Source organism: Rhipicephalus microplus, chromosome 3 (assembly GCF_043290135.1).
Source record: "Rhipicephalus microplus isolate Deutch F79 chromosome 3, USDA_Rmic, whole genome shotgun sequence".
NCBI classification, from domain to species: Eukaryota; Metazoa; Arthropoda; class Arachnida; order Ixodida; family Ixodidae; genus Rhipicephalus; species Rhipicephalus microplus.
This window is the reverse complement of record NC_134702.1, coordinates 127348597-127420685: the sequence shown is the minus strand read 5'-3', so window position 1 is coordinate 127420685 and position 72089 is coordinate 127348597. Positions and strand designations below refer to the sequence as shown.

General features: G+C 44.2%; 2 protein-coding genes across 2 annotated transcripts; both read left to right on the top strand.

Moving 5' to 3' along the window:
* The first annotated feature begins 6474 nt into the window (after positions 1–6474).
* LOC142803341 (uncharacterized) lies at positions 6475–12900 on the top strand. The gene is made up of 3 exons (XM_075888457.1): positions 6475–6797; positions 8236–8373; positions 12649–12900. The coding sequence occupies exons 1-3, from the start codon at positions 6699–6701 to the stop codon at positions 12838–12840; spliced, it is 429 nt and encodes a 142-aa protein (XP_075744572.1). The 5' UTR covers positions 6475–6698; the 3' UTR covers positions 12841–12900.
* A 7794-nt stretch (positions 12901–20694) lies between these two features.
* LOC142803340 (neprilysin-2-like) lies at positions 20695–70242 on the top strand. Its single transcript, XM_075888456.1, has 7 exons — positions 20695–20783; positions 23914–24009; positions 29796–30080; positions 34472–34669; positions 37422–37651; positions 41991–42119; positions 69649–70242. The coding sequence occupies exons 2-7, from the start codon at positions 23943–23945 to the stop codon at positions 69961–69963; spliced, it is 1224 nt and encodes a 407-aa protein (XP_075744571.1). The 5' UTR covers positions 20695–20783; positions 23914–23942; the 3' UTR covers positions 69964–70242.
* Positions 70243–72089: the final 1847 nt, after the last annotated feature.

Below are 72089 nucleotides of genomic sequence, written 5' to 3'. Positions count from 1 at the left end.
AGGAAGGGCATCTGTGCACCAGCTGCGTCCCTGAATGCTTGCGCTAGGTAACAAAAGTTTGTGATGGTTTCGGTTAGGGAATATAGGGCGAAGCAGTCGCTGCCCCAAGAGAGGGATGTCGCGACATCCCTCTCTTCGCACGCGTGCGAAGTTTTTCGTCAGATATAGAGATTTTTATTGCAGTCGAATAATGTGTTCGTTAATCGAACAATTGAAATTACGCAAGTTAAATTACAAGGTCAAGAAGATCAATTCGACAGTGCTTCATAACAGTTATAATACCCACACCACGCTTTATGTGCAGCTATGCTTACGCTATACCTTCGCCTCATTGCAGTCTGTGAAGGCTTCCCAAAGAAGCCGATTTTTTTATCCTGCCCGAAAAGTGCGTTAATAACAAACTTGAACTGTACATCCTGAATTTGGCGTGCCACAGTAGGGAAGAAGTTTTCAAGCTATTCAGGGCAGTTGGAGGTGTGATCGGAACACTCGGCGTAACCGCCACCTTGCCACTTCAGAAGCGAAACCTAAGAGAAGTTTGAAGCTCTGAAAGCCCCGCTACCGCCTCGCGCTCTCGAAGCAGTCCCTTTACGTAAGTTTCGCTGCAGGTTCCTGGCGGACGCACCAGTTTTTCTTCTGTGGACTTGCGTTCTGGGTATTAGCAGCTTCCTATGCATTCTTCAGATAAAGCGAAGATGGCCTTCGTAACACCAGACGGTGTTTTAAGTGTGAATACACTTTATAAGCGACCCCCCAACAATCCACCGCCGTCGGCGGCGTCCGCAGTCTTCTCTCTATATTTATAAAAAAGAGGACTTGGCGGGCCGCAGCGCGACGCTCTACCGAATAAGCCACGGACGCGACGCTGATATCGGTGTCAGTAACGCGCCTTATACCCCCTCCCCCTTTGCTCGCTCCTCCGCTCTCCTCGCTCGCTGCAGCTGCGCGCGCACCCCTCTTTCTCGCGTGCCCGCCTTCTCTCTCAGTCTCCCGTCGAGAGCGGGTCGTGCGATGGATGTCCCAGAGGCAACGCTACCATCAACAACGAATGCAGTACAACCGAATGCCAGCACTGCACCCGTCGTTGGAGGTGACGGTACCGCGGTGGTTTCGCCGACGTTGGAAGACAAGGCAGCGCTGCGAAAGGCTCGTGAGACCAAACGTAAGTGGACGAAGCGTGCAGCGGTTGCCGAACTGCGTGCTCGCGAGGTCGAGTGCAAGCGGGCGAAGCGTGCAGCGGATGCCGAACTGCGTGCTCGCGAGACCGAGGACAAGCGGGCGAAGCGTGCAGAGGATGGTGAACTGCGCGCTCGCGAGGCCGAGATGAGGCGTCAGCATCGAGCCGCGAACGCGGCCCAAGAAGCGGAACGACAACGCAAGCGTCAGGCGGAGAAGGGCGATGAAGGCCGGCGTCAAGACGCCGCTCGCAATCGTCAACGGCGAGTGGACGTTCCCGAAGCCGTTCCAGCCAGTGAACGTGCCGCGCGGGAGAGGGTGCGAGCCCTGGACATTGCTCGTCCGGACGCGTCGTGAAGTGTAAATAAATAATACTTCGTATATAATGTATCTGTGTACAAATGCTTCTTGACAAACAACACCTAAATTCATTAATTACACTTTAATCATCATCATCAGTAATAAAACTCCCAAGCATTTCCCGAGGGTGAACATGGTTAAGTGCGAATGCACGGGGTGATGCTATGAGGGGGAGTAAAGTTAAAATCTGTTGGCATTCGCCAGTGAGTTAACGTAAGCTCCCCCGTGTGATCATATTGCGAATCCCAAGAACCATTACACCTTAAAGGCACCATAGTGTGATTAATAAATATAATAGGGCGAAACAATAAATACCCCTCATAGCATCAGCCCGTGCATTCGCACTTAACCATGTTCACCCTTGGGGAAATGCTTGGGAATTTTTGAGTTTAACGTTATGCCCTCTGGTTTGTGCTATGGTCCAGTGACATTCGAGATATTTATGGATACAGTACTCCATGGAATGAAATGGGAAATTTGCATGTGCTATTCAGATGACGTGATTATCTACGGCAAGACTTTTCGACAGCATAACCACCGCTTGTCACTTGTGTTTGATTGCTTACGCGAAGCTGGCCTTGTTTTAAACTCGGAGTAGTGCCATTTTGGATAACGTCAAGCCCTCGTAAAAGGCTTTCTCATGGATTAAGAAGGCGTACGACCAGACCCACAGAAGACCGCAGTGGTTTGCAACTTTTAACAACCACAAACAGTGAAGAACCTGTGAATTTTTCTGGGTCTGTGCTCATACTTCTGCCGATTTATTAAGAACTTCGCACAACTTGCCTCCCCACTGACGTCCCTTATTCATAAAGACACACCGTACTTGTGGGATGATAAACACTGACCAGAGCAGAGAAGAACTACACCGTCACCGAGCTAGAGTCCTTAGCAGTCGTCTTTGCCATTCAGAAGTTCTGACCATATCTACATGGCCACGCGTTCACAATAGTGACCGATCATGACTCCCTATGCTGGCTTGTGGGACTTCACAACCCATCTAGCCGGCTGGCTCGTTGGGCGTTGAGCCTCCAAGAGTACAGCTTTTCTGTGACCTATAAGAGCGGACGATGTCACACAGATGCCGACTGCTTATCCCGCCTTCCTTTTGTACACACTAATGCTGACGACGATGACATTGATGACTGTTTAGTTTCTGTCTCGTCCGACTTCCCAGGTACCAGCATCTTCAAACGTGAGCAACAGCGCGACTCTACCCTGAAACCCTTCATCGAAGCTGCACATAACTCTGCCGACAAGGACTTTACAAATTCAAATGGCTTGCTGTATAAAAGAAACTATTCAGCCGACGGCCTCCCTTTGCTTCTAGTGGTGCAGGAAAGACTGCGCCAGGTCGTCCTTCGTTCTATGCACAATAACACACCATCCGGTCATCTAGGTTTTACACGTACGTTACATCGACTACGTGAGAAGTTCTACTGACCGAAAATGTGTAAGACCACAAATCGGTACGTCACCAGCTGCGCTATATGTCAGTGCCACAAGCGATCCACCACTGCCCCGGCAAGTTATTTACAGCCCATCCCTCCACCAACATCCCCTTTTGAAAAAGTCGGCATCGACCTGCTCGGACACCTTCCTAAGACCCCATCCGGCCACCGATATGTTATGGTGGGTGTGGATTATTAAGCTGAATATACGGAAACGGACGCACTGACATCGGCCACAGCAGCCGCTGTTTCTTCTTTTCTGTTACAACGGGTCATACTGCGTCACAGTGCTCCACGGGTTGTCATCAGTGACCCTGGACGGCAATTTATCGCCGATGTGGTTGAAAAATGTTGCGCCTCTGTGGCTCTTCTTATCGCCACTCCCCCCTTACCATCCACAAACTAATGGTCTTACTGCGAGAAGAAATCGAATTCTTACGAATATGCTATCGATGTACGTTGATGCTGACCACAGGAACTGGGACACTGTCTTACCGTTTGTTACTTACGCGTATAACACCGCAAAGCATGAAGTTACTGGGCATTCGCCCTTCTTTTTGCTTCACGCATAAAATCCACGGAGTTTTCTGGACGCTCTATTACCTTTATCGCATCAAGAAGATCTGTCCATCGCTCAGACGTTGTGTCGTGCTGAAGAAGCACATAAACTAGCGCGCCTTCGAATATTGTTTTCTCAAGAACACAGCAAGAGTTGCTACGATGCCAAGCATATCCCCGCAGAGTTTTCTCCTGGGTACTACGTTTAGCTGTGGACTCTTGTCCGAGGAAAAGGATTGTACCGGAAGTTTCTAGCAAACTATCTCGGCTCATTCGTGATAGTCACTCGTCTCAGTGACGAGAATCACGTTGTCGACCAAGTCACAGCCAATAACCGGTGTTCTCGCACTACGGAAATTGTTCACGTAGCCCGCCTCAAACAGTACCATCATAGGCTTATTTAACTCGTTCGGCGAGCTTCGTCTGCCGCCGGGGGAAACGCAACAGAGATGCGCGAGCCCATGGGGCGCAGAAGAAGAATAAGTGTAGTGGAGCGGTGCTAGGACTGCGTGGTTGGGTGAGCCGGACTAGGCCTCTCCCAAAAGTATGCTGCTTTTTCCCAACGCCATTTCACCTCATCTGTATATAAACACAATATATATATATATATATATATTTATATATGGTATACCACGTATGTTAGCTCTTTTTTATTAACCATTCGTAGACGTCTTGCCGTCATGATAGTGTTAATCGCAACTTCCTACTAAATATAATGTATTCTTCATGTACCATCAAAATATGTCTGTTGTGAAGCAAGAAATGAACGTAATATTACATATACCTTCTTAAAAATTCTAATAACTTCATATGAATGTGAAGAGGGTGACTATTTGCACAATGGGAGTAACGGTTATGTAAGCAGAAGACCCAAGTAAAAGCATTAGGTGCATGTACAAACTATGTACTTTATTAACGCTGGCGTTAGAAACAGCGGTATGTCTGCTGGTCTGCTTCAGGATAAGTCAATGTCTTGTCATCGGGAGCAACGATAGCAAAAAGCCATAAGACAATACTTATGTTACCAAATAAGGTACTGCGATTGTTCGAGGGATACAGCGGTCAGCCACAAGATCTTAGCAAACGCCCGTTACTCTCGAAATATTTCATATTACAAGCAAACCGTATTTAATACATAAGTTATTCTTGTCAACGCAAAGTAACAAAATATATCCCATGTATGATTTTTATCGATGTTTTGATTGCTGCCTTCTTCCATAAAGGATAAAAAATTCAACTGGGAGCACCTATGATAAGCATCATGCCGACTATCATATACCGAGTCTCCCCAAGAAACTGGAGAACGCTGTCGAGATAAATAAAAAAAACTTCAAACATACCTTTGACAAATTTAGTCTTTAAAATTGCGTCAAATACGATTTATACAGGTATTTGGATCAGTTATAACTCTGTGTCTGTATTGTATAGTAGAGTTTCAAGCCTGTCTGTTTTATTGTTTTTGTTTTTTTTGTTTTTTGCTAAAAAGGTACGCGTCTGCAAATGCGTCCTTCACTTCACTTATGCTACACATTGCGATAATTATGTTTCTGAGGGTATTTTTTAAGTATATACTGTTCTGTTCTTTTTCAAATTTGAGATGTGCATTAAGCGATCAGACTTGTGATTGTGATTCTGCATAAAATTTTGTTTATTTTTTTGCGTCTAATATCTGTATGAGATATTTTCTCTGTACGAGATTGTATTTCAGAGCAAAAGCTTCCGTCACGCTTTACAGCCTTTCGATTGGACACTGTTTTTCTTTTTTTCTGTCATATGTTCAGGAAATGCAACTTCAAATAAACTGAAAACCAGAATATGTAACGAAACCGACACAATCTAGAGATAAGCGCCTAATCTTAAGCGAAATAAGAAGGTGAACAGGTGGCCAAAACTGAAATTGTCAATGCTGGTAACTGCAAACACCATTTCACCGCGTTCTCGCAGGCAACTTCAACCACGTATCGTTTGGCTGTTCTGGAAATATTTATTTATTTATGTGTTTATTTATTTATTCAGAGGACACCTGCTTTGCCTTGAAGGCATTATCGCATGGAAGACAGCATCACAGTCTACCTATTTTGCAGTGAGAAGCAACAAAAAGATAGGGAACAAGGTCATCATAGAAGTAAAAAGTAGATTAGCTTGTTAAAAATTAGCAGAAACTTGAAAGAAAAAAACTAGAAAAATTATGCATAATTTTAAACAAATTCGCGAATAAAAATTATGTATATGATACATCGAAACATAGTTTTCCAGTAATATGTTTCAATTTTATACAGCTGGGGGAGGGTGAAGGAATGAAAAAACATTTATGTTGTGAATAAACGCGTGTACTTTCTTCGAGTGGATATGTCTAGCTGAAACATAAGATGGTTTTACCAGGTAGGTCTGACTGTCAATGTCTATTTGATTATAAAAATTCAGTGCAATAATATGAGTCACAAGTTTTTTTCTCTATATGCTAAACTTTCCCAGCCAAGTAACGTTTTCATTTCAGTGACACTTCAAAAAGTATCGTGGTTTACTAAAGACGATTCGTGCAGCCTGATTTGTAAGCTTTTCTATTGCTTGTTTCCAAGATTCCTGGTAAGGGTCCGAAATCATGGAGGCGTAACCTAAGAAAAATCTAATGCGTAGAAAGTACAGTGTTTCTTCCATATCGTTCGACGCTTATTTGAAATTTCTACGTTTAAAGAATAATATTATATTTGGTTAGGTATTGTGTTGTATATGTACGCTTCATTGAAGTTTCGCATTAAAATTCACCACGAGGTGTCTGCACTCTGAGACTTTGCTTAGTATTGTATCTTTAATTGCGTATTGTGCTTGTTGATGGCAGCTGCGTGTGTTCTCGTGCGGCAGTTCTCATGCTGACGTGTTTTTTTTTAGTTTTGAAGCGAACTGCATAATAGCTCAATGCAGCCTTTGCTTCCCTATAAACTACTTTATTTTGCGCCGTGCAACCAGGTGGACACATTATCGGCCCTATATGTACCTAGATCTCGGGCGACAAAGCCAACATGGACAACAAAAGAGCCTCCAACGGTACCTAGAAATACCTCAGTGACTACGCCACCTGAACAGAGACATCTTGTTCCATCTTCCCTCCTTGAGGGAAACGAATGCGTCGGACTTCTTTGTCGATATGTGGCAATGACACTGCGCGCCAACTTTGACTATGGTGTTGAACCATGCAATAACTTCTACAAGTACGTGTGCGGGAAGTACAGGGGAACGAGCATTACAGAACAGGTGAGTAAGAATAGCTTCTTCTCAATTTAGGACCAAAACTGCTCGCACAAGGAATTCTGTTCGGATTTTTTGTGACTTCGTGCCATAAATGGGTTGCTGTTAAGTTCAATTTTTTAACCCTCCCATCACGTTGCGGATGTCCGCAGAACTCATTTGCTTTATTGTGTACGTATAGTTCGAGTTGCCTGTGAATTGGCCCAAACGAATTCATCGTAAAACACGTTGGTGTGGTTGTTGTGGGCTGCTTCTCCTTTCATCGTATCGATGCACCTGCCGGCAATTCATCCGCGGAGTAGAGACTGGACAACTATTACCATTTTTGTCCCAAAAAGCTACACAGAACCTTCACAGGCAGGTATGTAACAGGCAATGAAAGATACGTCGAGTGTACAAAACGAAACTTGACCCCGCTCACCCTGTGTTTTTTGGTGTGAGTTGGCGTTGCTACTGAGTACTTTAACACACTATAGAGTGTGTCACCAATTACGTGAACAACGCTCGCCGCAAGGAGGGCCTCTGATTTAGACAACACTTATGGTTGACGCCAGCTGTTAGCGAACCGAGGGAATTGGTAGAAGACAGCCCTCAGAAAAGAGCGCCTGATCATCTGTATTGTGAGAAGGCGCTTGTGGAAGGGACCACTTCGTGCTCCGCTTTTGTACTGTATAGCTTGGCTGAGCTCTTGAGGGAAGTCTTTACTTTCTACTGTGTGCATTTTTACTAAGAAAGAGGAATGTAAATGTCGACATAGGAGTTCAAGCTCTGCGAATACCTGACTGCAAAGAATCTGCTTGGATAAAATTATCTCGGTAAGTATATCAACGCCCTGCATAGCGCTGTGATCTCTCATTGCCAGTCACACAGGCTGTTATCTCGGTGCTCTGTTGATGACGGCATCCGTCGTTCTCGGTTGTGTGTACTATGACTCATTATGAAACTTTTTTTGAAGTTGCCAAAAGTACGCAACTTCTGACACAAAATTGCCGCTCAATTTTTTTCAATTATTTCCTATTCGATAATTGCTATGTGAGAACCATATGTTGTATTCCCGGATAAACTGCTGTGAACGTGCGAAGGATATTTTCACGTACCTAAGCAATGAAGTGTTCTCACAAAAGAAAAATCGCAGCTTGCCCTCGGTGCAGTGTATATGGCTTAAAGGTGATGGAAAATCATGTGCAGTACCTACAGCTAGAAATAGGACAATTCAGGACTAAGTAACGAACACATTTTTGTTTCTACCATCTCGACTTCGAGTCATCTCGGCGTAATATCAGTGCGAACACGTAGATAGCAGAAAACATCATTACAATTAATAGTCGTCAGGAGATGGCGTCCTTATCTCAAGCGGTTGTGCGAACATGTTATTGTGAAAAAAATCGTGTCGCGGATTCTTGAGTGCTGTGCACATGCCAAGTCATGTTTGTCTGCTTTACAGATTCAAGAAGCTATACGAGTGGAAGCATATCTGAACCTCAAATTCGTGGAGCCACCACAAAATAATCAAAGTGCGTTTGAGAAAGCATCTGCGATGTATAAAGCCTGTGTGTCCTTCGCCTCATCAAACCAACCAGAGGTATTAAGTAATATCAGCTAATTTCTCGTGAAATGGCTCCCTTCAAGAAGTCCGCCTTTTTGCATGTGATATATACTATCGTGTCCAGATGGTATCGCCTGATTCGACCAATACCTTTCGATCGAATTGGGCAAATAAAGTAAAGTACATGGCAATCGTATTTACAGTGGCACACCATCAATCTAGCATTATTCTTGTGCGGTGGCATCTAAGAGACGGTTGCCTGACATGAAGAAAAGAAAAAAAAGTGTTACTGACACAAACCTATCTCGGGAGCGCTTCTATCTGATGGAATTAAGCGAGTCAGGAGGTGGGCGTGGCACAATCAACAAACACTTTATAACGCAAAATTAAAAGGCGCAAAATCGAAAGCGAGAACAAAACCAACACTCGCGGACAAAAGACTTGCTTAACAACAGTACAAGCAAAACAGTCTGCAAACCAGTGTAAATCCGTTCTTAGCGCTAGCACTGCTCCGAATTTAATATGGCGTTTCAATCATCGAACGATCTTACGGTTCACGTCACTTCTCTCCGATGCCATGACGAGGTTTATCACGTACGTCGTTGACTTTCTCTTGAACCTCCCACTGTCGCCATTGGTCGGTCCGGCCCAACGAGCCTCTCGTCGTTCTCACCGGCGGCGAGGACGTCGTAGTCTTCTTCGGCCTCACTAAGATAGTCTTAGCGTCGTCATGGACTCTTTTGATTGCAAGTTCGCTCTGCTCATAGGTGTGGGCTGTGCCGTACTGCCGCTAAGTTGAAGAGATGCACGTCGACCGGGAAGTGCTGCGAAAGGGTGTGGCAAGTCCGGGCAGCCCCACTCGGAACCTCCGAGGTCTACGGCCACTTTCAGGGCCTCTCACGCTGACATCCTCAAAACCAGGTGGTCATCCTGCTCCCGTCGCGGTAGCGACTCTCGTTTCCCATGTCTTCGTAGCTAGGCGTCCCAAGGCAGTGTATGTGCTCTTCTTCTGGTACTTTTCCTCCCGGCTCGGGTCACGTGCTACAAGCTTTTCTCCGATCAATCACTTCTTTCTCGTGGCTGCTGCGCGTGCACTCAGGTGACTCCTCTCTTCGCGAACCGTCACCACGCTTACATGTACGGCACGCGCCTCGTGCCTCTCCTTTACTGAAGACAGGTTCTGAAACCAGGCTAGGCGTAGTTAAAGAATATTTCATTACCATGCGGAAATCTTGAGATTGAAGAGACACCCGAAAATGGGGACGGTACAAACATCACAGCATATCCACGGAGTGAATGTTGATGAGTGGGGCGAAGCATCCGTCAGCCCGTCCGTGCTTCTGTCCATTCGTTCGTTCTTGCTTCCGTCCGTCCGTGCGACCATCCGTGCGTCAATCGATGCGTCCGTCCATGTGTCCCTGTGTCTGTCCATGCACCCGTCCGTGAGTCCGTCTATCCGTCTGTCCGTTCATTCGTGCGTCCATTCATTCGTACGTGAGCACGTCCATCCATCCACCGTCCGTCTGCTAGTCAATCTGTGCAACCCTTGTGGCACATACCCACTCTTGAGCGGGTATGTGCCACCAGTGGCTACCTGAATACATACATACATACATACATACATACATACATACATACATACATACATACATACATACATACATACATACATACATACATACATACATACATACATACATACATACATACATACATACATACATACATACATTTTCTCTTCTCCTAATGGTTTATCTTCTCTTGAAGAGATCTCTGTCTCCTCAGATTATTTGCCATTGACATGTCTAGTGACTGTACCTCCGACTTCGATTGCACACACTTTGAAGATACTCGTAAGATAATTGTTTAGTGTGTCAAAACTAACTTCTGGTACCTCGTTTAGAGCCTCAAATTTGTTCTGGTGCTAAAGTCTGAATTTTAGTACTTCCCTCCTCACCGCTACCTCATTATTCCCTTCCTGCGTATCAGTTTCTGCCTTTGCTTTTTTTATGTGAATACGAGCTGTTACCATTCTACGAACACTGCATCAGATCTTTCCAACTTGTTCTACATCGTGTACAATGTCTGGGTGTGCACACAGAATCAAGGCTATTTCATTTTTAGTTTCGCTACCCGTTTTCTGAAGACGGTATTCAAGATTTGTCAATTACTACGTTCTCCGAACTCTACCAATAACTTCTCTGGGGCCTTGCTAGAGTCGATGCCATATTCCCCTACTGCATAGTCTCCGGCCTGTTTCTTGTATACTTTGGAATTGAAGCTGCGCCTTAGAAAAATATACTGTGTCTTTACTTTATCAATAACTTACTCCACGTCTTCATAGAAGCATTCAACAAAATGATCATAATGGCTTGATGTAGGCGCTTAAGCCTGTAACACCTTCATTTCGTGCCTTTTCTTCAAACTGAATAAGATACTTGCCACCCTCTCACTCTTGCTACAGTATTCTTCCATGTTGATAAATATACTTTTTCGTACAAGAAACCACGCTCCCAGTTCTCTGTCAACTAATCCTCGGTAATACAGGACATGTTCGTTCTTCAGCCCTGTATGAGCCTCGTTTATCGTCCTAACTTAACTGAGCCTTACTAGATCCCATTAAAAACCCTCTAATTGCTCGAATAGCACAGCTAGACTAGCCTTACTAGATAGCGTTCGAGCGTTGGCCGTAGCCAAGTTCAGATTATCATGGCAGCCTTTCCAGACCTAGAGATTCTTAGCACATTTCAATGTGTCGCAGGTCTGAGCGCCACCTTGGACAGTTGCTTAGCAGCCTCTGGGTACTCAGGGTGCAGGTTTAATTGTTACTTTCCTAAGGGACGTAGTGGTCAAGTACTCCACCAAGATGGTCAATGCTGCTCTGGTGAGGACCTGCATTACGAGCAGGTGGTCGCCAGCGAGGCTCCACCACACACCATTTCTTTCATTTTACTTTTTTCTTTTTTAACAATTCTTTCATTGCGCGTTTTAAGTAAATATACAATTGGGAATGGTCCGGTATGTGCAGTCGCACCAAAGTTCGTCATTCCATGCTAGGTTGCAGCGCTATCTCTAAGTAGGAGATTGTTTTGCACTTTCATAGCACTGTAGAATACCACCTGATAGACTATCAGCTCTCAACTTCACATGGCTCGTTGCTTGCCTGTCTTTAAGGGGCAAAGCTCCCTGGGGTGTGGCTCTGTACTTCCTCCGTTGATGTATGTAGCCACCTTGCAAACATCCCACTACACCCCATCACCGATCCACCACTTCAGCGACCATAAAGCCAACACTGTTAAGAAGTAGCTAATATGAAATGCAAGATGGTCGTGTACTTGTATCCAGGTGCACGTTAAAGAACCATAGATTTTTACACTGTGTGCATACCTTGTTTTTACATGACCACCTATAGTTTCACCTTTGCAAACTGCCCACTACTTCGTCCTCGCAAACACCCCGCTACGCCCCATCACCGATCCATCACTTCAGCGACCATAAAGCCGTTATAATGAAGGGGGAATGGGATGAACGTGTAGCTACCACCTACCAATAGTAATATTTCTTGTATAAATATATAGAGTGTTTTCACATCTTTGAAGACATAGTGAGCAAGATTCGCGGATGGTTCACAGTTTAGCGATGAAATTCTCCAGTGCTTTACCCCACTCATCATCATTCACTCCGTAGATATGCTTTGATTGTTGTCTTAGCTTATTTAGATTTAAAAAGAAACAAAAAGACGCGCGCATTCAAGCCTCTGCCTTTCCGTGCTTGGTGCGGCTTGGTGCCTTCGATGAGCTTTCTTCTCACGCCTTTATTTTTTCCTAACTTCTTCCCTGTTCAATTTATTTCGGCATTGTTGGCTGCGAAGTCTTCACAATTTCCGACTTTTGTTGATATCAAGTGGTTTCAATCCTACTTTGACATTTCTATCAACTGATGATTTTGTATATACGCACTAGTAATTACATCTACGGCGATCCTAATAACTGGAAACAGTGAATGAAATTGTAAGGGGCGAATGATTTATTATTCTAGAGAGCGACGAAAAAAGAGAAATTTCGCGCGAAAGCAATGCCGTGTTAGAATCACTCACCACATAGCGTCAGCTTGACGTGATTTACTCTCGGCACCACACACTACGATAAGTCCACGTGGCACGTTTGTTTACCACTAGTGCGAAGGTACGTTAACTTTTTCCATTACTCATTGAATTGTATTGAATATTGTAAAGCACTGTAACGTAGTGTCATATTTAAAATTGCGATAGTGTGTTGTATTTCACACAATTTTAACGCACCTTCATTACAGACCATGGAGCTGGTGAGATGGATGAACACGATGAACCTCGACTTTTTGAACATGCAAATTCTTCAAAGTGTCGATCCGGTTGAGATCATGGTGCGTGGCTCTCTTGACTTCGGAGTGGGTGTCATCATTTCCTTTGATCTCCAAGACACACGATTTGACCACGGGAAGAGAGTTATTGAGGTACTGCACTGATTTTTCGCTTTCAATGAGCTCAGATAAAGAGGTCACCTAAGTGATTAACGTCCATGACGGTTCTCAAGCTCTAATATGAACAGGATCTGGTTCGTAGCGTGCGTTCATTAATTCGCGTTGCAACAGTAGTGATACATGTGTATAGCGAAATGACTGAACGCGGTGTGGGAGCTTCGGTTTCGTTGCAGTGAACTGTTGAACAGCGTGGCTGGAGGTTATGAAATCGTTGCATTTAAATCGTGGCCAATCTACGTGGAGTGCTTTCTCTAATGCTTCTGTAATGATAATGGTTTATGTACGTTTTAGTATCTACAGGATATTGTTTTAAAACAGGAACAGCCTCACTTATTGGTCAGTTAACAAGGATGTTGGGCACACTTTGTATTTATAAGACCACGTGCACCGTTTTTGGAGAAACAGTTCAAAAATTTTAAAATTTGATGCAAAGAATCTTGTCTTCTTCTTTACAGTGACATTTCAGTTGCCAACAAGGTATCTCTAAACAGGTATCTTGAGATCCCCGGGTATGTCCGTACAGCCAGGTATCCCTATAGCAAAATGAATACAGGAGGTCAATATCTCCTATGGGAGACACTCGTTCCAGGTTTCTCCGCGAGAACTTCGAAAGCATCGCGAAATAGTTCAGAAAGCAATGCTTTGCATCAGAAATACTGAAGTATATTGAAGAAAAGATTGTTGTTCAGGTGTGCTATCTCCAAAAGCGTTAAGGTCCTAGCAGTACAGGCACATAAAATTTGCTAATTTATTTTAGGCAACCATAATTTTGAATGACTGCCTTAATCAACATGTCAAAAGGCGGTAAATTTAAACGAGTCTCTACAAAATGACAAATAATGATTTCATCTTTAGAGAAAAAATCATTAGACTTCTGGCTATTTGTGTATTTTTATTCAATAATCAAACCTCATCTTCCTTGGGTGGTACACCAATTAAAAAGTTTCAACGTAACAATTCATTTTCCTTTATTTTGACAAAATGCTTGTTGTTGAGAGAGCTTGTTTCATTCGGCTACACTTAGAAAAACTTGAGGTGTGAACATATTTCTCCTGGACCGGTATGCATAAATTTCAAGTTCATGGTCGTTACATTTAGAAAAGTAAAACGGTGCATTTATGTAAGTTGCATCGGTGACGCCAAATGTATTGTAAAGTATATGAAGAAACAATTTATTAGATTCAGAGCAGCTCTGAATCACGTGTGTGATACCGAAGGTACGTGCGTTCGTAAGAACGCACCGCATAGCGTTGCCCCCGCCGCAAGTGTTGCAGTGGTGCCAAATAGATGACGCGACAGCTGCGCGTTGATGTCACGCTCCCTTCTCACGTCTTTCTAGCAGGTGCGTGCTGACGTCACTGTCTCCCTCACCAGCAGCACGATCGCTGCAGTGCCCGCAGCGGCCAGTTCCTCCAACCAGTCACAACATACTTCTCTTTCGCTTCACCCTCTACACTGCCTGCAATCCTTGACCACACATCAAGTGGAAACACTCTTTCGGCTCGTTTAGCTGCGATTAAACTTACACGACAAACTTAATCTGGTTCTCATGTCCTTGCATTTCGAAAAAACGCTTACTCGTGTAAACGCAACACCGAGTTTCGCTTCAAGCAGTTTCTCAAACACGCACATCGGCGCCCGTTTTGACCGGATCAACCCCATGCGCACCGCTGCTAATTCGCATCCTATCAGGGTTTCCTTCTGGCAGAGAGTCTATAGTTTTTATTTATTCATTTATTCAAAATACCTTACAGGCTTCTTATCGGAGCAATAAGTAAGGAGGCCAATAAATGGTTAGATGTGACATGTTATAAAATACAAAACAATATCCAATATAAGCTAAACATTCCCAAACATGAATTAAAAACGGCGATGTTATAAAGAGCCAGAAAAAGAAGAGTAACATTCACGTATAAGAACATAAATAAATAAAGAAAAATCATGCGTGAAGCGACAAGAAATGTGGACTCAATAAACATTGCCAGTTGGTGATTAGAAACACAGGACATTTTTGCAACAATTGATTGATATGTATCTTTTGACGTCCTAAAACCACCATATAATTATGAGAGATGCCGTAGTGGATAGCTCCATAAATTTTGACCACCTGGAGTTTTTTAACGTGCACCCAAATAAGAGCACACGGCCATCAACATTTCCGCCTCCATCGGAAATGCAGCCGCCGCAGCCGAGTATTTTTGCAACAATTACAATACTACCAAGCAATATATAGATCGTTACACAGCATTCACACAATGTACGAGGTAACACTTCTATTGAATAGAATTAGAAATGACTATATAAGGACGAAATCTTTGAGTGGGTGGCCGAGCGAGGTTTGCGATTTGTGATCAAAGTGGTATCGCCAGAGAGGTCGTTCAAAAGTTTGAAGGCATGTGGCCTCAAATAATAATAATCGCCCTTGTCTTACTAATGATGCGCTTGAATCTGTCTGGACTATGAAGGTGCGTGGAGATGCGCAATGGGAGTTTTCGAAATGAGTGAAAGGCACCTGGTGTTGTGGATATATGAGTAAAGCAGACACAAAAAGAAAAAGCAGCGGCATTTCTGACAAGGGTGCAGTAACGGGTGCAGCAAATTTTTGTAACACAGGACTGGCGCTCGTTATCTCAGTAATAAAACGAGAGAAGCTCTAAGTTAGCAATGAATAGATTTGATGTGAAAGCCAAATAGATGAAGCGAATTCTGCATGCAGGCAGGTGAACGTCAGGTACTCTACCTTGCGATTGTTAGGTGACAACTTATGCAGATTGCAGTAAGTGTACTCAAACGTTTGCGATGCTTCAGCACAAATAGCAGTACTGTGAAGTCTGCATGAAAGATTGTCCGTTAGGTTTGTCCCTAGATACTTGAATGACTGAACCCTACTTCATGTTTTATTGTAATCAGAAGTGAAAAAGTACATTAGGTTGGACAACGATGCGCTAAAAATACATAAATTTCACCATAAGACAACTACAGCATGTACAATATAAAACATAATTCCTCCAGAAAAAAGGGACAGAAGAGAAGACCGTACATACAAATAGAGGTGTTCACAAATAAATCAGATAAGATCATAAATTTACCGTTCTGAGTTAGTTAAGCTTACTTTATTGTCATAGTGAACCTGTCTAGTTAGTGAGTGTTAGCAGTTGATGGATCTAGTTCATTCCAGTCTCTCACGGCTCTCGGGAAGGAAGAATATTTAAAGCAGTTAGAATTGTGTGTATATTCAGTTGGTGTCACGGAGCGTGTGTAACGTGTAGGTCTACATGAGGTTACCGAATTATATGTAGTGGTATCAATGTTTACTTGGTTGATGCATGAAATTTAATCTAGTTAGTTCGAATCTGTATTCATGGCTAAGAAGGCTACCCTTTTTTTAGAAAGTGAGTTGGTGAGTCTGAAGTTTTATAAAAACATGCGACGCATATTTAAGCGAACTTCAGCGACTGTGAGCGTATCTATCTATCTATCTATCTATCTATCTATCTATCTATCTATCTATCTATCTATCTATCTATCTATCTATCTATCTATCTATCTATCTATCTATCTATCTATCTATCTATCTGTTTATCTATCTATCTATCTATCTATCTATCTATCTATTTATCTATCTATCTATCTATCTATCTATATATCTATTTATCTATCTATCTATGCGCCTACGCCTTTCAGCTCTCCCGGCCGTTTTGATAATCGTACCAATACCAAACTTGGTATGGCATAACATGACGGTAATACGAGCATGAGTGACTCGTCATGACATGAAAGTCATGGCATATGGCCATGAATGTCATGATTAGCATTTCATGGTGATGCTGCTCTTGCGGTAGTTCCGTTCTCATGACATGTTGCAAAACTGGTATGGTATGACATGACTGCGTGGAAAACACAAGCGACAGCCACTCAAATAAAAATCAGGACATGCGTGTCATGTAACAAAATGACTACATGCCACACTCATGATGCGCTCGCGGCCGTTTCGCTAGCTTACATATACCAAGTTTGGTATTGCGGGACGGGAATGAATGGTGAAGGTATGTGACTGGTGCACACATGATAATTATGAGATGCATGTCATGTGAGAACGTGACTACATGCCACACTCAAGGCACTGATACAATTTGAAGTGACCCGGTGCGCGCCCGCGCCAGCGCTCATTTCGTCACGTCACGACGGCGATGCCACGCCAGGCGCCGCTTTGTCTGCCATATACTCGCAGGCGCGTGCCGCCTTGCTTTGACGCTTGCGCGTTTTAGAGCGCCCAGCGTCCGTCCATCACGAAGAGAAGTAGACGCAGTGCAGTTTAGGTAAAGTAGTCGGCGCTAAATGCATGTCGCATTTCGTGCCGGTTACCGCCGGGCCGCGCCGGTCTCGTCTGGCGACAGACTAGAGGCTGCTCGCGTTCTGCTTGCGTAGGGTGGCCCCGCCGGGGTGGTCTAGTGGCTAATGTACTCGGCTGCTGACCCGCAGGTGGCGGGCTCAAATCCCAGCGGCGGCGGCGGCATTTCCGAAGGAGGCGGAAATGTAGGCCCGTGTGCTCAGATTTGGGTGCACGTTAAAGAACCCCAGGCGGTCGAAATTTCCGGAGCCCTCCACTACGGCGTCTCTCATAATCTTATGGTGGTTTTGCGATTTAAATCCCACATATCAATCAATTAGCTAGCGTAGGGTCGCTGCGCCCAGCGTGCGCGCACGTCAACGTCACGTAGGAGTATATTCACCTTTTCATGAACGCCTCCCTGGGCGCCGCCATAACCCTTCTTGGGCTGTGCTAATTGGTGCGTCCTCTCAAAAATGCACTGACAACGCTGCGCCCTTAGCGTCTGTTTTACACCAGTTAGAAACTGAGGGCAGTGCTTCGTTTAATGATATGTGATTCCCGAAAGAGTTAAATTTGTGATAATGTATTCAATCGTCAGCGAACAATTTAATTTTAACAGCTGCGTTAGAATGTAAATCATTTGATAAAAGTTTGAAAAGAACCGAGGCACTCCAGATGGGACGCGTGAAAGAGTGGATGACTGTTAGTGAAATTCTCCAAACTGCAAACGGTTGGTGTGATAATATTGAATCCAAGACATGATAAGTTCGTTACCTAAAGTTGATTCACTTTTCGTCATGAGTTTACTATGCGAGACCCGATAGAAAGTTTTTGATAAATCTAGCGAAAAAAGGTCCATTTGTTTTCCTTCATTGATGTTAACTGAAATGTCGTGGATTAGCTCAACAAGCTAGGTGACAGTAAGTACAACTTTTGGGAAGCCTTGTTGATCAGTTGAAATGATGGCTTCTTTTCCAATGTATGTGGTTATGCTTTTAACCACTATGTGTGCAAGAAGTTTACTGACTGAGCTGGTCAGGGAGATGGGTCTATAATTGGAGACTTCAGCTTTGTGACCAGACTTACGTACTGCATTAGTTTTCGCGGTTTTCCAATCTTGTGGTATAGTACAGGTTGATAACCAATTATCAGCATAGGTATTTGGCTAAACGATCTGCATATCTTTTTAGGAATATATAAGGTACACTGTCTGTAGCCAGTTCCTTTTTATTGTCATTAATGAGTAACAGTTCAAGCAGACTAGGTTCCGTTACAAGAAGTGTTTTTAAGCGTGTTACATGGTTTAACAATATGTCAGAGTTGTTTTGAAGTCAGAGTTGTTAATAAGGTAGGGGAAGTCATAGCTCAATAGTTTGCAAGAAATAGAAATGAGTATAAAGTTTCCAGAGTACAACACCATGAACCATTTTTTTACACCGCATTTTTTCCGAGGTTAGGTCACTTTGCAAGATGTCGTGATCATAAGGAAATGTTAATTTTCTACATTCAACAGCAAATAGTCCTATACTTGAGGAAGTATTACTTTGCAACCTGTACTGTAAATATAGAAAAGTGAAGATCTAGAACGCTGCCTTGAGGGCTCCGGATGTCACATCACCATGGGGAGAAGCACGATTCTTATTCACAATAAATTGATGTCGAGATGATAAAAAACTTTTGATACTATAACAAGCTAGAAGTGTTCACACCAATTAAATTTATTTGAAAACAACCAAGACAGGCCACCTTGTTAAAAACTTTAAAAGTATAAGAAAATGGTATCGCTTTGTAAATATATGTTCATGCTAAAGCGCAAGTCGATGGTAAACACGAGCAGCTTTGTATCACATGACGGATGTTTACGAAATTGATGTTCAATAATGAAAAACAAAATTATTAGTTTCCAGGTGTCTGTAGATATGTGATGCAGTTATGCGCTTCACCGTTTTACAGAAAATGCATGTTAGGGATTAGGCCAGTAGTTGTCTGGTTGATATTTGCTTTAAGCTAATACATGTGATTACTAGGATAACGTCCGCAACGTTCGATTCTGAAGCCGGTCGTCAATGACTGATTATCGATTCTGCACAGTACTTTGCTAAAAGGGGTAGGGCGGAGAGAGTGGCCGCCTAAATGCTACAGGGCTCCGCAGAGGGTGGTGGCTATGCGATGATATCACCTGGTAAATGCGACCATCCATCTAATAATTGTTACCACTGCGTTTTATTATCACTGTCGTTAACCCTGATGAGAGAAACATATATCTTGTAGATGAAACGTATTCAACCGTTGCACTCAGGGCAATCAATCAGACATGCTACCTGATATATTTTTCCTACCTTTCGCGAGTATCTTTAGTGCGCGGGAAAGCGCTCATACTCTGGAAATGTGAATGCCGAAAGTGCCAAAATGGCGTTTTTGCCAACGATCAACAGTGCCCCGCCGCAGTAGTCTTGTGGCTAAGGTACTCGTCTGCTGACCCGCAGGTCGCGGGATCAAATCCCGGCTTCGGCGGCTGCATTTCCGATGGAGGCGGAAACGTTGTAGGCCCCTGTGCTCAGATTTGGGCGCACGTTAAAGAACCCCAGGTGGTCGAAATTTCCGGAGCTCTCCACTACGGCGTCTCTCATTATCATATGGTGGTTTTGGGACGTTAAACCCCACATATCGATCAATCAATCAAGATCAACAGTGTATTAGCGATATTTTTTGTCCAGCCTTGCTGTGTCAAAGGTTCATTACATGCGAATAAATAATTACCGAATAAAGCAGAATGCGATAACGCTGGTACTTCATGCAACATACGTGACATACCTTTTGTCGAGGTGTCACATAAAGCGTCAGCATATTTTAAACTCTCGCAAGATGTAGCTTTCTCGGCTTGCTATTGTGAAATGATAAGGCTAATGTAACAATAAATCCGGACTTGCATACTGGCCTTCAATGACGATGCATCAATCGCATGGCCGTCGACGTCGTAAAGAAAATGATATGAAGTAGAGGGCGTGGCAGCTCTACCAGCTGCGCACTATCACAACACATCTACAACAAAAATAAGGAGAGTATCAAATAGAGATATAGCGGTCACAATATTTTTGCTCCTTTTAGCGTGTTTGCATTGTTTGTTCCGTTGTATATATATACAAAGCATCGAATCAAGTCCAAGATGTTTTTAATGTCATGTTTTAGGCGTGGCTGTTCAGCTCTTATAGGCCACTCTGTTGAGAACTGCGTGCCTCTTGTGAGCCTGAGTCTGTTATCTGACCGCCAAATTGTGAAAAAAAAAGTTGTTTTCTGCGCACTATGCAAATTCGTTTTATCGTGAGATTTGTCTCTTGTAATTCGCACCACGACTCTCTTTAGTAGTGGCGCCCTCTTCAACACCACAAAGAACGACAGATACACGACCATTCTTTTTGCATTTATTCGCAGATGAGCTACAGCAGCGAACAAGAAGCCTGGCTACTGCGAAGGAGCAGTAAACCAAAATATACGAACGAGAACGACTACGCCCGGCTTTTCCGTTTATATGGAGTAAGGCATGATGAAGATCAGTTACGCTACGCTACGAAAATACTCGCCTACGAGGAACAACGTGAGTTGGCAAGTTTTATACATTTTCGGCAATGCATATATTTGAAACAAGTGTGCACGCAACTGCGAGGGAGGCTTCACTTGCGTTTGTTTTTCAATGTTCTCCGTTGGAAATATTTAGGTAGCTTTGTTTTAATTGTGAATCTTACAATTTGCTTGAACATCTCGTAGGTTTAATATTGCAGTATGAGATAATCGATGAAGTCCCAAAAATATCTGGAGAAAAATATTTTCGCAGGTCTCATGGGCTAAGCAAAGAAGTATTACGCAAATGATTCTGCGAATAACAAGTTCTGGCTTACTGTTTGTCTTTGGTCAATGGTACAAGGCAAGCACATTCCATTCTGCTTATTGCAAAGTTAGGAACCCTACATAAGCTTCCAGGACACGTCAGGGACACTCTGAAGAGTGAGTTGTAAGTTACAGCCACACGTTGTGTCAGCACTCACATTCAAGCGCAAGATATATCATTCGGTTGCACCAACTTGTGTTGAACAGCCACTATAAAGGCAGTACATTGTCAATACTTGTGGATTAATCATTTTCCTGAGATTAGAGTCAGTAGAAGCACCACTGTAGCGAACATCAACCAGATCGGACTATGTACAAACTATGGGCAGTTCAAAGAGCTGGCAATAAACGTTAGGAAGTGCTGAACAACGCCCAAAGACAACGTTTGTCAACTATACATGGCAGACAACATCAACCTACTGTAGGCTATACTGCCCACCGATGAGCAATGTTATGCTGTAGCGGTAAACTGAAACACCTCAAAAGAAGTAGCGCAAAAAAACGAGGGCCAAAACAACAGCGTTGTGTGAAGTTGCTTGTGCCAGACGTGAGAGGAAAATCTGTGTGCGTTAAAACATTTTTAAACTTAATATAGTCAATTATGAACTTAATATTATGAACGTATTACAAATTATTTTTGAACTTAGTAAAGTCTGTCCAATTTGAATTATGAGCTTCATAAATTGTATCTTCTTTCTTGTTATTTGTGAATGTACGATTTTATGTGTTCAGTATGTATTTTCTTGTCCCCACTTCTACGTGGGCTCTGAAGAGCCTGCAGAATATTCAATTAAAAAGAGCATTGGCGCAAAAGGTAATGAAGCATATCTCTGAACAATAAAGCAACCTTATGACCCATTGTACCAGATATATTACTAATAAAGTGCACGCTTTCACACGTTGGTATGACATGGCGGATAAATTATAGCGTGTACCAAACTCCAGTTTTTTTATCATCTATGTCGTACTAACAAGCCCAAGCTTCCAAATTAAATAGCGTGAATTCGCCGATAAACGTGAGCCGGTAGTGCAGAACATACTAGCAGAAGCAAGCATTCCTAGAAACTGCCTCAAAGTTAGACCAAATGACTGAGCGCTTAGCAGCATTAGTCACTTGTCTCAGCCACTATCCTAATCTAGCATCCACAAGCCACCATTAGCCATGATTTAGTAAGGTATATTCACTGCTAAACAACAGTTTTCAGTCAGTAGGCATCCTTACGCAATCAGCGTAAGGATGCCTACTGGGCAATCAGCGGCAATAAAGATTGCTGGAGTGGAATGCTATGCACATTTTGACTGTCTGGAGGTATGTAACTCAAGCCAAACTCTAAGCACAGAAATATCAAACAGGACAAGGGCTGTTGATTGTATACAAGTAAATGCTGCTCATGACATGAATTACACCTTTTGGGATGTCGTGTGCCTCGAGACACCGCAATCGAATAATAGGTGCAATGAAATGCTTTCATTTGTGCGCTTCATTCATGCCATGCTATGCACGACATTTTTCACGTTATTCATGTGAGATCACGCGATCATGACACGACGCCTCATGAATGTTGCAAAGCTATTGAAAACTGATTATCGCTAGCTTTGACATTCTTTTTGAGGCACTCATTGATTAAAAAACTATCGATTGTGCAGATATCAATACAATATGAGAAGGGCAATCAGACGGGCCATTGGTTGTATTACAAGCGTGATATGTCCAATTGGGTGCAACTAGTAATATCATTTTTGGTCGTCAGTATTGCAAATACTTTTTCAAGAGCCTACTAATAGCAACACTCAATTCGCTTCATTCATGAGCAATCTTTCGCCACACAAATTATTTCTTCAGTAAGACTGAATATATATATATATATATATATATATATATATATATATATATATATATATAATAAAGGATCAGATTAAAAAAGCAACCAGAAAATCTTTTGAAATAACTAGCATGAATACTTATAATTTTTTTTGAAATCATACAATTTACAAAATATTTGATGTCGTGCAGTTCGGCCTGATATAAAAGCTTCCCGCAACAATGAACCTTTCATCTCGAAGATCTTTGAGCCCAGTAACGTAGAGAAGAAGCACTAGAGTATCAACATTCTTCCAATTCAGCCCTCTTCTCATTCTCCACCATACAGCGTGTGCTGGGGAACTTCAATGAATTCACGTGGTTCCTTTTTGCTATCGGTAGTTTTCTCAAATCAACTCTTGATAGCACGATCTATTGCTTATTCTTACCACCAATAGTACAGTAGTGATTCAGCTATTAGAAGTATCGATAGCTGAATCACTACCAGAAGCTCTACATCACTACTGGTTATATACATCATGAACACCTTGACATTTTGCCACGCACAAACCCATAAATTTAGCCACAAAGCCTATTGTCTAGGCAAGCATATGCGGCGGACACCTCCAAAAAGCCATGTGCTTTATGTCATGCATAATATGTAGGCATGATGCACGCGTAAATAGAAACGCGTGTCACCCTGAAAATTGCGAAATATGACGTAAAACCTGTTCAGAACTGGAAGCACTGAAGTAACTTTATCTCTTGCCCCACGGCTGCTTTGCACGAACTACAATGCGCAGCTGGTTACCGGAAACCCGCGCGCTGCAACTTGGCCGTAGAAGTGGCGTTTAATGAAGGCGTTAAAATAGAGACCCGTGTACTTTCACTTACGCGCATGAGAAATCACTCCAGGTGGCCTACATTCTCTGAGTCCTTCCCTATGGCGCGCTAAACATTATATAATAGTTTTCGCACCAAAAGTTCCCTGATGCGCTCTATGTGAGCATCACTAATTCTTCTTTTCTTCTTTCTGTAGTACGACAGATCGAGAAAGACACAATCAACATGACTAAGAAGCAGTTCATTGGCATTTACGATCTGGGCGAACACACGGCTCCACACGTCACTGGAAGTAGGTGAAAATACTGAAATCATTTCGCTGTACCAACCAAACACGTTGTTTTTCTGTCGGGAAACCATTCTTAGTTTAAGCTGGTATCTTTATTGTGATCGTCCTTTTGTATAACGTAGATGGAATTGATATGATGTGTATAATGGCCAGCTATCACAACAACTATTGCAACACGCTATTTCAGGTGTCATTTCAGTACTTGAATGCTACATTGTCGGGAAATCACAAACCAAACATAATAGGAAGTGCTCATAAGGGGGAATATTTGGGACGTCTCAAGCTTTATGACACTTTTTTTAAACATCGCCCAGTGAGTCATAAATATGAGCTTATATGTATACTACATAGTTGAGGCGAAGAATCTGATGTATAAGTTTAAAGCGAGTTCGTGAATACAGAAACTATCTTGTCAATGCGCCAGGCACCCGTCGACCTCCCCATTCGTGCGCTTGGTTTACATAATGAAGTTGAGAGACGTGGTCATGTAATATAAAGAACACTCCGAAATAGCCAGATAAGATTATCTACACTTTCGAGTTGTCTTTGGTGAATTTTCAAAGGAACTCTCCAAGTTGTAAGGTGAAAATTCACACGTATCATGCGAACATGGCATTGAAAAGTGTCTCAAGGCGACTCTGACAAATTATTTAAGTCTTGTAGTGGCAGTCTATAGTAGCGTCTATGTTGTATCCTTTAGCGCCTTAGGAGATACCGTCCGTGTCACGCATAGGACGCCCACTAACCCTACACTAGTTCACAGGACTGCACACAGCCAGCAGAACTGGCCGCGTAAGAGACAGGATAAGCAATAAGAGTTTGAAAAAATGGTTTTTTTGCGTACTATTTCAAATATGCGGCTGGTGCTGCACTACAATAAATCGTTTATATGTCTTTTAGGAATCGTTTTTTAAATGAAATAGTTGAAAATTGTGCAGCAGCCTACTATTACCGTATTTTTAAGTAGCAAGATATTCGTTGCAGTTCAAGGGCTATACGCATATGGGAAGGCTACAGTGCATTTGTAGTTCCAGAAAATTATTGGCTCCGAAATACAGCAGGATCATCAGGCTTTATGATAGGAAATTCTATATGTGGTCGGGAACGTCTTAGTGGTGTCTTATTCGCAACAATAAAACGTATTATCGTTTAACCATTCAAAGGAAATAGAGCGAGCTTGGAGTACAAGTGGAAGGCCATCCGGGCCACACACGTCCGCACGGAATTGAAAGATGCCTATCAGTCACAAGGCCTTTGCCCGGAAGACACTGAAACTCTACCAAGGCAGTTGAATTGTGAACTATACGTGGATAAAGAACAGCATCGAGAATTACTTTCTAAATGTCTCCATGAGGAAACCGAAAAGCCTAATGAGCCTATGAACTTCCGTGCAAGATTACGCACTTAAAACGCTTTCCTCGGACATTGAAGGAAAGAAATATTCACTCTTCATACTGTGCTTACTTCTATAACGGAAATATAACCAATGTCGATGCGCACAACTTCTTAGTTAAGTCAGTGACCTGCACAGTTGAAGGCCTACGCACTCTTGACCTACCTCAAAAGTACTTTCCTGACAGGGCTGCATAGCAGGCGACCAATGAAGTTTGCCAGTCGAGACGTTTCAACAACAACAAAAACAATGGTAATGAAGTTAAGTGTCTGACTTGTGCCTTTTGAACGGGTCTGTGAATTGGGTGTTATAATGTTGTATTTTTTGATGCAATGAACATTTACAAATTAGAAAGCTTTCTTCTCAAAGCAAGCTTATTGTACTTTTGTTCCTTTATCTCAGCAAACACAAAATCTAGAAACGTCAATTGCGACAGTACTTCGAGGAGGTGCTAAGGAAGACCCTGAAGAATACATATTGTTGTGTAAAGAACGGCTCTTCTTCAACGCAACTAATTCCTATTAGCGAGTTATAAGTAGGTACTTGGAGCAAAAAACTATCAAAAACTAGAACGACAATTTTCAGTTCTGAATTGGTATTAGTAAGAAAGAGAATGACATATAATCAAAATGACCGTAAAATAATTGCTGTGGCTTTTCATGTTATAGAGAAAAAGGCACATAAACTTTGCCTAAAATTTATGGTGGCTATACGGCTCACCTTGTCTCCTAAGCTGTCTCGAGTCAATACACCACATGCACTAAGTAAAAGGACAAGTGTAAAACAGCTCCGCTGAAACAAAACATTATTTATTGACTAAAACAAACATCAAAATAAAGCTCAGAAGCCAAACGCACGCAATTTACACCAACCATCTAATAAACTATGTAATGAATTATATATACCATTTTTAATGTGTGAAGTACGTAAAATTTGTGGCAACTAGCCCTATTGGCATCATACTCACGGGCACAAAAAAAAGTATGTCTCAAATCTGGCCTGGCATGTTAGTCCATTTCCAATTACTCTAGGCTCCACGGTCATCTCTATCAATTTCAGTGAATCAGGGTCGGATGTTTATGTAGCTCCTTGGAGGTACCCCATTCGCTGTCCTAATCGCCTACGGCACTCAAGCTCGATGCTCTCTAGCCTATCACTTTGACTGCTCCCAAGTGACACGGACGCTTACCACGAAGAGGCTCCTGCGGATTGTCTTTTGGGTCAATCGCGTTGGGCCGTCACAAAGAGCAGTGTTTCAGGTACTGTAGGAAAAATTTAAAAAATGTAGCGTGACGTACAGGAGGTTTTTCTGGCTGTTGACCCGATACTCACCAGATACTCTACGAACTAAAAAGTGCTGTCGCCCACTGCTCTCACAGTCAGTGCGATGCTGGCTTGACGACTTTCGCCAACCGGTGCCATGTGGAAAATACGCACTCCGTTGTTATCAGTTGCCAACCAGAACTTATGTCCCGGGGTATGAGCTCTCTCACAGCCAATCAGTCGTGTTGGTGCGTTGCACATGACAAATATGTTTCTACTTCAGTGCACACATTGAAGTACCAGCGTGCTGGCTGCCTTTACTCCGGTGTGCGAATTTGATTCCAGCGTACCGGCTGCCTTTACTATGGTGGAAAAACTAATAGAGGCCTGTCTACTTTCATTAAGGTGGCACATTTGATAATTCCAGGAGCTAGAAATTAAGCGAGCCTACGCTATGTGTCTGTCCTAACTTCGTTGCTCCTTCGGCTCAATAAACCTGAATAAATATTATAATTTAAGCTTTTAGCTTAAACCAGCCCTTCGATTTCAGATGTCTGTTCAGCACTTTTGTCCTCTGGTTTACTTTTGCATCACGTGGTCGTGAATCTAAGTCAAGAGATTGCACGGTTGAGACGTGATTTGTGGTAGTGACATTCCTGTGGAAGAAATATATGTAGTTCTGTTTTAGAGTAGTGTTTCCACATTGTTGATCATTCAGGTATAGCCAACAGTAGGGTCGTGTGCCGTTGGTAAATGTAGAGAGAAGCTTAATATATGCCATATCACACTAAAGCAAACCGCTAAAATTCATATTTGTTATTTTTGCATGGATTCTATCACAATGCAATCTTGTGCTAAACACCTCATTTAAGCAAGAATAGGTAACCTGCTATAGAAGGAATGGTTTGGACAATCAAACCTAATATGAGCCATGCACAACTATCCACGAAAAATGCTGGTTCTTATATGGCGTCTGTCACACTTGGAGTCACTTTGGGGTATTATTGTGTATTACCCATCAACCGTTCTTTATTTCCCTTTCAAGTTTAAGCAATGGCCTTGCAATACATTCTGGCTATTAGGTTACCAATATTGGCATTTAAATCAGGTAGGGAGCTTCTTTTAGACTACAGATGCACGTCCCAGCTGATCGTATCCTGCAGAAGAATGCATTTCCGCTCATGCATTCGGCTTTAACTGTAGATAATGTCCGGACTGCTGTGACGCTAACCCGACATGCAAAACACGTAGTTCATGCGTCGTGACACAATAATTCGACATCTATTAGCATGTTGTCAATGCACTTTAGATTACATTAACTAGTCGCGATGCGCATTTACAGTACCCTCACTTTCACTTACTAAAATTGGCTGCAATATAAGAACACTCGCCCATTGTGGGAGTTGTTGAAGAGGAAGAGCGTACTGGCATATCTCGTTTTGACACGTAATGAAGTCGCTATCACTTGCAGGCCAGTTGAAATGTGAAGTAGGTTTCGTCTAGTGTCGTGTTAAGGACGGTAGACACTAAGCGAGTGGTACATAGCACCTGTTGTGGTAAATAAAAGCGGGAGTCTTGTAGTACGGTCACATGCTGAACGAAGTGATGAAAATGGACGCTTTTATACTGCGCTTATGTAAAACCAGACAGGACTTGCGTATATGTTAAATATTGAAGGTTTATAGATCTAACATGCATGTGTTGAAAAACATTGAAAATAGGGCGCTTTCCGTGTTTGACTCCATACCCAAGATAATTGTGCACTACGCGGGCGATTGATTCTATATTGTGAAGTCTGGCCAGGTCGACAACTTGCTCGCATGCCTGAACTATCTTAAGCCTGAAGTACAGTCCGCAGTAGAAAGAGGGGACCAATCGGTTCTCCCTTTTTAGACGTAGTAGTGAGAAGGCAACAATATAATCTGTCCTTTTCGGTGCTCAGAAAACCCACCTATACATCACGCTACCTCCACTGCAGCTCGAACTACCACCCACGGCTTAAGCTTTCTGTGGTGGGAGGGCCGAAATAATAACCACAGCTGCGGAAAGGGGAAAGCGATCAAATCATCAGGTACGTCGGCGCCAGCAGCTACACAAAATGGCCTGCGCCAGCGAAACAGTTGCCCATACACTGAAAAAGGCAGGGTTCAACGTCGCACACGAGACACCCACCAGCATCGCCAGCTTCATTCCTCTCCCAACGATCATGCGCATGCGGAAATATCTTAGGATGGCGTATACCAGATCCTGTGCGCCGACTATCCAGCTTCCTTTATTAGGGAAACAAACAACTTCTGTGAAATGAAGCGAGAGCACAAGAACGACCTCCTTCGAATGTATAGCCAACCGAGCGAAGTAGCGGAACACTTCGAATGGTTTCACCACCTCATTTACCCAGACGGCGTTTGGATTATAGTACAAAAAATTAACACCTGCCAGCGACTCCTCCTTCAATCTTGGCACATTAAGCAGACAGCAGACAACATCAACCACTCCACGGGGTCTTTGCCCTGCCTTTACTGCCAGGGTTCGCGACGGGTCACGGCAAACCCCTACGGAAGGCGAGCAAGCATATATAAGCGCTGCACATCTCTGGCTTTCTCACCCCCGAGGGATAAGCCCGTCTGACTTCAGAACTTCGAGTTTAGAATACAATTTTCGGATGGAGTTTCCATATTGCCTCATGTTTTGTGTTGTTTACATACCTTCGATAATTCGTACATTTGAGACCATTTCCTGTACCGTCCAATCATGACTTTATAACTTTCTCTTAACAACAATTATGACGATTTTCACCACACGCAAGGTAGTTCGCAAAGAATATATGCGGTTTCTGTTGCATACGATCTGCATTTTCCTCCTCGTCTTATCACCCTTCGTGGGATCCAAAATAAATGTTTGGTAACTTATCAGTTCACATTCACCATTAATTTTCGGTGTCATATAGTTCTTTACCAAATTTCGCGATATTTTAGCGACGGGCTGTCGAATATTCAGTCGGTAGCAACTATCAAAAAAGGCATAAGGGGAAATAAGTATGTGCGACTCAAATCTGATATACAGCAATCAACCTTTCGATAAATTAATGATGTGAGAATACAGTCTATTACCATATTTGTCCTTGTTTTTCCAGAGGATTGGGAAAATTTGTTTTACAAGTATACCGAGGGTACCTACAAGGCGTCGCACCCAATCTGGACAATCCTACGCAGTACCAGTGTCATTAAGGAGCTCTTTGATAACCAATACGTCGGCAAAACTGGCCTGCAATACCTGGTTGCTTGGAGCATCTATAGACAGTTGGTCGAGTTCACTGAGCCGTACAGATACCGCGACGGAAAGAAGGCCGATGAAGCTTGCTTCGTGCACGTCAAGGACGTCATGAATCTAGCGATCCTTAGCAAGTTCTTCGAGTTGGGTAAGTACATTCACTGCACATCTTCGAAACAATTGCCATCATTATTTTGGAATTGTGCCGAGGTGACATGCAGCAAATACAATATTTGCAGCAACACGGTACCTTCTTGATTATCTCAACTAGTGTTCATCGCTCCAAATAATGAGGGGTTGAGTCAGATGGAACACGTGCGACTCGGAATGTGCGTAGAGTGTCAAGACGCCAAGCGTGTGTTAATTGAACCCCAATGAAGGGGATCACGGACCACAAACTGGCAGTGTAGGCCACTGTTACCTTCTCCATCTCTCCAATTATTATGCAGTCTGCATAAAAGAAATACTGCGACTTTGCATGTTTCCTTCATTGGTGAAAACTTCGGGCTCTTTTTGACGCAAGGCATTCATGTCGCTTCCACGAAAAAAAAAAAAACGTATAGCAGCTCCAGTGCTATGACACCTGAGAAAATGTTGCACGAGAATCCAATGACATCTATTGGGGAAGTAGCCAGCACTGTTTTTACCTAAGCGTCAATGTTTCTAATGTTTGAGGAAGGCATGAAGGGTTTGCTCATTACGAGAACGATCTCTTTTGAGAGATTCGCAAGCTTATCGTACATCATGTGGGCTACTTTTTGCTGTGCCTTATCGACTTCCTGCGTGCTAAGGCAGTCCAGATGCGCCTCTTTCACATTCGAGTTTCTTCAAGTTTTGTTCTCCATCAGACGTTGGCACTTAGCGAGTCAGCACCGACAAAGAAATGGCGCCAGGGGAGGGAAATTTTTTCCCTCTACGAGATAGTGTTACTCCTTACTGCGCACCGCTGAAATCAACCTCAGCTTTCGAAAAGATTTGGGCAGTATTAGAATAGTTCGATTACTCCTTGACTATTTCTGCCAATGATATAACATTATACCATCTTCCTTCAATTTAACAAACATTCGAGTGTTCCTACTCTTGTTTTGAACCGTGTTGAGTGGTTTGATACGAGCGTGATCACGAGACTAAACATGTATGAATGGACCACTTGTCAAGTGGTGCTTTCAAAGATAACCTATCCTATGAAACCTATCAAAGATAGCCTAGCCCTATCAGCTTCGCCAAGTTTATGTATCCACGTGGGTTAGGTAAACATTGTCACCCTACCTTTCCAGTTAAAAAATTATTTTGTTTTTCTTGCATAGAGCCTTCTCCAGTGCTTTTATTGTGTATGAATCTCGCAACGTCGTTAACGAGAAATCGCCCAGGCTAGCGATGTGCACTGACTTTGTCGGAAAAGCGCTCGTATGCATCGTGCCAGCGACGTTCCAATCATTCGAAAACGAAATCGATGGCTATTGTCTGCCACGAGTCACGTATACTTTATGTCTGTGTTGCTTTCATCGGCCGCGCTCTGCCATTCGTTTTTATACTTCGTTTATAAGTGACACTATACTGCAAGAAATGTTTTTCGTCACATTTTGAGAAAAGGATATTTTATAAACTAAGATTGCTCAGTAATTTAAACTTGATGACGGCTGAAATCTCTCGGCGGAGTTTTCTAACGCAGCGCGCTACAAAGATCAATATATATATATATATATATATATATATATATATATATATATATATATATATATATATATATATATATATATATATATATATATATATATATATATATATATATATATATATATATATATATATATAAACGAAGTATAAAAACGAATGGCAGAGTGCGGCCGATGAAAGCAACACAGACAAAGTATACGTGATTCGTGTCAGACAATAGCCATCGATCTCGTCTTCGAATGATTGGAACGTCACTCGCACGATGCATAACAGCGATTTTTCGACAAAGTGAGAGCACGTAGCTAGCCTGCGAGATTTCTCGTTAACGACGTGGCGTTCGTGCTCACGGCTGGTTATTTTTTCACCCCCTTTTCTTTCTTCCTATTTACATTACATTTGTTATATTAACTTCCTACATTCATTGTTATTATTGTCTGTTAGATCTCAATAATATTGTGTCAAAACACGGAAACACGAGCCATTAATATATATATATATATATATATATATATATATATATATACATACATATATATATATATATATATATATATATATATATATATATATATAGGGACGGCCGCTGTGATAGCTCAGTGGTTAGAGCATCGAACGCGTTATTCGAAGGTCGTGGGTTCGATTCCTGCTCACAGCTGGTAATTTTTTCATCCACTTTTCTTTCTTCTTTCTTCTTATTTACATTCCAATGGTTCTAATAACTTCCCCTGTACATTCCTTGGCATTACTGTCTGTTATATCTCATTAATATTGTGTTAAAACGCGGAAATACGAGCCCTTAGGTATACACTTTTCTCCCTTATATATATATATATATATATATATATATATATATATATTGTGCCCGGCTTCCTTAGGGGTCGAAGAAGTAGAGGAAAATGGGCGACGTGACGGTGACGTATGTGATTGAACCGTTGTCTTCGTCCCCGTCGGCTCATCCCAGCACCGAAATCGTTCACGTTGTGCGCCTGAAGCCTTCGCACATCGAACCTAAGCGATGCATGTGTATAATGCACATTCTCGCTACAGCCTTTTTTTTTTAATGCACCGAGTCGGGGCCTTCGCCGCCGGAGGGTATTGTGTACTATTTGGGCCGCATACCTAGAGGTTGGAGAAGAGGAGGACGGGGGTTGTCTACTGTTTGCGCCATCTTGGCTGTTTAAGTTTCGATCACTTTGTTGCTGTAAATATTGTAAATTAAGCAGTCTTTTTTTTTTGTCTTCCCCTAACAATATATATGGGTATCCTGGAGATGACAGCAACGGCAGAATCCCTGCGCGAGCGTTCATAGATCTTTCGCGAGGCGACGCTTACCCAGCGATTTCAATGTTGAGGAGTTTCACTGACAATGAATGCATGACACCGAACAGAAGTTTCGACAGGATATAGGACATACGCTCTCCAGAACTTGAAAACGAGTATTTTATGTTAGTAGCACCATATATCGGTAGCTGACCTAACGTGTCATTTCAATGATCCCGAGCGGGAGTGCCTTAGAAGCAGTGCGCATTAGCGAGCGAGCGGCTGCAAATTGCTGTAATTGATATCCAACTATAAGGTTTATCTTCAGTGAAGCGTAAACTGAAGTCATCCCTGCTAACATTGCGTCTTTTATTTTCTGTCTCTCATTCTTCAGTGCGTTGTTATAGGCACACTATCAAGAAAAAAAGTGATTACCCTATTTCTGTCTCCAGTGGTACCACACCACCAATTCCCCACACTGCGGTTGCCGTTCGATGTGATTATGTACTACTTTCCACCAAGCACCAGGCTAATAATGCCCCCAATCTTTTTTTTTTTGCTGGTAGGTACTCGTTGGTAGCAATTTTGTGCTTCTCAGAGCAGTGTTGGATGCTCGATTGTTTCATCAAGGCTATTTTGGGTTCAGGTGCACCATCACTTTTTTACAAAAAAGTTACGGGGTGACTTTCGAAATGAGTACCATGAAAGAAGTGAATGCCAAGTCTTGGTATACCTTTACTCACTAGCAAAAATGGTTGGTCGCTGGTCATTTATTTCAGTGCAAGTCGCATTGGAAGCGGACCCTAAATCATATAGCCGCTGCTTCGGCAGTAAAGTTGAATCTTTCAGAACCGAGCTCAATCATCGGGCAGCACTTTTGTTCTAGTTTTTCACACTTTGATTAGATTTTGCCCAAAACACTAGAGAAAGCCTAAGGTATATCAGCCCAGCATATTTTTATATGATATTAGGCAAACAATAACAAAGAAATAGTGCAAATAACGGCATTTCGCGTATTTCTATTCTAGAGGCTCCTGAAGCGACCAGATCAATACCCCTCAAGTTCTTCTTACGGGGTTTTCAAAAGCACTGGACCTATGGCGATGAATCGTGGACATCTTATAGGCTAAAAAGCCGTATTTGTAAAAAATTACAAACATCAAGTACAGTTACAGCTTCAAGCGTGCAGTTTTGCTTCGAAGCTTGATGTTCTACAATACATTTCTTCAGAATGTTTGATAGGCGCTAGCCAGCTCTTTTTGTAGAATATTAAGGTGTTTTGTTCTTTCTTATTTGTTATTTCTTCTCGTTGCACATGAAAGTATTGGGTGAGCCAATAAGTCCTCCTGCTTTCTGGACGTTTCACTGAAGTCAATTTGAACCTGAGTAAATTTTAAGAAAAATGAAGGTCAATCTGTTAGGTCAATTCTAAAGAAATCACTTTGTATTAAATACCTAGTGAATATCGTCAGTGTACATTGTTAACGTTTTCTTGATCATTATTTGTTCTATCCTCATTGAACTAATGTATTTGATGTTTGGGCGGGTAATATACCTGCAGATTCAGCTAACATGTTTTTTACATATTTTTCTTTACAACAGTGGTTACACCTCAGATGGTAGAAGAGGTGAGGCAACTGGCGTTTCGAATCAAGGATGTCTTCATTGAAGCCGTGCAATCTTCAAGCTGGCTCCTTCCCAGTGTTCGAACACGATTATTTCAGAAGTTGAAGGAAATCGATGTCCTAGTAGGAAGCCCAGGAGATCAATTGGAACCCAAGTTCGTCAAACGTTTTTATGGTCAGTACTATACGCTTAGGCAGCAGTGCCGGAGACATTAAAGATCAGCAATTAAAATTATTTATTCCTCGTGAGAATAACGTGACATAATATAGAAATTGCTATTTGAAGAACAAAACAGTTAAACGCAGTTGGCAAGGCGAAATTGTTCGTGGCACTAAATACACTAGTGGAAAGTTGTTTTTGGTCATTCTGCGTGCCACATTCATGGCAGGGCATTAAAATCAGTAGCTGAATAAACTGAATGTGCTATTTTACTTCATACGGCTCGCGATAGCAAATGTATGATCTAGTCCAGAATAGAAGAACAGAACAGTGGTGTATTATTTAAAACTCATGAGGCGATGATTGGAAACATGCTGTTTCATGCCAATGCCTCATGTTTCTCTCCTATCTGATAACGGTAGAAACCTGTTTCAGTCATGTGTTGAGAATTAACCAAGCTCGTATTTTTGAAATCCTTCCATCAACTATGGCTAGAGACCTGAATCACTTCTGTCCCATCATCAACTTCATCCCATTTGACTTCGAAACAACTGTTTGGGTATAAGCGGCGGAATATTGCAGGCTTCTACAATTAAAAAAAACACATGCAGAACCAAAAGCTAGGCTAAATTCCATGAAAAAGTAAAGCACGCCTAGGTATCTTCAATTTCTAGAACTGTTCTAATCAAAACCAGGCTATTGTGTATTGCATCAACTCAAAAAGGTAGTTTTCAATCAAGAACGAGTGACAGATTCACTAAAAAAACTCTATTCTAAAATAAAATAGGTGCACTTTCTTCCTCCTTTTTGCCTCTTAGTGACTTTCTATTAGTTTATCACTACAGTATCATGTCCTCTGTTCGCTCCAACACGGTACTTGAAATAAAATACACATGAATTGAAGATATTGGGCACCTAACTATTCTCTAAAGAAGAAAAAAGTAGTCCGAAACGGCGTGGCGTAAAATGAACTGGAACACTTTTCAAGGTCTTCAATAGATTTCAAGAAGGGGAAAACATTAATCACAGTTCAGACGAGTACACTTTCTGCCAGGAGGGGCAACTCGATCTTCCAAACTAGTAATCTTCATTACACCCCTGCGACGAAGTACGGCACCGATGCAAGCGCACGAAATATGTTATTACTATCGCCAACTACTGCTATACTGTACATTTGAATTGCTTTACATCTATTTCACAAGCTAATGCACGCTCAAATAAAATAGGCAATTTGCTGTTTTAGAAAATAAAAACGGCTCATTCACGTAGCGCAGCATCGGACTGCAGATAGTTTATGAAAGTTGCTTTTCTTTGACAATATTCACACAAATATACTGCTCACCTTAATTTGGGGATCCTGTTTGATCGTAATGCTAACACATGTTTTTAGTAACAGCATGATCATTTCGGAATCTTCAACTAGCGAACTGTTTTGAACGCAGAATATTCATCTGCTAAGAGTTTTCGCTACTAAAGTGAAATACAGCCGTGTAATCAGTGTTTACTTTCTATCCAGTGCACAATATAGAGCCACAGTTTTTATCTCAATGTGATACGGCAATAATAACCTGCAGTGCGCTTCCTGTAAAACAAATATCAAAAGGCCCAAACTGGCCCGAATCGCTTTGGACGAGGAGAGATCGCTTACAGCAGATTAAAGTTTATGTAGTTCACTAAATGACAAGACTTACTGATTTATTGTGTATTTTAGTTTTTTGCTACACAAGGAATGCGGTTTTTGTATGGAAGGATGACGTTCAGTGGCGCCAACCCAAGATAAAAAAGTTTTTGGCTTTCGCCATCTTCTTCTATTCTGGATGATTTCAATACAGAAGTTTATCTGGTGTGCGGAAACAAAGAAACAGATGACAGTGAATTCAGCAGCTCCTCCCGAGATGGTTTTTTCAGCTCGGAAGTGAGCATCGCGGGTGCTCACTAGTGAAGTTGTACTTTGCGCTATTCCGCTCTTTGAAATTTCTCACCTAATCGTGTATCTTCACTGGTGAAAGAGCCTGAAGACGCTTAGTCTTCACAATGAAAGAATGATGTGGTGTCTTAAACTCTTATATTCGGTCAAAATTTTTAGCTACACATATCTGGCTTAAGATGTTTTTAGAAGTACATTTTGTTGTGTATATTTGACTAAACATGTGGTAGAACATTCTGTCACATGCATTAGCTGATTTTCCGTCCTTTCACACTCGACGTCATGAATACAAAGTAGGCAGTTTTGGTCGGGGTACTTTTCAAAATATTGAGACGTAAGTACTTGGGTGTCACAAAGTGCGAGTGCATGTGAGCTCAAAGCCTGTTGTAAAAATATACACCAAATCACGGGAGAGTTCGAGCTCAGACAGGTTTTTTATACTAATACGGAACAAATGCTCAGAACTCAATGAAAGGCAGCTGTTTTTTATTTCATTAGGTGCTATTCAGTGGTCTTTTATTAGGTTCCGGGCAAGCTCCAAGCTGACATTGTAAAATAATGTCACTTCTCTGAAAGTATAAAAAAACTACTAGGCATTGATTGCCTTCTAAATCTTTTTCTTCAGCCATTGTCCCATTCGTCATACTGATGATGCCACCACAGGTCTTCATTATTCATCGTTAGATAGCGAAACTTGTTCACATCCAACGAAAGATCTCATGCTGTTGTTTCTGTTGAAAAGATCTCATCTTTTCAACAGAAACAACACGCAGGTGTTCTTGTGTATCTTCTATGCAATGTAAGTTTCACATACTCATATGTGTTCAATTGCATGCGCAGAAGCCCTTCCTGACGTGCCATTCAACCGACTCTTCCCCTCATGGATACAAGGTCGTCGTCTAAACACACACTATCACTGGAAAGACCAGAAAACTAAGTTTTACGACGAGGAGAAGGTCACTGCCTTTTTCATGGGCTTAAATACCGCAGTAATACCTACAGCACAACTTCTTCGTCCATTCTTTTACGAGTACGGACCATCCGCACTTAAATTTGGGGGAATAGGAACGGTAAGCACTTATTTAGTTTTGCATAAGACATCAAGCATGCTGAACTTCGTGCCTGTTCTCCTGACTGTACTCACAAGTGCTATCGTACTGCTGTAGTAAACCATGTGCGGGTGTTTACATACAAAAGAAGAAAGTCACAAAAATGAAAGCACTTTCTTTCTGAAAAACAGCTCAAAAAGTTGCTCCGAGAATAAACCCCGCTTTGCGCTGATGTATTCTCACATCGAACTGCTTCTTCCCGCAGTCAGGAACGTGCGGCGAGCAGTAATTGACCACGCCATTTAGTGATGAAAATAATCCTTTGAGATTCCGGTAAATGCGTGTCAGTGCGAGTGCGAGTGCTCGAATTGTACCGAGGGTCCGCGAACACAGTCCACGGCTCCAGTGGAGAAAATATCGCAGCTACAAGAACGGCAGAAAAAAGGACGGCAGAGAAGGAGACACTGCGTACAAAAGGCGCTAGCTTGAGAGCCGTTCGAGCAGTCACCCCTGAGGAAGAGACCAAATCGGTCGCGAAAACATCGGGTCAGTTTAAAGTGTTTGATTTTAACGCTAGAAATTGATATAAAAGGAGGTCGAATGTTTGCGTTTCCGTTTTAGTTTTCACCCAGCCAGAGAGGTCTGCATGGAGTACGCTTACCTTTAAATAATGAAGACTTAGACGAAAGCGCAACTTCAACACGTAACTTGTATCTTCATTAGTACCCGGGCAAGTTGCGATCGGCGAATGATAGTGCGCGATAAGCGACTACATCAGTCATACTACGGTAGCTTGTACAACAATGTTTCATAATTGTTGAACTCAGTAATGCGGTAATTGAACTCCGTAATGTGCAGTTCAGGTTGGGCATGTACAAAAGCCCTGCGGACGCAGTATACCATAAGAACTGGTTGAACCTTCGTAGAGCTGCGGGAGACTACCAGATGAAGCTGTATAAAAGCAACAGTACACCCACCGTTAAATGGTGTACGTTTTTCGTGTTTCACAGCATAATACCAACTTTCTCTTCAGGAACGGAACCACCACGCACAACATTAGGCGACCGCAACCGAAGATGCACGCTTTCTCCAAGCGCGCATTCACAATTGACAAATGCAGTGAAAACAAAAACGCCAGAGTGGCAAGAAAACCACGACCGAGCGAGTCGAAGATGTTCACATTCCTTCTGACCCGTCCCGCCGCTACTGACGTCGCTATCTTGAAATACAATTCAATTTTTTCTGCTTTCGAAGCTGTAAAGTTTGTACAGAATTCTAGTTATTCGCAGCTCGCACCTTTTCAAACTTTGTTTTGGGAGATAGCCAGGCAGAAACAACACGAGTGCACGCACCGGTTGCGGCGGTGGCAGATATCAGATGGCTGTACACTAACGTGAGTCACGTTAAAGCATGCCGACTCGCCGCTGCTGCACTGTCTTTTCAGAGTTCTCGGCTATCGTAATCCAAACTAGGCTCTCTATGAACGTGCCCTTGCTGAGGCTGTCAAGCTCCGCCAAGCTGCAAGGGTAGTTTGCAATTGGAGCCAATCCGAGCCACCTCCGACGCTTTTGCCGCTAAGTTGAATCTGCAGCAGGCTGGTTATATCACGTGCTTTCATATAGCGCAGTCAAAGCCGTGAAGCGGAAACCAGACCCGCTTTCGCATGGCGGGAAAGTTGGTCTTGGACCAATTCTTGCGTGCTGGCTGCGTGGCATGGTTTTCGGGCCGCTTGGTCTGCTAAACGAGCCAGTTTGTGGAGAGTTTGGGCGCTTTCGCTCTCTTCGAGGCCAAGTGTGAATGCGTCCTAACGCTTAACTAGACACGTGAGATACACCAAGAAACGTTGAATAGTAAGAGAGGAGGCGTCGTCGCCACCGGCCACTGTTTGACCGTAGCCGCTACGGCTATCCACGGCCTCCGGTCGCAGAGCGCAGACGAACAGCGCCGAAACCTAGCCGCGTAATATGAGGGATGTCACGGTGTCTTCCCTCGAAATGTGCTACAGTATGTGCAGGTGACCATTGCAAAATGCATATTTCTTTCTTTAGATTTGTCTATCGTTAAAGGGGCATCGAATAGAAACTCATAAAGAACCCGGCCATCATGCCCCTTATTTCACACTTCTTTAATGGTATACCACAGCACATTCAGTTGGCGTCATCACTGTCTCGTGCCTTTTACTGGAAGTACGTGTGCACGCATAAAGCCTGTTGTAACCACTCGTGTTGTTCAGTCTTCCTTGGTGATTCGTCTCTGCGCTTATTCGTTATGAAAACACAGCGCACGCGAACATTCCAAATAGGAGATCGCTTTTCTGCCCACCACCACCTTCGCTCCTTCATCTAGGATACCTCTGGATGCGCTCTTTAAGTATTTATTCAAGCGAAGAAAGGCGACACCTTGGACGCGTTTTATGCACAGTAATTACGAAAAACGTGCTGTGTATGACATGGCTTTTCTCTCAATTTTTGATGGCGTGAACCACACGAGACACATTCTTTCTATGGTTTTACTTTATGTAAAATCGTGGTTCTCGATACAAAGCGTTTCACACAGCGCCATTATACTTTTATCGACATATACACGCAACGTGCAGTGTGTGTTGGGGGGGGGGAGGGTATGAGAAAGGCCTACTTTTCGATAATCATCAGCATCTAATCAAAACCTTCATTCATAAGAACATCAAAAGTGTTTATTGTACGCAAAGATGCACAAACATCTAGTTTCGAGTTCCTTCAAGTACTACTGTTGTTATGTGGTTACACGTGAGAGGTCGTTCTTTTGTTATAGCGAATTATTACCTTATTCAATCTCACGGCATCACGACCCTAGTCCGTACCCCAATCTTGTACACAAGAGGATTCAGTCACGCTCTGCATACAGCGAGCTGAAGAATACGTTGGTGACATGAATTATAGCACGTCACTAAGACGAACACAGTAGGTGGTGAGAAGGTGAACTTGGTCACCCAGAAAATCGAGGGGGTGAGGAGAGAGCCGCACAGGTGAAGAGCTTGTATTTTTCCTACAAACGTGCATTTGTCTTAATATTATCATGCCAGATAATGTGAGCATTCTGAGAGAAGGGGTCTCCTTTGTACGACAGACGGCGTAAATGATCCGACATGATTAGTACTCCAAGTAATATTCAACAATACCAGGGCTTCAGCAAACAGTAGCACCAAGCGTATACTACGGAGTGGTTGCCCGAGCCGTCATACCAGTATTTTTAAAGACGATAGCCTTTTTGGGGGACCTTCGACGGAAAGATTTTGGTCTGTCTAATGGTCTGTCTGTCTGCCTGCCTGCCTGCCTGCCTGCCTGCCTGTCTGCCTGTCTGTCTGTCTGTCTGTCTGTCTGTCTGTCTGTCTGTCTGTCTGTCTGTCTGTCTGTCTGTCTGTCTGTCTGTACATTTGTCTGTTTGTCCTTCATTAATCATACTTCAAACGGCATCAAACGGCTGACCCCATCCACAGCACCCACCAATAATGCTTAAGGTTTAGCGTTCATAGTTGTGCGATTGTCAATTAAAAAGAAATTATTGTTCATATCTGAGGTGCCGTAACAACACGTCGATGTTTTGTGTGTCTGCCTTCATACTGGAAGAGGCACACACAACTCTAAGGACTGTAGCGTTAATCGCGCTGCGCTGACAGTGCAACGCGATGCTCAAAAAGTTGTTTCCAACGCTTCGCTATACGACGACACGGTGGTGGCACCTGCCCGTCGCTTTGCGTTCTACATCTTATCACCTACAAGACAGGAGTGCATACTTCTCAGCGGACGCGCACGCTTTCATTTTTGAAAATAACTGCCAGAGGGTACTCGTGTTTAACGTGCCTCGATGTGCTTGTTTGCCTCCACTACACGCTCGAGGCACTCTAACGCAACGCCTCTAGAATACCATTCACCAATTCTCTTGCGCAGAACATCGAATGAACGTTTTTTTTTCACTCTCTCCAGACGCAGGACTATCATCTTTCAACGACATTAGCAGTGTAAGATGCAGATTCGGGGCCAATTGTTTTTGCCGCTTTCAAGCAATCCTCAAGTTTGTGCAGTCGCTAGGAACCGCTACGCGAAAAGTCGTCTTTTTTTTGCTTCTACGCGCTCTGTTAGTAGAGTGAGCATTCTCGAAACCAGTCCCTGGTGTCCTCAATTTCGAAATGACCATTTTTTTTTCTTTATGCGCACAGAGTGTGCTGTTCAACCTAGCAAGCACTCGAATACTATTGCAGTTCAAAAGAACTATGCCTACACGGACATTTTGAATAGTGACTGATGAATTGCTATTGCTCTAAATTGCTGGTACACCGGGATAAACTGCGTTGTATATTACCTATCGCACGTTTTTATTGCAGAAAATAGGCCACACGCTGATGTGGGGATTCGATGACGCACAATTGGGAAGCGAGTTTTGGAAAGCTAAAGATGTGAAAAAAGAATACACTAAGAGGGTGCTCTGCTTGAGGAGATCGTACAGATCAATTGTAAGTATTGTTACTTTTTTCTGTTGTTTTTAGCACAATTATGCACAAAATTATGGTGTGCCAGCTATCGCACAAAACTTTCTTAAAGAACAGAGAAACGGAGAGAGGCCAAGCTGATCTGGTACCTACTGTCACGCACTAGAGGCCACGGAGACAAGAAAACAAGAACAGTGAGACAGTAAGATGCGAATGTCTACTGTCATCGAAAGACTGATACTCCTTGTTTTTGCCATCTTCGCCTGTTTTGGCTGGCCAAGGCTTGGCGCCTCAGAACACCGGGTGGCGATGTTATTCCCAGTGCATTAGAAATCCACTACATATTTTTCGTTAAAGCTTTTAAATAATCAGGCACAGTGTTGGTTGTATCTTCACGAATAGTCACTATATTGTGATAATGTCAATGAGGCACATACAGCCTTGTCAAAAGTATATGTCTGTGTTGTTTCCAAAACGCGCATATTTAACTATATCATTTATTTCATATACTCCATTCCATTTAGCGTTACAGAAGGTGCTACTTAAGATTAATAACGCAACTCTTACCTGACGCATGAATAGGACTACTGGGGATGTGAGCAGGGAAGGGATTCCATCCAGGTGTTGTTTTATGTACGCAGGATTGAAAATATATGTTGGTCTGGAAGAACGCCACCCACACTTTGAAGCTGCTACTGACACGAGATTGCACTCAGTCAGGGGTCTCTCAAACGTTTGTAATATATATAATGTGGGTATTAATTAGGCACATTTATTTTACTCACACAAGTTTATCATCATGAGTGGTCGTCGTCTTCACCTGGTGTGGGAATTTGGCTTGTCTGGGTTCTGAGCCTCAAGTGTGGTCACTTCATCGTGTCTTCTGTGCCTAATAAGGGTTGCCTTCTCCACTGCATCACAAGTGGGGAAGTGTGCTCAGCGATCTTCCGTCCCCTTCCAGCACACTGTACCTCCTAGACCTCTGTTCAGGTGGTCGTCTGTACCAGGTGTCCAGCAACATGCCTCAGGACGAGCCAATCGGCGCTCCTGAATCTGCCTCATGGCCTCGGCTACGACGGCCTATCCATCGTGGATTATCACTGCACACCAGCGTGATATGCCCACGTTCACCGGACTTCGAAGTGAAGATGTAGAGAATTCGTTGGAACAGTTCATTCGAGCGAGTCGCACTAACATTTGAGATGTTTCTGCCAAGCCTCGCCATGTTTAATTCTATCTGACAAGCGTAGCAAAAACGTGGTTGTTTCTTCATGCAACGCACATCACGCTGCGGACACATTTCAAGCAACAGCTTCGCCACATCTTCGGAACTCTGGCGGTTCGTTCAGCCCTCGCGAAGAAGGCACTGGATGCTCGCAAGCAACAACGCGATGAGTCTTAACCTCGTACATAGAAGATGTACTTGCTCTCTGTCACCTTTCAGCCCATTCACGCCCGAATCAGAGAGGGTCCGCCATCTATCGAAAAAGATCGGCATGGTCGCGTTCGATGCCTTGGTCATACAAAACCCGACCACAGTCACTGACATTGTTGGCATGTGTTAACTCTGCGAGAAACTTGAGTCCCGACGGTTACCGTTGGACAGACCTGAAAACACCACCACGACTGATTCCTTATTGCGTGCTATGATCCTGGCATATATACGGGAAGAGGTCGAATCTTTCGGCTTCTCAGGTTCCACCCTCCAACACTTTTTTGCGCGACGTTATCAGAAGGGAGTTGGCGTCCATGACCAGGCCAGCACGTGTAGACTCTCCGGTACCTCGACTCCAGCCGACGTACGCGAAAGTCCTCGCTGGTTCACCACCCGTCGTACAACCGATGCCTGCACACTCGACGCCTGTCCCCCTGGCTTCGATGACTCCGAATGCGCCTAGCCAGCCCTTTCACCCATCATAGCGGCAGCCTCGCCTGAACTGTTATTACTGCGGCTATCGGGTCCGATTGCACGCTTCTGTCGGAAGCGTCAGCAGGAGGAGCGTCGTGGATTCGGCCCCTACGAGCAGGATGATGGGACAGGCGGCATCACTTTCCAACGCCTACTTATGACCCGTTGCTACGGCGCTCCCCGTCGCCAACTGGGACATCCGACACCATTCCTCCTTATTGCTCTACTATATGACACTCACCATCACTCTTCCGCCACTCTACGTCTCCATTGTGACCTGTCTCGCAATTCACCAACCAACGCGCATAAAAGTCACTTCTGCAGCTTTTGAAGGAAAAGCTGCAGCGAACGAAAAGACAAATTTCTTCAGTGCGTCCATATATTACGATATCTGTTTTAATAGAAGATGTGTACGCGGACGCTTCAGTAGACAGTTGAGCTTGCTTGTCCGTGATTGATCGTTCCTTGTGCTCACGTCTGCAAAAAGTCGCCGCCTCTTCTGATGAGCCTACACTGCTTGCTGCTTAATGGTATGGTATTAGACCTGCCTTTATATGCACCACTCGGGTTTTCATTGCTGGTATTTTTCATTTTGTACAATTGTTCGTGCTGCGTGCCTTTGCCCACCAGCTTATAACAGGCTGGTATTTTTTAAGGACGATAGTCTTTTTTAGAGACCTTCGGCGCGAAAATTTTGATCTGCCCGTCTGTCTGTCGGTTTGTACACTTGTCTGTTTGTCCGTCCTTAACGGTACCCTAAACGGCACCAAAGTGGCCAAACGATTCTCCAAGCGGCCGACCCCATCCGCAGCACCGACCAATAATGCTCAAGGTTCAGTGTTCATACTTGTGCAATTGTCTATTAAAAAGCAATAATTGGGGATATCTGAAGCACCTTAACAACACGCCAATATTATGTATGTGTATTTTTTACTAAAAAAGGAACACATAGGTATTTCTAAGAACCGTAGCGTTTATCACGCTGCGCTGACCTTGGAACGCACAAAAAAATCAAGTGTTTCCAACGCTTTGCTAAGAGGACACAGTGGTGACACCTACCCGTCACCTTGCGTTCTACACCTTATCACCTCAGACACCGATTTACACGCCGTGCGCTTCAATTTTTTGGATAACTGCCAGATAGCGCTCATGTCTGACGTGTGACGCGACTTGATGCGCTCGTTCGCCTCCGCTCCATGCTCGAGGCACTCTAACGCAGTACCTTCACAATACAATTAACCAATTTTCTTGCACAGAACATCAAATAAACGTTTTGTTCACTCTGTCCGGATGCAAGACTATCGTCTTTCGATATTTGCTGTGTAACATGTAGATACGGAGCCAATTTTTGGTCTACGACAAACGCTTCCATCTGCTGTCGAGAAAATGTTCATATGATGGAAACGGACTATCTCTTTATGCGGACGACAAGCACGTTTACGTGCTCACTGCGGAAGATGCCGAGCTACCACCTAGTCATCAGCGAGTAGTTACCACCGCTTCTAACATCATTCACTCTGCGGACGTGTTTGTCCAACCATATGCGCGCCGTCTCAAAAGAGGTATTGCCTTTGGTTCAGATCTTGTGACAATGGCTCTGGACATATATGCGCTACAAACCAGACGTCTGAGAACATTCTCATTACTAAAGGCCCCACAATGGCTTGCGTTACCGAATTCCAACCTGTCTGTGTTGCCCCGCTTATGCCAGGGTGTTCCGACTTTCAAGCTATTGGACGTTCATCGTGCATTCCTGCTCTTGATGCGACCATTAGTCCAGAGTTGACCTCTTCACAGAGTTGCTTGCCATGCAACATAACCATAGGAGATTGTTTGATGCCCAATCCTCATCTCTGGGACAGACGTTGATTATCACACATCATATCGAGACCGATGGCTTTTCCCTTGTAGCCATCGACCATATCGCGAATCTTCATCTGTGCGCGAGGTCCTTAAGCAAAATGTTACCGGCATGCTGCAACGGAACGTTATACGTCCTTCCGCGAGTCCTTGGTCATCTCCCGTTGTTTTAGTGAAGAAAGAAAGGTGGCTCCGTGTGATTTTGCATGGAATACAAGGCACCTAATACATTTACCCTCAAGGATGTTTACCCCGTGCCGTGTATAGACGATGCTTTGGATTCACTGCATGGTGCCGAGTACTTCTCAAGCCGACCCTGCGTTCGGGTTATTGGTAAATACCCATGCACGAGGACAACAAAGAGAAGACAGCATTTCCAACACCAGATGGGCTGAACGAATTCAACGTCAAGCCATTCGGTCTTTGCAATGCTTCAGCAACATTTGAGCGGATGATCGACACTTTTTTACGATGGTTGAAAAGGAAGAGTTGCTTGTGCTATTTAAACGATATTGTTATTTTATCGTCAACCTTTCCTCAGCATTTTTAACGACTGGACGATGTTCTCACGTGCCTCGCGAACACAGTCCTTCACCTGAACACCAAGAAGCGCCGTTTTGCGAACAAGACAAATAAAGTGTTTGGCCAAACTATGAGCAAGGATGGTATTCGCTCGAATACAGACAAGATTTGCACTGTCCAACACTTTCCGCGTCCTGAAAAAGCTACAGATTTGCGTAGTTTTGTCAGCCTCGCTTCCTATTTTCGCCGATTTATTAGAGACTTCGCCTCAATAGCTTGGCCATTAGACAAGTTGATCGCATCAGGCGTCGCCTTTGTGTGGTCTCCTGAATGTGAATCGGCATTTTACCAACTGAAGTGTGCACTCACATCCTAACCAGTCCTCTGTTGTTTCGACAAAACCACGCCTACGCACCTCCATGCAGGCGCTAGTGGTAATGGCATTGATGGTATTTTACTACAGCGAGACAAATCTTCACTTGAGAAGGTCATCGCATACGCAAGTCATACACTGACTCCTGCCAAAAAGAATTAAACTATTATCAAACAGGAGTACGTAGCAGTTGTGTGGTCTATACAAGAGCTTCGACATTATTTCCACGGCCGCCACTTTACTGTAGTTATGAACCATCACGCCTTGTGCTGGCTCTGGACACTCAAGAACTTGTCCGGCCATTTTGGTCACTGCATTTTTCGCCTACAAGAATAGACTTGATTATTACACACGTCAGAAAAAAACATCTAGATGCCGAAGTGCTTGCGGGTTGCCCGTTACTTTCGGAGCCACTTAAGAAACCCATCACTGCCACAGTCGAGGAGCTTTTGGCCGTCCCTTCCCCACATGTTTCGTCCTCAGCTACTCTGGGCCCAACTTCTCCGAACGAGTGTGGTTTGTTGTTATCCCACCAAGATGCTGACCCTTTTTGTCCCCGCATCATGCACCGTCTTGACGGGAGTTGTCGGCCACCTAACCCCTATCTTCACCGACAGCTGACGAAATTCAAGCTCGACAACCACGTGCTTCCTGTACCGCCATAGTTACCACTCTGATGGTCAACGCTGGGTGCCCGTTTTACCTCCATCTTTTTGAGCTCAAGTTTTGAAAAGCTATCATGACGACATGTCTGCTGGACACATAGGTTTCCAGAAAACGTACGACCGCATATGATGTCACTACTACTGGCTGGGCTTGTCCACCGCTGTCGCGAAGTACGTTGCCTCAAGCGCCCTTTGTCAGCGTCGCAAGCTCCCTACATCAACTCGAAGCGGACAATAACAACCGCTTCCGTGTCCTCTGCAACCATTTGGAGTAGTTGGTGTTGACCTGTATTATCCACTTCCTATGACTGTCACAACCAATCGATAGATAGTTACAGCTGTCGACCACCAGCCGGCTGCGCCGAAACAGCTCCCGTGCCTTCTGCATCCACTTCGGAAGTTGCTGATTTGATCCTTCGAGCAATAATCTTTTGTCACGTTGCTCCTCACGTATTCCTGAGCGACCGTGGAAGAGTACTTCTTTCAGAACTTGTCGAAGAAGTGCTCAAGGCATCTGTCACTACACACAAAACCAGCTCCAGTTACCATTCTCACATGAACAGGCTGACTGGCCACTTTCATCGCACACTGTCTGATATGATAGCCATGTATATCAAACCAAATCACAAAAACTGGAACACCATTTTGCCATTTGTCACTTTCACCTATATTACCTCTGTACAGCGCACGACTTGTTACTCGCCGTTCTACCTCGTCCACAGTCGCTTCCCCTCTTCTTTCCTCGGCGCTTCGTTCTCCTTTGCGCCTATTAAACCATGTTCATCCTCAAGGGAAGAATACGTGTCTCGTCAGCTTCATTGCCGCCAGCTGGCCCGCGTCAACACTTAAGCCAAGCAGCTGGATTGCAAGCTTGAATATGATGCCTCTCATCGTGCCGTGTCCTTAATCTCTCACGACAAAGTCCTCCTTCTTACACCTATTCGCACTCGTCCCCTGTGCGACAAATTCAAATTACGCTTCATTGGCCCTACCCTGTCTTGAAGCAAACGTCGGCTTTCAATTATCGCGTGACACCCGTTCTTCTTCCAGCGGATCACCGCAGCCGGGCAGCAGAAAAATTTCATGCACACAGTATAGATAGATAGATAGATAGATAGATAGATAGATAGATAGATAGATAGATAGATAAGAAGTTTATTCAGACAGTCATGGTCTGAGATGAAGGGGCTAAAGGCAGATGCAACTGCCTGACTAAGGCCCCCCTACCCATACATTGCTCAGGGGTGAAAAGCCGCGGTACATGCGCAAATACAGGTAACAACATAAAGCAAAAAAACAAAACAAAAAACAACAGGCGCACAGTCGATAAAACAGAATCGGTAGAATAGTTACCTTCGATACACACTAATGATGCGTGACATGAAAATGTTTATACAAGCCTTGATGATGATCAAAGTTACAAAACAGTATAGAACAAAATAGGAAAAAATCAAAAGACAGCAAATGCACAATATAAAGAGAAGATTAGGAGCTAAACAAGAGGTAATCTTTAACTATTTTCCGTAAGCTGTATGTCGAACAGTTGTCTTGGATCATATTGGCGATTTCTCGATTATTATTCAGAAAATGTGGCATTAAATAGGCTAGTGTCTGAGTACCATATTTAGTTCGGAACATAGGTGTTCTGAGTCTATTTTGCCTTAGGTGATATTGCGAATGTACAGATAATGATGATGAGGACAGGATTTGGGGGTCATGCAAAATTTGCCTGTGTGTATGCATTGCAAGTCTTAGTTGGAATAGCTGATCTATTCTGAGTATATTAAGCTTTGAAAAGGATGGCGCTGTGTGGTCATTTCGCTTAAAATTTTCAATGCAACGGACAGCTCTTTTTTGTAAAATTATTAATCTATCAAAATTTGTTTGAGTAGTGCTACCCCAGATTAGGAGACAGTATTGCAAATTAGAGTGAACGAGGGCGTAATATAAGTGCAGTTTCAACCATTTAGGCACCAAGGAGCTAACTTTATACAGTATTGAAATTGACCTGCACATATTTGCATGAATCTTATTAACGTGAAGTGTCCACCTCATATTCTCTTCAAAAACAACACCTAGAAATTTATAACTAGGAATCTGTTCGATAGCGCAGTTTTGAAATATTATACAGGCATTATGATCGTCAGGCTTATTACGGCTCTTGAAAATAATATATTTAGTTTTTTTTGCATTAAGTTGAAGTTGGTTTAGATGCAACCAGTGTGAAAGTTCAGTTAGCCATCTATTAGCTACATTTTGAAGTTCAAGTAGATGTTTACCTGAAAAAAAAAGTACTCGTGTCGTCTGCATAGAGAATTATGTCAGGAGTTCGCGGTATGTTCACAATATCATTTATGTAAAGGAGAAAGAATAAAGGTCCCAGAATGGAACCTTGCGGAACGCCATATTTTATTGGCTGAGATTGAGAAGAGTAGCCATTTAGACTAGTGAATTGTACCCTGTCAGATAAGTAACTGCGGATCAAATTTAATACGATACCTCTAACACCGTAGTAAGGGAGTTTGTGAAACAAAATGAAATGCTTTATGGAATCAAACGCCTTTTTGAAGTCTAAAAATATTGCAAGAGCATAATGCTTATGATCCATGTTACTAAGTATCTTTTTTTTAATATCCAAGAGTGCCATTTCAGTTGATTTCTTTTCACGGAACCCGAACTGTTGCCTTGCAAGCATTTGATGGTCACCAAGAAACTTCATTAGTCGTGATTTTAATGTATATTTTAAAACTTTGGAAAATAAAGGTAGCACGGAAATAGGCCGATAGTTATTCAAGTCGTCGTGAGAGCCACCTTTGTGGATGACTACCACCTTAGCTGTCTTCATGCCATCAGGAAAAATACCAGTGGCAAAGCTTGATTGCAGATATGCTGCAGTGGGCCACACAGTAATTCGGCGACATGTTTAATTGGTTCTACCTTAATGTCATCGTAACCAGCGGCCGTATTTTTATTTAAAGACTTCAGGTACGTAAGTATTTCTAATTGACTACACGGAGTCAAGAAAGTAGAGTTCGCAGAGAAAGAAGAAAGGTATTTTTGGCAGTCGTTTGCTGCGTCCCTTGTATGAGCTGCTGCACCCGAGGTTAAGAAATGATTATTAAATTTATCCGCCAGACGAGCTTCTCTAAACTCAACACCGTCAATTGGTAATGCTGAAGAAAGAGAACCTTTTGTTGTTCCTATGAGTGTACGTACCGAGTTCCATGCTTTCATTGGATTGAAAAAGACCTCTGCGAATCGAGCCTGATAATACTGAATACGGGCCCTCTTCAAATCAGCGTTTAATTTGTTGCGAACTTTTTTATATTCATGTAATATAGATATGTCTCTTATCCTAATGAATTTATGGTATAGTTTATCTCGTTCTCTGATTCTGTTGTAAAGACCTCTGTTAATCCATGGTTTGCTAGACTTTCCGTGCTTTTTATAGTATTGTAGTGGGAAGGCAGCATCATAACAGCGCTTTACATGCTGCAGGAACAGATCATACGATATATTAGGGTTTTGCTCACTGTAGACAATCTCCCAGTCGATACTCTCAATAGTACCATGAAATGCTGACAAGGCATTGGTATTGAAAGAGTGATATGGAACAGGAGCATCGTTAACACTATTTTTTTCTTTCTTAGCTGCAGGAAAAAAACAGAATATGGACAAGTGATCGCTCAGATAAGTTGTTATCACACCAGCACTAACGTCGCTTCTATCATAATTAGTTATACATAGGTCTAGCATAGTTTCACTTTCTGCTGTTATTCTAGTAGGCAAACTTATAAAGTTCCTACACGAAAATGATTCGATTACATCTAAAAATTGTCTACTTTGTGGAGTAAGAAGTAACAAATCAATATTAATATCACCGACAAGCACAATGTGCCAATTTCTCAAGGGCGCATATTCAAGCATCGAAATTATAAAACACAAAAATTCTTGAATATCCCCTGAAGGGGGCCGATGAACTGTGACAATCAGGGACATTACGCATTGAACGGCAATGGATTCATAATGTGCGCTGACACAACAAAATTCGGAAAGTACGGCATATGAAACTTCTTTTTGTATATATAGCGACACACCACCACCCCTACGATTCGGTCTATGCACGCTTTCATGCTTGTATCCTTCGATGAACACTACATCGGACGTGCAAGAGTACCAAGTCTCAGTGAAGGCCAAAAAATCGAACGTATGATCTAACGAATCAAACAGCATATCAGTTTGCTTGTTTCTCATACTACATATGTTTAAATGAAAGATCGAGATTCTGTCTGGCTCCTTAAAAGAAGGGCCCTGCACAATTGATTTAAAAGTTTGGGCGTCATAATATATGGCTTCATGGAAGATAGCCATTGAGGAGGATAACTGAAAATTAAAGTAACGTAAGTGATAGAAGACACGGTTCAACGAATCTTATCTAGGTCGCTTTCGCTGTCTATGCGCAATGCTCGATCACCGGGCACCTTGCGCACAAACAATTTGCCGGATTTTTGCCACGCGAACTGATAATGGTATTCCTCTGCCTTCGCCTTCATTAGCCAGAGAACGCCGTATGAAGCCTTTCATACGGCGTTCCTCTTCGCTTTAAACAGATTCGAAGAACTGTGGTCAGAATAACCGCTTTGACGGGGAAGGGGGGAGTTAGTGTTCAGCACATCTACTTTCTTCACACATGTTCATCATGAGTGGTCGTCGTCTTCATTTGGTGTGGGAACTGGGCTTGTTTGGGGTATGTGATTCGGGTGTGGTCGCTTCATGGTGTCTTCTGGGTCGCTTTCACCGTTGCATCACAATATATATATATATATATATATATATATATATATATATACATATATATATATATATATATATATATATATATATATATATATATATATATATATATATATATATATTGTGGGCATTTAGTATACGCATCCTCTTCACCGGTACATTATCATCGTTATCATGGGTGGCTCATGCATCCTCATCGTTGTCGCTTAGCATCATCATCTTGGCTCATTCATTGTAGCTGTCGGCTGCCGGTTCCTCGGGCCTAATAAAAGGTAATCCAAACCAAGACTTCATACGTGGTGGAGCGTGCTGTTAGATCCCCCGCCATCCTCTCAACCACTCTACCCCCTGGAGCTACGTTCAGGTCGCCGCTTGGGCCAGGTGTCCGGAAATATGTCGCACCAAGATGAGGCTGGTGCTACAGCCGTTCCCATTCAACCACCGCGTGCCGCACCTTCTCACGTCATCAACAGCCTCCAGCGTGAGCCCCATCCCTTCGCTGGTATGCGCGGGGAAGATGTGAAAGAATGGCTGGACGATTTCGAACGTGTCGGCGCTGCTAACTGGTGGGATAGCACTTACAAACTCGCTCACGTGTCCTTCTACCTCACGGGTGTCGCGGAGACGTGGTTCCTCAACCACTTCATCGACATCCCCGACTGGTCAGCCTTCACAGATCAGCTTCGCCATGTCTTTGGCACACCGGCTGTTCGTTCGGCTCTCGCAAAGAAAGCTCTCGCGACTCGGTAACAGCACATCGATAAGTCGTACACATCCAACATGGAGGATGTTCTTTCACTTTGCCGCCGGGTTGACACACCAATGACAGAATTAGACAAGGTGCGCCAGCTTCCTAAGGGGATTGCACCAGTCGCATTCAATGCCCTTGCAATCCAGAATCCGGCTACCGTTGCTGACGTTGCGACAACCTGTCAGAGCCTCGAAGAACTTGAGTCTATGCGCCTACAACCAGACAGTGACAGGGCCCGTATTACGACTGATCCAAACCTGCGAGACACGATAAGGGCGATTATACGTGAAGAATTACAATCAATGGGATTCACACTACCTTCAGTTTGTCCCATTCAGTCTTCTTCAACGTCATTGCGCGATGTCATCAGGGAAGAGCTCACTTCGATGACCTACATAGCCAACCTGCAGCCCATTGTCTCTCGTACTCTACCATCGTTCCCACACACCGCCGCCGCACCACCAGGCACCATCAGCTCGACGTCCCCGCCACGAACGTACGCGTCGGTTGCTACCGCACCTCCCACAAGCTTCTCCACGAGCTTTTCATCACCACCGCGTGAGCTGTCACCTGTCCCTCTGACTTCTCTCTCTCCTGGTGCAGTTAGCGCAAGCTACTACCCTCCTCATCGATCGACTCGGCCTACGTGCTATTACTGTGGCTATCGTGGTCACATTGCACGCTTTTGCCGCAAGCGCCAGAAAGACGAGCGGCGAGGGCATGACATACGCGAACGGGACTATACCGCAGGAGCTTTGTACCAGGGCCGCCGTTATTCGTCACCGCCGCGTCGGTCTCCATCTCCGCCAGCATCGGGTGAACTGTGCAGTAGTCACCGATCAACCCGTCGCCGTTCACCGTCACCTTACCGGCGCTCTTCTCCTCTTCAGCCTGCTTCCCTTACTTCTGATCGGCGTCCGGAAAACTAAGCGATGCATGTTTTTGGAGGACAAACTGCATTCCAACACAGGACTCCAATTCCTCTAGCGCGCCCCTACAATATTATTGCGGTCACAGTTGAGAGAGTGGACGTTGATGCTTTGGTGGACACTGGGGCTGCGTTTTCTGTTATTCGTGCTGATTTGTGTGCCCGTCTTCGAAAAGTCACGACGCCTTGTGATGGACCGACACTGATTCCAGCCCAGGGAACAATGATTCGCCCTTCCGCTCTCTGTACTGCCCGTGTACTAATCGACGAAATTCTTCATCACATAGAATTTGCTGTGCTATCCCCGTGCTCCCATGAACTCATTTTAGGCTGGGACTTTCTTTCCTCTGCTTCTGCGGCTATTTGCTGTGCACAGCGTGTCGTCCATCTTACTGACACGGACCACTTGCTCAACGACGAAACCTACAGGCCTATTCGACTCATCGCTGCAGTAGACATCGAGTTACCACCAAACGAACATCAATTAGTTACAGTTTTGTCCAACGACGTCGACTCTGGTGACATTTTGGTAACTCCGTCACCGCGTTGCCTTAATAAAGGCATAGCTCTCGCATCAGGTGTGGCTCGCTTCAACAATGGATCAACTGTCCTCGCTGCTACCAACACCACACAAGATAAAATTTTTCTGCCACGGAGCACTACTGTCGCCTGCGTTGCCGATCTGCAGCCTGTGTGCGTTGTGCCTCTTACCCCTGTCTCCTCTAAAGGCCATCCTGCAGATCATGCTGCTTCCTCGGCCTTTACAGCAGCCATCAACAAAGACTTGAATGACTCACAGAAGCAGCAGCTGCTTGATTTGTTGGAAAAGCATGCAAACTCCTTTGACGTTCATTCATCCACCCTGGGCCAGACAACTGCTACAGCACATCGTATTCAGATCGACGGAACGTTCATTGTGCACCACCGTCCGTACCGCGTCTCTCTAGCCGAACGAAAAATCCTTGAAGAAAACGTAGACGATATGCTCCAACGGGAGATAATCCGACCCTCAACCAGTCTATGTTCGTCGCCCATCGTTCTGGTACGTAAAAAAGACGGTTCCGTACGATTTTGTGTCGATTACCGAGCACTCAATAAGATCACTAGGAAGGACGTATACCCCATGCCACGCATCGACGACGCCCTAGATTCCTTACAGGGTGCTGAATACTGTTCGAGCCTCGACTTGCGTTCCGGCTATTGGCAAATCCCCATGCACGAAGTTGATAAAGAAAAAAACTGCGTTTGCAACCCCGAACGGCCTATACGAATTCAATGTTATGTCGTTCGGTATATGCAATGCGCCCACAACTTTTGAGCGCATGATTGACACCGTGCTGCGTGGCCTTAAATGGAAGACTTGCCTATGTTACCTCGATGACATTGTTGTCTTTTCATCGACGTCTCCTCAACATCTGCAACGCTTGCACGAGGTCCTGACTTGTCTTGCGGGCGCGGGTCTTCAAATTAACACCAAAAAGTGCCATTTTGCCAGCAGATCTATCAAGGTACTTGGTCATGTTGTGAGCAAGGACGGAATTCGTCCAGACTCTGATGAAACTGCTGCACTGGTTCGCTTCCCTCGCCCTGACAAACCAAAAGATTTGCGAAGTTTCCTTGGTCTCGGCTCTTACTTTCGGCGATTCATACAAAACTTTGCTTCCATAGCCGGACCACTTCATAAGCTACTTGCTTCCGGTATGCCCTTTCAGTGGTCTCAGGAATGTGAATTGGCTTTTGACAGGTTGAAGAGTGCCCTCACGACCGACCCTGTACTTGCTCATTTTCACGATGATGCACCGACTTCCTGCACACAGACGCTCCACCACGGGAACCACGTGGTGGAGCCACGTGGCGTCACAAGTGGCGTCTTGTGATAATTCACTGGTGAAGTCTCTTCAAGAACTGTGTACGGCCCAATAAACCAAGGCTGAAATTTGTCACATAAACCAGGTGTGCGAACAGGCGTCAAAAAGAGCACTTTGTCTCCAGCTTGGAAGGATACAGCGCGATGCGATTCATCATAAACTAGCTTTCTGTCTTGCTGGCGGGCTTCAGTGTTTATACAAGCTCGTTGGCGGCACTGTGCGAGTCGTGACACGTATTCCTCTGAAGAGGATGGAGATGAATTCGCTTGGCAGGTAAAGAAAGAGACGTCCAGGAAGAAGTAGGGGAGCGTCCATAAACTAGGTAAAATGGCGAGTAGCCGGTTGTTCGCTGAATGGCCGTATTGTAGGCGAAAGTGACAATTGGTAGAACAACGTCCCAGTTTTTGTGGTCTGGTTGAATATATGCGACGATCATGTCAGCAAGAGTGCGGTGGAATCGCTCAGTGAGGCAGTTAGTCTGGGGATGATAACTAGAGGCAGTCTTCTGAGTTGTGCCGGAGGCGTGAAGAAGTGCGTTCACTAGTTGTGAAACCAAGGCCCTTCCACGGTCACTGAGCAATACACGTGGAGCACCATGACGCAGTATAATGGCACGAAGGATGAAATCGGCAATCTCAGAAGCTGAACCAGTAGTAACGGATGCCGTCTCGGCGTAGCGCATCAAATGGTCAATGGCTGTTACTATCCACCGGTTTCCAGCAGCACTGACTGGGAGGGGGCCATAAAGATCGACGCCTACAACTTCGAATGGTGTGGCTGGGCACGGAAGGGGCTGTAGTGTACCGGCGGGAGCAGATGTTGGTAGTTTGCTACATTGGCAGGTAGTGCAGGACCCGACGTACCGAGCTACACTAGTGGTAATGCCTGGCCAATAAAACCGACTTCGAAGGCGATCGTAGGTTTTATGGTAACCAAGGTGACCAGCAGTCGGATGGTCATGAAGCGCCCTGAGGACTTCGGACCGAAGCGATCGGGGTAGAACTGTAACCCATCGCTGACCGTCAGGATGGTAAATTTTGCGGTACAGCACCGAGTTGTCCAGCTTAAATTGCGAGATTTGGCGACAGAGCCTTGCATTAGTTGGACGGGAACTGCCAGTTTCCGTCCCGTGGTGCCCACAATTATAACAAATGTCCACAATTTATATATATATATATATATATATATATATATATATATATATATATATATATATATATATATATATATATGTAAGCAAAAGTGAACCAAAAAACACATCGAGTGACACGAGCACACCGGGGTACACTAAAGAAACATAAATACACGGGCACAAACCAATATATGGTGTGCAATAAAAAAAATAAGTGAAAGCAAAATAAATAAACTATTGCATTGAGAAAAGACCATGAAATAAGGTGAACTAGCCTCAACTTGAACAACTTATGTTCTTTTTTGGGTTACGGGTGTCATCTTGCGTGACTTGATTGGGTACTGAAAGAGCTACAACTATTTTATATAAGAAGCATCTTTTGCTGGGGCCTATAGGGAGCCAAAGCTCTAGTTTGGGAAGCAACGACAACGCCGCGCCTGGATCCAGCGGCAAGGTCTGGGAAAATTAATGATAGGTATGGTAGAAGGCGCAGGTGATTCAGTGAGTTCCAACAAAGTGGGAGCACGCACGACACGTGCAGATTTCATTCTGAAGTCGGCACGGTGAACATCGGTGTTGTGTCATCCGCTTGGCGCACTACAACAAGACGTTCACTGCACGAAATGTCCTTTTCGTGATGAAAGAAGCAACCCCATGGAAGTGTCGGCGAGGTACGAAGTATTTCTGTGTTGTGAGCTCCCACAACAATGCAGACAAGGGACAATGCAGACAACAACAAGGTTCATGTCTTCCATTCGGTGCTCGCCGAAAAGATACGCTGGACGCAGCGGTACGTTTTCTTGGCAACATAGGCCCCACCCTGTTCGTAGCCAAAACGATGCCATGTAGATCATCCACTGACATCTGCTCGGCTCTACACCAAGCAGCTGTATGTCGCCGTACGTTCGATACCTTGGTAAAATGTGGTACCTAGGACTCAACATTGGCGAGCAGCTCTAGTGGGGATCTGTGGCCAATGTATCCACTTCAAAGGCGCGTCGAGTGCAGGAAAGCAGTGAGAAAGCTTTACTATCATGGTCGTGGCTGCTCTACAAAGTGGGCGCTTCGGCTCTACTCTGCTGCATCTACATCCATACTACTGTTTGCCCTACCACTTGTCACTCTCACAGCAATTAGGAGGAAGCAGCGGGACATTTTTTTTACAAAGGCGCTATCTGTAGTATCCTAAAACTTCTAACGCACTCACTGCTCTTGGCAAGCCCTGGTGGCAGCTAGAGAATGGCCGATTTCTCTGAGCATGCTCGAACTAACATTGAGGAACATCCACCGCCTTGACCGTGCTCCGAATGTGAGACCCTGCTGACCAGACTGCGCTGCCAATCATCCTCATGGGTGGGAGGTTTTCGTCAGCTGTATGGAAATATTACGGACCCACCTGTGGTAGTCGCCATGTCTCCGCCACACAACCGTGCGCTGGACTTGCATCAGTTGCTGTTTAGTTCAACACAATCATGGAAACCGGCTGCTGCGTTGCAGAAAGCTGCTTATTGCAAGCTTTATGATTACCAGGAAGAAAACGTCCTGGTGTTTACTCATGAGCCAGTCTGGACTGACGGCTACAGGGCTGCAACCTGTACCATCTCGCATAGGCCACAGAGCCAGCAATTCCTGCTCCCGGTGGCGGCGAGCTCCTCCGCAGCACAGCTGACATGTTTTCGTCTAGCCGCTGACGTTCTGGCGTGAGGACTTTCCTGAGCAACCAGGGGTGGTTCTCACCGACTCCAAGTCAGTGTTTCAGAGCCTCGTGAAGTATTGACCATTTGGGCTTATGCCGTCTTTGAGGAGATACAACTTATCAGCATTGTGTGCTGACTGAGTTTCCATTTCGTTTATGTAGATGCTGGCACACATTGGAATTGCCGCCTACACGAGCAGTTGCTACCTCATATTTTTCGAAAAAGTGGATGAAGCAACTGGTCGCATTCCTTTAATCAAGCAAGCGTCTTAAGCCTCTCCTAAACTGCGGCATACTAAGCGGGAGCATGCGTCTATCTTTCACCTGCACACCGGTTGTGCGTAAGCGGTGCCTCCCCTGAACAGCCTACAAATGTTCCGGCAACTCTGAGACACTTGAGCGCGTTCTCTGTGCTTGCTCAGTGTTGTCGCAAGAACGCACAGGGCTGACGACTGTCTACAGGCAGGCGTTCGCACGACCAAATTCAACAACTTCCCGTTCCCTTCACATCCTAACCTCCAGACTCTCCGCAACCTGTTGAAGCTCCTGGAGGTAGCTTGAATCATATTCTACCGTTAGGTGCTCCCCACTTGCTAGACAGCGACTTCCTTTTTCACGTCCTCCTTGAATGATTGATACCCGGCTATAATCCTTCAATTACTATCTTTGTTGTGACTTTCAATTATTTTCCGCTTCCCCTCGCCGGACGCCATTCGGTGCTCATTATTGGGATACAGAATAAAGGATTCTTTCTATGGTAAACCCTACTACTAATTCATTATCTACCCATACTGTGGCTATCCTGGAGCGAAGCCCACGGTAGATCACTCCTCTAAAAAATGTTTACAACCACTGGACTGCCGTTCTGTTTCCCCATGCTCACGTTCCTCCAGGGAGAATGCACCGAAGTCACTTGAGCAATGTCGTATATCCAGCGGGCACGTGGTGTGACGCGAACCGCTGGATTGGCACCCTACAGGCTTCACCTGATGAGAAAGATTTTTAGGCCTATATAAGTTAATGTTTCTCTTTCTGTATCTGTTGGTGCGTCCTGTGAGTAGGATTTCTCTTCTCATGGTTGCATCAGGATTACACCTCAGGCAGCCGAACAAACGCGATCATTGTCATGGAAAAAGGCACATGCAGGAATGCAGATTATACGCAATCGACAAACGTGGAAGGTAAATCAAGACAGAATCCTTCATGTGTTTGCACCCAAAAGTCTGAGAGATGGACATTAAGCATCTTGTGAGACTGCCAGGAGGCTCAAAGTACTGCAGACGTGCTCACTGGCGCTCTGAATTTTCATAGTTCTTCAGTGGCTATATCCGTCTGAAACCACCTGAAAGCGTTATCTTTAGCCTCAAAAGTTCTGAAGAACTTCTTTACTCCACCAACATAAGTTTCCTTCTATTCAGAGACACCACCCTATCGGAAAAATTGCCATGGTGGATACTGGAAAACATGGTGGGCGTAGTGGAAATAATAGTGGGCGTGGTGGAAATAATAGTGGGCATGGTGGAAATTATGATGGCTATGGTGGGACGTAGTGGAAAATATGGTGGTTATGCCGGGACATACTGGTTGGTATGGTGTACAGATGATGGGTAAAGTGGAAATGATGGTGGAAAGCAGAGGCTAGATAGTGGGCAATAATGGGACACTCTGCCCACCATTGCGATAATGCTGGGTAGCCCTAAGCATATAGTGGGTGGTGCTTATTATGGTGGGCTACTTGGTGTACCAAGTTGAGAAACTCTTCCCACCATTGCGATAATGCTGGGAAGCACTAAGCAGATGATGGGTGCTGCTTGTTATGGTGGGCCACATGGTGTACCAAGCTGAGAAGCTCTGCCCACCATCGCGATAATGCTGGGAAGCAGTAAGCAGATGATGGGTGGGCTTATAATGGCGGGCAATTTATATAGTGTACCAATCTGGGATCAGTACACTACATGTTCTACCACCATGATTTCCATCAAAGTTAGGCCTACCGACCGAGCCCGTACAATTGTGGTATCCGTGCTTCCGGGTTTCAGAATACACGATTTCGACGATTAAGTATGACAATACAGCACAGCCATGGCATCAATTAACCTAAACGAAGCATTTTTCATTGTGTATGGTGTCCGCTCAAGAAGCACCAAACATTGATGCGACGCGATTAAAGCACTCCCAGAGAACGTAATTAAGTGTCTTCTCACCGACAGCCGCCGGTCGCACTCGCCGGCACTTCTCTAGCTTTTGTACGAGAACTCAGACGTGGCAATTCATACGCTTGGTGAAACAAACATGAAGCGTAATGTTTCCGGCACACTGCATTCGTTTTGGCCAAGCCGTTATGAAGTTGCTTTAGCGAAAAAGCTACAGCATTGCGCTGGCGCGACCGCCCTCTACATTGCGCGAAAAGCATCCCAATACTCAATCAAATAAATTAGGCGGGCGTATCTATGGAATGAGACTAGAGGCGTCATAAAGCGTGAGCAGATGTCACCCTTTAGAACGAGCGCGAAACGGATATTAAACTTGGCAGACCCCGCCGGAAAACTGTTGCTGCTCCCCAGTCCACTTGGTTTTTTTCTTGAAGTTGTGAATTGTAAAAAAAAAATAGCACTAGTGCCGTTAACGTAGTGGCAATCGTTACAGGCCGCAGTTGCTTGTGTTTAATAAATGTGCAATTTTTAGTAGCCGGTGTAGATCTTGTCTATGTTGTGTACACGACAAACATAACTTAAGTTGAACCGTAAGTTGGTATGCCAACTAAGTATTTAACACCCACACAACGTCATGTTGGTGTGGCGCAGTGGTTAGCGTCTTCGAATGGGAATCCGCAGGTTGCACGTTCGATCCTCCGTAACGCCTTGTTTTTTTTTACGAGACGGGTGTTTTTATACTGTTTTTATAGAATTCTTTTTTATTTTTTGTGGCAGCTCGTCACGGTGATTATGACGTCATTTCGCGCTCAAGTGTTGCCGGCACTGCAGCACCCACCATACCCACCATGCGCCATGGTGGGCGTTTCCCACCATTCACCCACTACACTAATCCACTATAATGGTGGGTGGTGGTTTCCACCATGCCCACCATTCGTTTTTTTCCGATAGGGCAAAATAGTCGAAACTTCATCACCGCTTTTGACGCTTCCCAAACGCTGATTGTGGGAGTGTCCTGTAGCTGCACTGACTCTGGTGATTCCAGCATCGGAGCTTCATCTAGGCAAATCTGTCGACGTGGTTACTGACCACGAATACTGCCACCTAAAACAGGATGGTACAGCTGATGACCAAATGGAGCAAGTTCATTAATTACAATGACAAAGAAAGCCGAGATGCTACTGGCCGCCAGACCCATGCACAAGAGAAAGTTAGCTTACAGGCAAATAACTCAGCCAAACAAGGCAAGTAAGAGGCAATGGACCACAGGCGCAGTATGGCAGGGCTCCAGAACAAATTTAGGGCCATCACATCAACATTCAAGAAATTTTCAAAACTACTATAAGTCTACTGCTACTAACTTTTAAGCTTTACTGCTATGAAAGAAGAATTTAATTGGGAGCTGCTTTCATCGCGTAGACGAAAATTGCGATTAAAACTTTTATATCTAATATTTAATAATAAAACTGGAATCAATAAGGATATGTATTTACAGACGCCGTATTATTTGTCAAATCGAATTGATAATCCTTTTAAACTGAGGGAATACCGTTTAGGACTGAAATTTTTGCAAATTCTTTTTTTTTGTCAGAACAATACATGAGTGGAATGGGCTCACAAGTGTACAAGTGTCTGCGGTAAATGAAAATTTGTTTCTTTCGAATCTGTAACCCCCCCTGCTATAACGCCTTCGGGCGCTGAAGGTATACTTCGAATAAAGAATAAAGAATACTATCATAGCTGAAGGATCAGAACAAGATCGTCATTCGTCCAAACCAGGTCTTCACACTTGAAACATTCCGACTCCGACGCTTGTACGAGCAATCATGAAGGCATATAAGCTACCTTCAGAGCTAACCAGTTCATCCTTAGAATCAATCTAGGGTTCAACATAGCAATACCATCAACCAAATATGAGGCAGTTGCGACAAAGCACGTCTCAAAAGGTTATTTTTGCTGAATGACAGGACTAATGCCATTGGTGCCTACGCTGCAATAAGATACGATGCTCTGAGCGGGGCGATTCATGGTATACTAGTGAACACCTCTATCAAAACGCTGAAGGGCCACATACGTTTAAGAACGCGCGGTGTACAGATGATCACTGCCAGAATAATAGCCACAAAGAAAAACACCGCCATTACTTTTTTCTGCCCAGCACTCCTTCATACCATTTACAACAAAGTTGAGCTCTGTCGCAACCCCTTTCGATCCACGCTTCAAGTCTGCAAGATATGTCAAGAAAAAATACACCACACGGACGTTTGTCTCAGTATTGCCCATCCTCTTTGCAGACCGAGTAGACTGACCGATTCGACAGATGAGCACACGTGTTCTATCAGTTGCGCGTTGTGTAGAGAGGATCAATTAATAGACGATTCAACTTGGAAACACAGAGTTAAGCCACTGAACATAAACAGCCTCAAACACAAAGAGCCCACACCGATAAGATGCAACACGGTAACACCAACAACCCACCAACCCACCTTCCTCTGGTTTTGCTCCGAAAAGGAAGAAGACGCCCCCAAATTGACCGATGACAAGCGCTGGCCGTAGTCGCACTCCCTGCTTCGGGCAAAAAGGCAAGCTCGCCGCCCTATAGAAGCAGACCAGCATCGAGTCAGCAGAACGTCTACCACAGTCTATTTGGAGAAAGCGTGAAAAGCAGTGACGGGAATTACAGACACACACAAAAGGCCTCATTCCGGCAAACTTGGTGGAATCCATGACACCCAAATCTGCACGTACACCCCCGATAACAGAAAACAAACACAATGAGCAGTAATCGCAGTAAACAAGAAAGGTAATTAGATTTGTCGACGATTTCTTAATTGTTTTAAACAATGACTCATGTAGTTTCGACAATGAGGTTTCAAAAATTGTAACCACTTTCACGGAAACCCTTTCTCCATTGGTCTTGACGCATGAAATGCCCGAGGGCAATTTCATTAGGTTTTTGGACTTAGGTATCTACTTTTCATCTGAGAAAGTGTGTTGGAGTTATGAGCCAAGGGGCAATAAGCCCGTCCTGCCGTTTTCCTCCGCCCATTCAAAGCTCGTGAAACGCGCCGTTGTACAATCCTGTTTTAATAACTCTCTTAGGAAGTCCTGTAATCACAAAGTTGAAAGCAGTTTTCTGAACCAAGCCAAGCGCTTAGCAGAGTCTGGTTACCCAATTTGTGTGCTGAGCTCTGTCGCAGAGGGTTTGAGCAGGAAGCTAAAACACCCACCTAAAGGCAGTAATGGTCGTACAGCAAAAAAAGTGGCCGTCGTTCCGTACTTGCATGGTGTATCGCATAATCTCAGAAGGATCGCGGGAAAGGCAGGAGTGGATGTGATCTTTTCAGCTCCCGAACGTCTACATAGGTTGTGTCGACGCGTTAATTCACAGTGTAACAGTGCAAACACCTGCCTTATTAATCATCGAACAATTTTTGTGAACTGCATTCGCAATGTTGTTTATGCTATTCTGCTTTCTTGTGGAAGAACCTATATTGGTCAAACTGGCCGATGTATCAATCAGAGATTGAAAGAACATCATTATAATGTCACGAAAGCAATCTCGGGCCATTTGGGCATCCATTGCCGAGATTGTGGATGTATACCCCTCTTCGAAAAAACTAAAATTCTATCTAAGGCTCCTGGCAAAATGACAAGGGAGATTATGGAGGCATATGAAATCGCGAAATTATCTGACATGTGCGTTAGCCAACCATCAGTATCGCTTTCTCAAAAAGAACTTCATTACCTTGATTCGACACAGTGACTTGTACTTTTACTATGTAGTGCAATTTACACGTGCTTGGTTCTACGATGTGATTCCGCGATATGTTCTTTATGTTTATGTTATTTCCGCTCGCTCGGTATATATTTATCGGTTCGTGCGAAAATAAAAGATCAGTTGAAAGTAGCGCTCTGTATGTGTCTGTCTCTTCTACGTCCTTGTCTGTTTTGCGCTTACTCACTCTTAATGGATTCAAACCAACTAGCCCACCAACGTGTTTTGGCAAGAAAGGTAAACAATGCCCAGAAAAACACAAGAACAGAACAGTGTGGTTAGCCGGCGCAATCAATAGTACCCTCCTCAAAACCTGCAAAACAGGCTTGGTGAAATCTTACAAGCAAACGAGAAAAGCCACAACACAAATGGCAAAACTTATCACTATTGACACCACTAAAAAGATCATTTGGTGTTTGTGCTTTCTGTACAGAAGGACAACAACCATCAATAAGCCTAACTCTACAACAACAAACTGCAGCAAACAGCAGTACAATGAACAGTGAACTGAAGTTTTACTTCAACAAAACCATCAACAAGTAATTGCAGCGTGGGCGTAACTACAGCCATTATTGGTGTCAGTAGTCCAATGAAACAAGCATGCTTAGCCCCACCATGGTGGTGTAGTGGCGAAAGTACTCGGCTGCTGACCCGCAGGTCGCGAGATCGAATCCCGGCTCTAGTGGCTGCATTCTCGATGGAGCTGGAAATACTGTAGTCCCGTGTGCTCAGATTTAAGTGCAATATAAATAACCCCAGGTGGTCGAAATTTCCGGAGCCCTCCACTACGACGTCTTCCATAATAATTTGGTTGTTTTGGTACGTTAAATCCCACATCACATCAATCACTCAAAGCATGCTTATTCTGATGCTAATACCACAGCTATCTCTCTTCATCATGGCAATTAAACGACAAAGTGCAAAATCGAATTTTACTGCCTGTTCCTGCAGCTATAGTTCTCTGCAAAACATGTGTTACACTTGCTGTATTCATAAAGGCAGTCGGGATCCCTCAAGACATAGTCTGCTTACAAGATGTGGGAGCCAGTACTAAGACAGCTGCCATTGTCAGATTGCACATACACCCAAACAATGCTTGAGTTGCGACACTCCTCCAGAAAGAAATAGCAGCTACACTAGCAACTATAGCACACAAAGAGACACAACACCTTAGCGTATTGCTTAGGCCAACTGAAAAAAAAGAACACTCGAGTCCAGTTAAATGCAACATATCTTGCAAGGAAACGTAAATTTGCGGATATTTACGATGTTTACATGCAACGCCAATGGTCGGCACACTGGCGGGCTGGGATCAGTCTCTATCCACTTCGTAGTCTTCTTCCAGAGACCTTTCACCGCTTTACGCCACAATCTCCCTACTGCCTTGTGGCATTACCCCGCGGCGTTAAAGCGCCTATCCGGTGCACGTCACGAAAGTGGAGTGTTGGGTGACAGATAAGGCTTCAGTCTTACGACGTACACAACAGTAGATGGTGGTGGCGTTGAGTGCGCTTCATCGTCGGCTCACTGTATCTCCTAGGTGAGGTTAGTGACCTTGCGTAGAACTTGGCATGGTCCGTCATAGCGAAATGAAAGCTTTTCTAAGAGGCCGATATGACGACACAGGGTCTCCAAGGATATTAGAGAACCGGGTGCATACGAAACTTCACGGTGGTGACGATCGTACCAATTTTTCTGAGAGGCTTGAGAAAGTATGAGTCATTCTCGGGCAATTTTTCGTGCTGCGTCAGCTTGTTCGATGGCATCACGGACGTATGTGACAGGGGAGCTTGAACCAGCGCGAAGGAATGTATCAAGAGGTAGAGAGGGTTCACGTTCATAAAGAAGGTAGAACGGGGAGTAGCCTGCGGTGTCATGTCTGGAGGAGTTGTAAGCGAAGGTGACGTGGGATAACGTTGCGTCGCAGTCGCGGTAATCTGGAGAAACATACATCGACAACACGTCGGTGATAGTGCGATTCAGGCTCTCTGTAAGTTCATTAGTTTATGGATGGTACGCCGTTGTGAACTTGTGGTTTGTGGAACAGTAACGTGCGATATCCTGGACGACGTGAGACAAAAAGTATCAGCCTTGGTCAGTAACGAGCTGTCGAGGAGTACCATGATACAAAATGATGTCGTGGATTAGAAAGTCGGTGATATCGGTAAAGCAGCTGGTTGGGAGAGAACGGGTAATCGCGTAACGTGTCGCGTAATCGGTCGCCACGGCAGCCCATTTGTTCTCGGATGCAGAAGTGGGCAAAGGCCTCGAAAGGTCTAGCCCTACGCGGTATAATGGTTCAGCAGCGATATCAACAGGGAGAAGGAGGCCAGATGGGAGCAATGCTGGTCATTTTCGACATTGACCAAGGTCACAGCTTGCAGCATACTTTTGCACAGAGCAATATAGGCGTGGCCAGAGAAAATGGCACTGGACGCGATCATAAGTGCGGGTGACTCCCAGGTGACCATCGGCAGGTTCATTGTGAAGCTGTCGGAGAACATCTACACACAAATGAGAACGCATGGCGAGAAGGCGGTTAGGACTGTTAGGGCCCATGTTGTGGCGGTGGAGACTCCTTTTATAGGAAAGGAAATATCAATTTTTTAAGGAAATACCAATTCAGAGAAGTGAGTGGAGTAGCGCAACTCAGGCATGCTATAATGGGAAGTAAATCCGGGTAGCGGCGTTGATCAGAAGCGGTTTCAAGAAAGTCTGATATTGATAAGGCGCAAGCCTCAGTAGCTCTCTCTGTGGTGCCTGGCGGATCCACTAGATACCGTGACAGGCAGTCGGCATCCTGATAGAGGTGACAAGATTTATACACGACTGGGAAGGTGTATTCTTGGAGGCGGAGAGACCAATGACCGAGACTTTCCGTAATTGATATGTGGTACTTAACGACATGTAGTATTTAACAGCTAGCAGAGCGCATGATGATCAGTTACAACAGTAAAACTGCGGCCGAACAGGTATGGGTGAAATTTAGCGACAGCCCAAACAAGAGCAATACACTCTCTTTCAGTGATGAAATAGTTCTTCTCGGCAGGGGACAAAAGGCAGCTGGCGTAGGCGATGACGCAGTCACGTTCACGCTGACGCTCAGCTAAATCAGCACCAATTCCTAGTCACTCGCGTCAGTACGAACTTCCGTCGGTGTGGTCTTATCGAAGTGAGCCCATATTGGCGCAGTAGTGAGGACGGCAATGAGCGCCGAAAACGCAGCACTTTGAGGCGAATTCCTAGTAAATGGGGCATCTTTTTTAAAAAGCTCGGTGAGAGGCCGCGCAATATCAGCAAATTCTGGATGAAGCGGTGAAAATAGGAGCACAAACCAAGGAAGCTCCGGAAATCCTTAGGAGAAGAGGATACGGGAAATTGAGTCACTGTGCGAGTTTTGTCCGGATCAGGCTGTACCGCATATGCGTTAACGAGTACAGTTAATTCGCAACGGCCGAAACGGCATTTGGAGGAGTTCAGCTAGAGACCAGCGTTGCGGAATACTTGGAGAATACTGGGCAGCCACTCAAGATGGCTCGCAAACGTCAGTGAAAAAACAAATAAATCTGTAGTGAAGAGGAATGCCCACTACTCAAGCGACATCGACACGTTGGCGCGAGACACGAGCTAAGACTGCCTGGTTGTTGCTGCGACGCTGCCCGTACACTCGGCCAGCTCTTGCTGCTTTTGTACAGACGCTGATACCGCTGTTAACCTTGCATTTACACTATATTTTGGTGGAGAGTGCTGCGGTCTTCCTCAGTCCTGGAACTGCGTAGCCGAAAGCTGCCGTCCGTCATGCCTGACGACGCTGTCTTCACACCCCCACCGGCTTCGCCACGGTGGACCTGTCCCGGTGCCCAGCTCTTGCGAGAGCCCGACATCTTCAGCGGCACCGATGAGAAAGACGTTGAGGCCTGGCTGAAATCTTATGAACGAGCCAGCGCTAGTAACAAATGGGACGATCCCACAAAGCTTGGTACCGTTATGTTTTATTTAACGGATGTTGCCAAGCTGTGGTACAGAAACCATGAGGCGGATATCCCCACCTGGACGACCTTCAAAGCCTGCATCGCCTGCAAAGCCTGCATTTTTGGACGCCCTGTTGTGCGCAAACTTCGCGCAGAACAACGTCTATGAAGCCGGTCCCCACAAACTGGCGAGACATTCACTAGCTACATCAAGGACATCCTCGACCTCTGCTGGCGTGTCGACCCGACGATGGTGGAAACTGACAAGGTACGACACATCATGAAAGGCATTTCCGACGACGCCCTTCAAATGCTGCTCTCGAAGAACCCTGTCACTGTCTCTAAACTCATCGAGTTGTGTCAGAGTTTCGACGAGCTCCGATGACAGCGTCTTCTCACGCGACGCCTTAACGTCGCGGATGACACACTATCAAGCCTAACCACCACATGTGACCATGAGTCCCTGCTATCGCAGATGAAGAAGTTTGTTCGTGCTGAAGTCGCTCGTCAGCTATCGCTGCTATCTACAGTCGGCCAACTACAGTCACCTCTTCCAGCAAACCTTCGCCAGGCCATCCAGGAGCAAGTTTACGCGGCTCTGCCATCTGCCCGTGACGCTTCACCGTTGCCGACCCCCGTTGCCTGTGCCGAGGTAAATGCACCTCTAAGCTATGCTGAAGTGGCCGCTCAACCACCTCTTCAGACTTTTACGTCACTGCCATCAGCCACAATGTCATCAACATGAAATGCATATGCGAACGTGGAAATGTTTTCAAAAAGTGAGATGATTTTTTTAGATAAAGAGCTGAAAAGATTATAGGGTATGTTATTTGTACATCACAATGAGTATCGAACTTTCTTTATTTTTGTGGTGACGATACGTTACGGATATTTTGTCAGCACAATCATACAAAAAAGGTGTAAACGGCGCTTCAACATCCGTCCCAGGCACGAATATGCACGTGTGGCTGCGGCTAAATACTTATTAAATACCCGATCAATTTTTCATCTTCTCCTGATTACAAGTATGAACCCAGGATAAAGGTGAATTATTTCTGCAAATAACTTTAATCGTGTGTAGTGTGTCGTGTTATTTGTATCCCGAGCAGTGCTTTTCTAAGTAACCTAATCCACATTGTGATTGCTTTTGCAGCTGTTTGTGCACCTGTCAGACGCGGAGAACCTTGCTGATTTGGAGGGAGCCAAGCTTGCATATGCGGCCTACAACTCCTTGCCCGAAGAACATAAGAGAGTTAAACTTGCCGGCTTTAGCGCGTCACCTGATCAACTATTCTTTATCAACTATTGCGTCGGATGGTGCGCCTGGCACGCCAGTACGACGAAACAGCAATCACCATACTGGTCACGGTGTATGGTACCCCTGAAGAACATGCCTGAATTTTCCCGTGCATTTAGTTGTGCTGCAGGGACACTGATGAACCCTGATGAAAAGTGTTCTTTTTGGTAGTACACGTGAGCCGAATGCATGCCTATTTATAGATAAGTAATTTCTATTGCCTAGATAATTTTTGCATATCATCTGTTGGACAGACAGCCATGGCTGTTCGTAGGCAGGATGTTTCTTGCTTCCGTTGTGTCTAACTGTACCTTTAAATCAAGAGACCAAACTCAGGCAAAAGCATTCTGCCTTGCCAATTGCCAATTACAATACTGGCAATGGTAATAGGATATAGTACACAAACAGCAGAATTTCGGATTAAAATCGAATGCTTACCAAAACTTCAAAGGCTGTACAGGTCTGCCTTGACTTTGGAGAAAGTGGTTTACGAGCGAATTAACATTTATTTATACATCCGGTGTAGGAAGTACCCGGCCTCACAGGGCCATATCTTAAGATTACGGCCATTAGAGTCCGATAATATTAGAGCCTAGACCTCGAGAAAGTTGTTCTCCGACTAGGTGACAGTTACTCGGGTGCCTCCGCGCCCGTTAGACGGGTCGTCAGCTCCTTTTCTCCGTTGCTCCGTCAATGCCTTCTCAAGCCGCTGGATGGCCCTTCATTGCGTCTGCAGGTCTTTGGAGCGTATCCATGCTCTCACCTCTTCGGGATAAGTGGCATCCTGGCACTTCCCGTTCCCACTGTGCAGAGCACTGTTACACCCTCCCCACATAATGGGGTGGAGAGTAGCTAGTTCACTTTCGCACACACTGCATTTTGCGTCCACGGACATGTCGGGGCACGCGTGCCGGGCCAGAGCGGTGTCAGCATGGCCGAACTCGAAAAACTATTGAGATGAAAACGACGTTCATCTATGGGTGCATTTCAAGTTTTTTTTTTGTTTTATTCAAACCGACTGTAAGTTGATGAAATAGTGACGCGGTACGCTCACGTGTTCAGTTTTTTATTTTCCTTTCGCTTGAATATTGCTACCTCGAGTGGTTTATTTCAGGAAATAGAGTGTTTTTTGTTACCGCCACCTTTTAATGAAGTTTTTTTATAACTCACTTGAAGGTGTTTTTCGAAATGTTGCAGTGGAAGCCGTTATCAGATCACAATAACAGTGGTGTGCGTATGTGAGCCGCCGCTGACATTCCTAACGTCAGTGCGCAAACTAGTTCATAAAACGAGAAAAACTTCTTGCAGTGCCGGCATTCTTACTGACGTTTTTCGTCAACCAAATACGAGTACCTTTAACACTCAACTAGGTTCCATGCCCCTCACCTCGTTTTACAGCCAAAGGTGTTCTGAGATCAAAACACGGGTCACGTGCTCTGCCTTAGGTGTGTACCACCGCTACCACCACCGCCAGCGTCCGTTACTGGTTTGCCGAGTAATTGATTGATATGTGGTGTTTAACGCCCCAAAACCTCCATATGACTATGACAGACGACATAGTAGAGGGCTTCAGAAATTACTTCACCACCTGGGGTTCTATAGCGTGCACCCGATTCTGAGCACACGGGCTTACAACATATACAGCTCCATCGGAAATGCAGAGTATCCTGAGTAATAGAAAAAAACCCTAAATAAATAAAAAAAACCACTGAAGACACAATGAAATCTGAACCTGGGCCCAGTACTTGCTGCCGAGTATTTCAAGACTAAGCCACGCTAGTGCTTGAAACTCAATTTAAAATTCACCTTAGGCTTGATGTCGGGAAAAGAGTCGCGCTAATATAAGTAAAAAAAGGGTTTACAACATCAAAAGAACAACCAGGCGTCACACATTGCGAATTGCGTAAAAAGTGGGCCGTCCAATGATCCAAACCATTACAAAAGTTGATTTTTGTTCACCTAATAACTGTGGCGCATACGTGCATTGGGCATAAACCTTCACCATGCCCAGCCACTGCACGAACTTATTGCACAATAATCTCAGCACGCACGTTGCGGATATCACGCTTCTCACAAAAATGTTTAAGGACAGCATAGTGAATACCAGCCTACAACACAAAATATTGGATATGGCATAGTGGCTACACAGAAAGTGTGGTTGAAGAAGTTACTCAAAGATTGATAAGAAATGACTCTGAAAGGTCGCTTTTTGAGCTCTCGATGTGACAGTGCTGTGCGTTGCACAGGCTGGGCGTTATCATTTTTTTTACAGCGAAGCGATGACGCCACCCTGATTT

Excerpts from the sequence above, each read along its gene's own strand:
- LOC142803341 (XM_075888457.1), top strand. The coding sequence starts at position 6,699 with ATGACACTGCGCGCCAACTTTGACTATGGTGTTGAACCATGCAATAAC. Across the intron at positions 6,798-8,235 it reads GAACGAGCATTACAGAACAG|ATTCAAGAAGCTATACGAGT; the intron begins GTGAGTAAGAAT and ends TCTGCTTTACAG. Across the intron at positions 8,374-12,648 it reads CCTCATCAAACCAACCAGAG|ACCATGGAGCTGGTGAGATG; the intron begins GTATTAAGTAAT and ends CCTTCATTACAG.
- LOC142803340 (XM_075888456.1), top strand. The coding sequence starts at position 23,943 with ATGACTAAGAAGCAGTTCATTGGCATTTACGATCTGGGCGAACACACG. Across the intron at positions 30,081-34,471 it reads TAGCAAGTTCTTCGAGTTGG|TGGTTACACCTCAGATGGTA; the intron begins GTAAGTACATTC and ends TCTTTACAACAG. Across the intron at positions 42,120-69,648 it reads GGAGATCGTACAGATCAATT|CTGTTTGTGCACCTGTCAGA; the intron begins GTAAGTATTGTT and ends TTGCTTTTGCAG.